Below are 72,089 nucleotides of genomic sequence, written 5' to 3' on the forward strand. Positions count from 1 at the left end.
GCTGAGCCAGGCAGGATCGAACTCTGAGCTGTAGGCAGAGTTTAGCCTGCAGTACTGCACTCTAACTACTGCACCAGTACAGCTTATGGAAGAATCAAATGCTTCAAGCTATCCCTACCTAGTCCTAACCCCCATCCCCAGTAGACAGGAGGAAATTCTTACGATGCTTATTCAGGTCAGAGAGAGTGACTTGACTGGAAGGTGGTTATGGCTGCCTGGATAACCCTGGCTCCTTCCAAGGGAAAAAATGTGCTTTGTGGCAGCAGGATGGCTCCATCAGCTGCTTTGGGGTAATAGCAAAATACATCTAGATATCCAAATTATCTCCTGGACTGTTTACTTTGTCATTTTTTTCTTTTCATAATTAATTTGTTGCTTTTTCATCACTTATTTAATAGTGCCCCAAAGCTAGAGCTATTGAAGGTATGGAAGATAATTGTGCATTAAAATTGCAATATGCATCTTGATTTTTCTTGTTGGGATTAAAGCCAATTTTGCTGACCTCCCTGCTGGCCTTTTGGGTTTCCAAGGAATTGCAGCTTTCCTTAATGGATGGATAGGGGCACATGGAGGATGCAGTCTACAAAGTTAAGTTTTTTCTTAGGTGTATATATATGCCCCGTATTGAATCTGGTGGGCATTTGTTCCACATAGGTGGGTATAGGACAGCTGTAAAACAACATTTGGTATAAAAGCTACAGGGTCAATAACTTTTTCTGCCCTCAAAACATTCAACCAGAGAGCATTTGCAAAAAAGAGAATTACTTCAAAATACAGAGAGCAAAGCCTTAGAATCTCTGTCAATTCTGGAAGTGATCATTCTAATGCACATAGCAAACATGAAGCTAGGAAAGAATGTTAACTGGATTTCCCAAAACCAGAATAGTATCAAGTGACATCTTTAACCACGGTGACACAGTGATTAGAGTGCAGTACTGCAGTCTACTTCTGGCTGACAACTGCCTGCAATTTGGCAGTTCAAATCTCACCAGACTCAAGGTTGACTCAGCCTTCCATCCTTCCAAGGTGGGTAAAATGAGGACTCAGATTGTTGGGGGCAATAGGCTGACTCTGTAAACCGCTTAGAGAGGGCTGTAAAGCACTATGAAGCAGTATATAAGTCTAAGTGCCATTGCTATTAACATTAAGGTGCCACTCTTTGTTCCAACATTTCTTTAGCTCTTTGATTGTCTCCAAAGTGTATGATGGAGATGCCACTTTCCCCTTCAAATTATATTAGAATAGCCAATCAGGATTCTCCCCAAAGGTGGGAAAAAAGGAAGGACATTTGCTCCCTTGTGCTGCTGTGACTGCCACTCTAGTAATCCCTGGGAAAGCATCAGCTAAGCACAATATTTTTTGTGGCCCAAAGTGCACATCCACCCCCAAGCTCCCATACTACTTCTTTCAGACAAGGACTCAGAAATATCCTCTGCAGTAGCACACCATCATCTGTACAATATGCTGTACTATTTACTAGTTCTGGATATTTATTTATTCATTACTTGTTATAATACTATGTTGTTCTATTTTATGATACATGTTCTTATCTAGCTAAAATCTTACTATAATGGTTTTTCAGAGAGAGGGGAGGGAGGGAGAAAGAAACAAAGAGTGATGTCACGGTTCTATTACTGAATATTTTACCGTATCTGGCCTGATGGCTACAATAACTCTGATATGACTCTATACATGAACACACAGAGAAGTATTCCCTCTGTGGAGTAACAGGAAAAAACTCTCCCTCCCTCCCCTTGTGCAGCTGCAAGTTTTTCAATCAAGATTGTTCCTGTCACTCATCACATCAGGGGGTTTCACCCTATGCGTAGATTCAGATTGTCGCGGTTCCTAAGAGGTGTGAACATGACTCTTTCCACTTCATGAAAATCAGGAGTCTAGCTAATTAGACATGCCAAAGAAATACTTTGAAAAGCTTTGGCGGATTACTTAAAATATTCTCAAAAAGAGGATAAAGTTCACTCTTCAGTTGTTTTTGCTAGGTATAATTACAGACTGTACAATTATAGAGACTAATTTGATTCTGAATTTAATAATGGCAACAAGATTGCTGGAAGAAGGAAGAATTGCTTACTATTCAAGATTGGACGTTAAAAGTAGTTAATTTAGCAGAGACGGCTAAAATTTCAGCATATTGGAAAGGCTATTCAGAAGAGAAACACAAGTTGGAATGGAGAAGATGGATTGACTATATTCAAAATAAACATTGGACTAAGGAACTTCAATTAGCTTATGTATGAATAAGGAATGTTATAGTTTATCCAAACTTAGCTTAATAAAAGGGGAGTTAAAGTACAAGAGGGAGGTAAGATGTTATAGTTAGTTAGCTTATGTTAGTCAATTATTGTTAAATGTTTATACCCTGTATTTTGCTCTGGGAAGTTGGCGGGAGGGAGGGTTGGAGGGGTGGCAGGGTTGGGGGGAAGGGAGGGAAGGGGAAGGGGAAATATCTATAAATTCTAAAACTTTTCAATTAAGAAAAAAGCTTTCCTCATCCCTTTCTCATAATTATACCTGGACTTGTTTCTCATTGAATGGCCATCACGCATGATGCATGGACCCCTCCTGGGGAGAATCAGATGTCAGAAAAGTGAACAATTTCTGAATACCCTGGAATATCTTCTATCCACAGAAGGGCAGGAATGGATGGGTGCGAGCCTGGCTCACACAGCCTTGACAATCTGGTGTGACACACACACAAAAAAAGGCCATGTAACAATTGGTCCAGTCCTAATTATGGGAATCCTAAGTTCTTAGGTGCCATCCCCTAAATTATGTCCAGACACAACAAACTTACTTGAATGAAGCAAAGTATATTTTCCCACTAAGAATGTTTGGACAAGCCCATATATCTGCCTACATGGCAGTCGTGCTTTCTTAAGTAAGGCTACCACAGAGTTCCTTCAAATTAGGCATTCTCAGTTCCCTGAGGAAAAAATGTTCCTCTTCATGATCTGCAGTGGGAATATTATTATGATGCCGAACATTTCTTCAATTCTCCAAAGGGAATTCCATCTAAATAAAAGTTCTCTAGGCAAACAATCAACTTTCAACTTGAGGGCCTTAGAAACTCATCTACAATTGTGTGTTTCAGAGCCTTTTCTGGAAAATAATTCTGATGTAATAATAAGCTAAGAGATGGAACTCAACATGGACAATTTGTGTGTTCATCATTTTTCTCTAACAGAAGGTACCAACTAATGTGTTTAGCAAACATATAATCTATATATTAAGCAGTGTTTCAAAATAATCTAGTCAAGATGGCATCCCACACCAATCTAATATATATTGTGTAAGTAATTTTACAATAGAGGTATGGCCCATGGAACAGCAAAAACGTTGATGCAACAAGAACCAAATTAAAAACTGCTAAAAGAGTTTAAAAGAATGCATTAAAAACAAATTGTGCCCAGCATTCCATGTGGGGCAAGGAAAGAGTGACTCTTCCAAAATATGTCATTGGTAATTGTATGATGGGAAAGCCTCCGTTTCATTCTTCAGTTCACAAAAGGATAGTTTGCAGAAATAAGCTTTCAAGCAATTATGATAGGAAGTGCTCCTTGGCTATGGACTTCATCGTCTCTACATGCAGGATGCCTTTTCATTGATGCAAAAGGTCAAATGAACTCTTGAGAGCATTGCACCCCTTTAGAATCTTGCATAGCTTCCTCCCTAACCACAATTTCAGATTTCACTCTTGGTGTCTCCCGATGACTAGAGATCTGACTCTTAATGTATATTTCCATTTAATTTTCTAGGCAACATTTTCAGAAACAGCTTGTTGTTGATAATCTCAAAAGTATTTCTGATTATCCTGTTTATGCCTCAACTGCATGTTGCTCAAATCATGATTAATTAAAAAACTTCTGGGACATTCCAGAATTGTTCCAGACCATCCAGGTCACAGAGGAAATTAAGAAGACCTATCCCAGCAGATATGTTCTCATGCAAAAGCCAGGGGATTCTCCACAGGAATACCTACAGCAGTGGATGTAGTGATCTGTTTGATTTCCACTTCAAGAAACAGAACCAATAAATCAGGTTAAACACAGTTCATCTAGATAGCTTGCATTCATCACATTCTGTCAAATATTGTTAATAAGATAAGTGCTTTGAACTTGCTATATCCTTCCGCCTTTACTTTTAAGTTATTGTAAATGGAATCAAAGTATTAAAGTCTTTGGTGTCCCGAACCCGACACAAAACTGCCTTAAACAGAGCAAGAAGCCATTTTTCACTATTTTATTATAAATTTAATAGGGAAAAAACAAAAATAGGACTTCATATTTTAAAATACTTTGATATTTGCATTTTTGCGGGGGTTTTAAAATTATGCATTACCTTTTTATTATAAACAGTAAAACGTAGATACATTTGTAATTGAATAAAAAATTATTGTGAAGTTGAAAACCTTTTCCTCTTTGCTTAAATGAGGCGTTTTTATGCATCAACCAACATCTGTGAAAAATTTCCATCCTACGGAGAAAAGAAAAAATGAATCGTGATGGAATCCTTAGCCCACATAAAAGAGAGCTCATTCTGGATTGCTTAAATGGTGAAAGTTATAAACTGGTCTCGGCCATGGTGTAGCTGTGACTTTAATAGTTGCACCCCAACATGCACCTTCTCTGACTGAACCCTCCCTGACCTCTCTGACAATGAATGAAAGGGGCTGTGTATTGACCAAAGGCTACCACAAGTGATGGGAAGGAAACATCTTCGCTTGTATAAAATATTATAAAGGTAGTCTTTGGATTATGACTGTAATTCAGCCAGCAATAATGGTCGCCACATGACCCAGATATAATTTTATGACCTTTTTTGCAGTGGTTGTTAAACAAGCATGTGATCCATTGTTTGTTTGTTTAGAAATTTAATTTGCTGCCCATCTATATCCAATTACTCTGGGTGGCTTACAGCATAAAACATTAAAGAAGAAAAGACATTAAAATCGACAGTCATGGCACACAGCTTATAAAATCTTTCACAAACCATTAAAATCATTTGGGAAAGGAGGGAGTCAGGTCTTGAGGTGCTTTTGAAATGGCAGGTGGGGGTGGGGGTGAGAGCCAATCTCATCTTAGGGCTTAGAATGTTCCAGAGGGCAGGAGCCACAGCAGAGAAAGTTCTCCTTCTGGAGCCCACTAACCAAAATTCCTTGCTTGATAATCCTATGAGCATGCCCTCTCTGACAGGGTGGGTGGTGCGGGCCAATCACATCGGCGTGACACAGGTCCTCAAGCAGCCTGGACCCATGTCATGCAAGGCTTTGAAAGATGTGACCCACACTTTGAATTGCACCCAGAAGCAGAGTGGCAACCTGTGCAAGTAGGGTAATATGGGCCGCTCTAGGGGCCCTAAAGACTGTCCTCACTGCTGCACTTACATTCACATATTATAATCATAATCCTAAATGTGACGTTAAAAACTATTAAACGTCTCATTATACATGAAACGGAAGCTTTAAAAAGCAAGTATTTGAAACATTGTTGCTTGCAGACAGAGCTGTGGTCTGAAAAGTTATTTTCATATGTAACGCATTATGTATTGAAAAGGTGGCCTGAATTGCAGAATAATGCCCCTTGTCAAATGGCTGATTCATGTACAGGTGAAACTCAAAAATTTAGAATATCGTGCAAAAGTTCATTTATTTCAGTAATGCAACTTAAAAGGTGAACCTAATATATGAGATAAGACTCATTACATGCAAAGCAAGAAAGTCCAAGCCGTGATTTGTCATAATTATGATGATTATGGCGTACAGCTCATGAAAACCCCAAATCCACCATCTCAGAAAATTAGAATATTACATGCAATCAATAAAACAAAGATTGTACATAGAACAATATTGGACCTCTGAAAAATATAAGCATGCATATGTACTCAGTACTTGGTTTGGGCCCCTTTTGCAGCAATTACTGCCTCAATGCGGGGTGGCATGGAAGCTATCAGCCTGTGGCACTGCTGAGGTGTTATGGAAGACCAGGATGCTTCAATAGCGGGCTTCAGCTCTTCTGCATTGTTCGGTCTCATGTCTCTCATCTTTCTCTTGGCAATGCCCCATAGATTCTCTATGGGGTTCAGGTCAGGCGAGTTTGCTGGCTAATCAAGCACAGTAATCCCGGAGTCATTGAACCAGGTTTTGGTGCTTTTGGCAGTGTGAGCAGCTGGGAAATGAAGTCAACATCCGCATAAAGCTCGTCTGCGGAAGGAAGCATGAAGTGCTCCAAAATCTCGTGGTAGACGGCTGCGTTGCTCCTGGTTTTAATGAAGCACAGTGGTCCAAAGTCCTGTTGCTCAGTGGTCCAAAGTCTTCTCTTCTGATGAGAGCAACTTTTGCCAAAAGCACCAAAAACTGGTTCAATGACCGTGGGATTAATGTGCTTGATTGGCCTCTCCATTCTTCCTCCATACTCTGGGTCCTTGGTTTCCAAATGAGATGCAAAAGATGAGAGACATGAGACCGAACAATGCAGAACAGCTGTATGACATTTCTGGCATGCCAGAGTCAGTTATTGCTATTTGTGACCTTCCCAGCTGGATTTTAAAAAGTCAGTGTGGGAAAACAGATTCACTTAACAACCAGAATAATTCACTTAACAACAGTGGCAAAAAAGGTCATAAATTGGGCACAATTCACTTACACTGACTCCCTTAGCAATGGACGTTCTGGTCCAAATTGCAGTTATAAGTCAAGAACTACCTGTATTGTGTCAATGACATATTTTATTAATAATTTGTGTTTTAATTTAAGTAGCTGTTTTTTATCTGCATCACATCTCCAACTTAGTTCCATATTTGTAAAAAAAAAAAAAAACCGTCATCCAGAGTATAAACAAAAGGGTAATAAAAAGCCTCCTTCACCCACTGTAGAGAGAGAACTTCCTCATAAATACACTGATGATTTCCAACACAAGTTCTTGCTTCTTGAGAAGCTTTATAACTAGGTATCAAGTAAAATAGAAGAACTTTCCAAACTTTTCACCATTTAATTTGGTGTTTAAAGGCTATAATTGAAAAATAAACAAGCAAGCTGGACAAAATTAAGTAATATGAAATGCATCTCCTGAAACTTCTTTTGCCAACAATTCTCATTTTTCCTTCTTGTTTTACTGAGGTTTGGCAACCAAATTATCATAAGTCGGTTGAGCAGGAGGAGGATTTGGTTCAGCTGCGACTGCTCCACTTCTGATGACTTGGTAAGGCATAAAAAGCATTGTGCGCTGTAACAGAAAAGAACAGTCAACACAATAAGTACTCAGGGACACATCTGTTACTCTAGGTAGGAGGAATAGATTCTCCAGTTGTGTGTTTTTAACTGTGATGCTGATCAAGAGGCTAAAATCCTTGACAGCTGAAAGTCCTGATAGAGAATTCCTTAAAACTATAAATTAACAGGCAAATGATTTAGTGCTTGGGCATTTAAGTGACTTTTGCTGATTGAATCTGCCAGCCTTTATCCACATATTCATGTGGGCTTTGCTTTCTGACATCCAGATCCAGTGAGCAAGGGGTGTGAACTGCACAGAAAATACACTTTTGTTTGCTTATGAAGAAATATCCCAAAAGTCAGATGTAGACTAAATGTAGACTGACCTTTAGCTATACACCTTCCCAGCAAACAGCAAATTTTGAAGCTCCAGGTAAAGAGGATTCATTTTAGGATGAGTAACCACAGTTTGCATGTTGGAGGTTCTTAAAGGAATGCTGGGAAACTCTGTACTTCAAAGAACATTTCAGGGAGGGATGCAGAATAGCCCTTCTCTGCCTGAGGCTTTAGAGACCTGGCACCAATCAAAACACTTTTTGTGAAGCAACTGATCAACACTGACAGGGTAAGCCACTAGTATATGAAAATAAGAGCAAACTCCACTCCACTGAAGTTCGCCCATCTTAAACTTGCCAAGACTGAAAAACACTGATCTACAGATAGGAATTTTTCCATTTCTTTTTTACTGTTCTTATTTAAAGTTAGTTATAATTCGTATTCGGTACCCTGAGTAGCCACTCTCACCTATTGTTCAGGGTAATAGCAAAGAAACCAGCAAATGGTCAGGCTAGGTGGAATGCAGATATGAAGAAGAAAAAAGGGAAATCATTCTTGAACAATGAGAATGGCTAAAACTATTATCGGAGTATCAAATATTTACCTGGTCATCAATACAGCAAGCTGCCTGGCACCCAAAGTGAGCCAGGGAAACAGTGATGCAAAATTCCAGCAGGCTGAACAAGAAAAACACAATGAAGAGGCCATACATGACACTCTGTGGAGTAGGAAGACATGTGGAAAGAGAATTGTAATTTGCTGAGAAATCAATGTAATGGACACTGTACAGGTAACCCTCGACTTACAACCACAATTGGGGCCAGAATTTCCACTGCTAAACAAAATGATTGTTAATGAGTTGTGTGTAATTTTACATTTTCTGCCATTGTTGTTAAGCAAATCGCTGCAGTTAAGAGAATTATATGGTTGTTAAGTTAATTCTCCCCACCCACACTGTCTTCGCTGATGAGAATCTGGCTAGGAAAGTCGCAAAAGGGATGCTGCAACTGTCCTAAATATATTGTTAGTAGCCAAGCCCCCTAATTTTGATCGTGTGACTGTGGGGACGCTGCAATGGCCATGCATATGAGGAGTGGTCATAGCTTTGGGTGCCACTGAAACTTTGAATGGTCACTAAATGAATAGTTGTTCATTGAGTTAAAGACTGCCTGTACAGCCTGTGTGAGATGAGGAAACTGCATCAGGGAACATTATTAGCATCTCTTATGTTTTGCTGAGTTGCTGAGTCTAGTCAGAGCTGAAGAAGCTTCTTGGATGAGAAACAAAATGTCTCCATGGGAAAACAAGAAAGTCCAGTTGCCACCTGAATAAGCACCTTTGGGATGATGGAGGAGAGAGCGGATGGATAGGAAACCTCAAGAAACAAAGTGCTGAAGGGAAAAGGAGAAAGAGAAATGATTAAGACAGAGGCTGGCTAGTCCAAAGAGGAAAAGCGACAGGATTCCCCGCGGTCCTAACATATCCACTCTTGGCCGCCTGACTTTTTCTCCAAGAATAATGGGTGAAGTATGGTTAAGGGCAGCAAAGTGATTTAGATTCAGCCAGTCTAAGTATATTGTTTCTCCTCCTCAATAAGGATGCAGCAAGATCTATTTTCCTTATCCAACTTCTTTCCAATCATCTCTCAGGCTGGAAAGGGGAAAAGCCCTTTAACAGATTTAACAGATTAACAGATTCAGAAGGGACCTTATAGGTCATCTAGTCCAACCCATCCCCACTCAAGCAGCAGATCCTACACCATTTCTGACAAAAGGCAGTTCAATCTCTTCCTGATACCCTCAAAGGTAAATTGTTCCATTAGTTGATTGTTCTCACTATCAGAAAGTTCCTTCTTATTTCTAGGTTGAATCTCTCCTTGGTCAGTTTCCATCCATTATTCCTTGCCTGACCTTCAGGTGCTTTGGAAAATAGCTTGAAACCATCCTCTTTGTGCCATGGATGTGATATTACTATGATTTAACACTCCTAAGAAAGCAAAGGACTTTACAAAATACTAAAAAAAAAATCTGTTTTGTTTTTATTGTATTTATATGCCGCCCTTCTCCCAAAGGACTCAAGGCATTGATCCCAGATATTGGTGTGATGCAAATCTGTCCACATTTCAGAATTTACCTAAATTTCAATATTTTAAATCAAATACAAAACACTTTGGGACCAAGACTTAGTCAAGAAAAATTTCAAACAGAAGTCAAAGGGTCTGGGATATTCTGGCAGTATATATAATCTCCTTCCGGATTCTGCACGTGGAGCCAAAATTTAAGAAGTGATTGGTTTACTTACACATGGATATTTATTTTTACAAATATCTCTGTAGATTATCAGATGAGATAGGTACTGGATGCTACCAAGTAATGACATTATAGCACTTGTGATGTTCATTCCTACACTGGATTTCACCTGAAAAAGAAATACACCAGAAGGAGAAAAATTAAGTGTCAGCATACATCTTATTAAATGCAAGACATAAAAACAATTACCCCAATTATGATAAAACAGTGACAAAGGAAGTCTATGTGGATGCTTAATGACACATTGCCAGTCAGTGGAGGAACCGGACAGCATCCACTAAGATCAGGAGTAACAAAGAACACATTTTCCCACAGTGGAAATGCAAAGCACACAAGTCCATTGGAAGGGTTTTCTAAAACTCTCAAATTCCTCCTCCTTCTTTCTGGATGTCGGTCTCCATTGAAGACCAGGTGGTTAAAAGCAACAGGAAAAATGGAACAATTTTTTCATCCCTTAACACTTTGCTTAAAGAAACCCTACACAGTTAATTGTAAGATGTGACATACTCTAAGCATTAAATGTTAATGTTAAATACTCTTTTAGCTATAAAACATTACAGAGGTGCTACTAGAGAGATGGGGAAGGAGAAACTCTTGGAGCCAATAGGGAGAATACTGAAAATTTAAAAATTGCTCTTTTCAGTTCTCCCCTTTCAGGAATGTAATTTCTCTCAAGATGGTTGTCTTTCTTCTTTTGAATCTATATTTTCTTCCTTTAACAGGCAAAAACATGTCTATGTTGCTATGAACATTCTTTAAATCAAAGAGGTCACACGGGAGAAGAATGCAAGCTCTTTGCAGGAGGGCTACCAATAGCTCCCTCTTCCCTTTGATTCCCATGTGATTCCCACTCTAGTTCCATACTTTTACTCCTAATACACAGGGCTTCTTTTTAATGTTGCTTTTGGGTAGGAACACTTCTAGAAGAAGATTTTCTGTCAAAGAGGAGGTGGAGAGGGAGGAGAAGGAGTAGGAGGAGAAGACACCTCTGCTCAGGACTAGCAATAGCAATAACACTTAGACTTATATACCATTTCACAGTGCTTTACAGTTCTCTCTATGGGTTTACACAGTTGGCATATTGCCACCAACCATCTGGGTCACAAAACGGGGACCAGAAGAGGCTCAAATGCTGGATGGTTGAACATTCTCTACTGTTGACATAGAACTTTCGATGGAAGCAAGACTTGGAAGCAATAGTTGAGCAAAGAAGGAAGGGGGAGGGGGCTTTGGAGTTTGCTTTTCTTTCCTAAATGTTGGGTTAAAACTGAGCAGTATCTGAAGACAATAGACAATATACTGTAAAAGGACCAGTGCTTAAGAAGAAATAGCATAAAAGAAATTCAAACGCTGAACTTTCTCACTAAACCACGAATTGGACGGGTCGCAGCTGATACACAAAGTGATCCAGAAGAAATAAACTATGGAAAAGGAAAAACAAATGATTGTAGTCCACTGGAAATAAAGAAGAAATTGTCAGAAAAATCTGGCACCCATGAGAAGCCAGATAGGCTCCAATGCAAACAAGACTTTTATAAGTATCCATTAGCCATTACTACAATGGCTAACAGATACTTATAAAAGTAAGTATCTTCAAAAGTAAGTACGGTAAGTAAAAGAAAGTAAAGTAAGTAAGTAAAAGAAAGTAAAACTCAACAAAATTCGCCCATACTTACAAATATCCCTCCCCAAAAGGGGAAACTTCCAACTGCAGACATGGGGGTGGGAAAGTGAAGAGAAGAAATTGAAGAAACCCAGACAGCCCCGAAGCCAATGTGGATCAGCCCAATCAATATTTGGACAGCCTGTGGAAGGAAAACACACAAAGTAAGACAACTTTGTTCACTGAATCTGAGAAAAACATTCTTATTTGTTAGCACCTGAGGAAAGGCATCACTTTATATCCATCGTTGAAAGGTGCTTCAAAGGTGTTGGAGCTTCTAAGCTTCCAGTGCAGGTCCCAAGGTTAGTTTCCTATCGTGAAAAATCCAAATAGGGATTTGGATTTGAGACAATTTGAGACCCATTGTCACTATGTACCAGAAATTTACTCCAGATTATGATTGAGTTTGACCCTCAGTGGGACTGCTTTTGCCAGGAAGAAGGTCTGTAAGAATATCAAGATAGATATTCAAGAGAAAAATCACTACAGACTCCTCTGCAGGAGGAAGTTGATCACGGTCATAAGCCCAAAGTGATTTCAACTGGCTTTGGCTGCAGCCAGTCCATGACCAGATTCTTCTGGAGAAATGCCCAACAGTTGCTCTTCTCAGAGGGAAGGGAGAAAAGAGACCTGGCTGAAACCGTGGCTGAGCTCCGCTTTCTCATTTCAAGAGCAAAGCAAAAGAAATGCATATCAGAGTCAGAATGTTTTGCAGAAACATGAATGAAACCACCAGGAAGAACAGAGGTTTCTGGAGTATATTCCAGAACCAGACAACAGCCAAGTCAAGTTCCAGAACTTCAACATGGGGCACTCAGGTCTCTACGTAGCTCTAAAATCTTAATGTATTTAATGGACTTGTTGAGGAGCACTGGTGGGAATTTCCTGAGCTCCATAATGGGGATATGGAGTTGCTCCAGATGTCTGAAGAGGGACACTGGGCAATCCAGGAGCTGTTTGGATTATGTTTGCTCCATTAGAGGGGATGAAAACTGTAGTTCCACTGGCCATTCTTGCTGGAAGTGATGCCACAACTAGGTTACCTGAAAACAAACAAGTGAGGAGAAGTTAATGTCTTAACATCAAGGAGGAAAATTATGGCCCTTCTCCTTAATGTCACTTTTTGAGATAATATTTGCCTGCAGTAAAACTGAAGAGGCTTTCCAGAAGGCTTCAGGGAGCAGGATAGTAAAAACATACAACTTTCTCAGGGATAGAATCTGTCCTTTCCCCACCTTTCAGCCAGAACCAAAGAAGCTTCCTGCTTGAGAAATGAAATGTTTTTAGGGAAAAAACCCAGAAAGTCCAGTTGCCTTTTGAAAAAACATCTTTGGGACAACCATGTCCTGGATGATTTTGAATCTCCATGGACATCAGTTGAAAAAAAGTTAATCAGAACACGGGGAACATAACATTTTTCAATGCAAAACGTCTTTTTCTGATCTTAGCACCACCTCAAATTTCCCAGCTAAATGGCATTTCCATTTGGACAAGGTTTTATTGTACCTGCCCTCCTTTCCTGTTACTGGGAGATGGATCTAAAGGCATGAGGCATGGATGATCATATTGATTGCCATTTTCCAGGAAGGTCATACCGATTTGGACATAAGTTACTGTGAAGGACACAAGAGCAGGATCTGTATCCCACCTTTGCTTCACGGATGAGGTGAGGCTTCTTGTCAGAACACAATTGGACCCTTAGCTAACAAACAACCCCAGAAAAAAAGTGAAGCGACTCAGTAAAGTCCTACATTTAGTAACGCTCCGGTTTTGAAAACTCTGATCAAAGGGCCAGAATTAATCCCACTAGTTAGGATTTGTACAGACCTTAAGAGGGAGCTTCTTCCTTCTTGAACTGTATTAATTGGAAGTCAACGTGAAGCAAAACCCGACCCATCCACCCTCGTCTTTGAACGATGAACTTCAAATATTGACTCTCTATACATTTATATGGCTTTTTTGCGCGTATTGCGCACTTCCATCAGGGCAAGATTGATTGCAAACTCTTCCCTGTCCGCAAATTCTGCCCTGAAATCCTCCCGTCTACGGGGGCTGCGGGGGCTGCGGGGCTGAGAAGACCGCGGGTGGATGGCTGCGGGAGAGAAGCGGCAGGCACGGGATGGTCCACATATTAATTCCATGCTATTTTGTAAACAAGTAATCAGAATATACTCACGACCACCGCTCAAGACGAGACACACCAAAGCCGCAGGGAAACGAAAGTAACATAACAGGAAGAAATGGAGGAAGAGGCTCCCCAGTCTTCTACAAGGAGTGCTTTACTCATTTTAATCGAGGACTCCAGAAAAAACATCTTTCTTGCCCCTTTAACTGTTGCAACAAATAAAAGTTTTGGGCCAGGAACCTTCTGCGTGTTCAGAGATGAGAGGAAAACTCACCAAGATTATAAAGTCCTCTTATTTCCAGGCTAAAACGAATCACTGAAATCAAACCCATCCCTCGACACTTATTTGTTTGTTTGTTTGTTTATTCACTCATTTATTTATTTATCAAAAAGTACAAGGAAACAATTATGAAAACACATGAAAAAATGGCACAAATAAATGGATATAAATAAGCCATAAACACATAAAAAGAGTAGATATAAATGGGACAGTAGGACAGGGACGGTAGGCACGCCCCACTTCTCCCGCTTCTCTCTTTCTCCCAAAGTAACCAAGTCCCACGCTTGAAGCGCTCCTTTTTCAACCCCTCGGAATCGCCCGAAAGAAAAACAAGAGGACGCGTATTGCGATCGCAGCTTCCCAGTCTGAACAGGGAGCACCGCAACAGCGTGAAGGGGAATCCCAACCTCCGATTGCGCACCTTGCCAGACTCTCCCTGGAAAAACTTCCAAGGACCTCAGAGGCCGCTGAAACATCTGGACCAGATCCTTTTGCCAAGAAGCAGATGCTGAAGACGTTCTGCTCTCTTGGAGAATTCCCGATTCCTTCACTATGTGTGTTACATGGGGGCGCCCTCTAGAGTTCTGATCCTCCTATTGCTCTTTTGTATTGGCTGTTCTGCGAACGTCTATGGGGCTGTGGAGAGCTGGTCGCTTCAATGCTTTAATAATAGTGTTTTGGAAGGGGAGATGACGTCTCACCCCCTCCCCCTCCGGATGAGCCACGCTATTCCCAGATTTCATCTTTTAAAAAAGCTGTTTGCCCTTATCTCTTCTAGATGCCAATTTCCCTTTATTAGATATTGGCTTTTCATGTCCTTAGTTCAATTCTTAGCAATTCATTTCAAGGGGAAATTAGACAAGTGTTTCAATCAATGGGATGATAACCAGCTGTGAGTGAGGCAGGTCCAGTTACCTAACACAATATAATTCTGAATTTCAGAAGAGGCAAGAGGAAACCCAAAATATTTTGGATGAAATAAAAATAAAGAATTTCCTAGGGAACCTAAATCTGTCAAGAAATTAAGATTTATAATAACAGTTCTCCATGTTAACCATGAGAGAACTGGAAATAAAATTGAATTATGCAAAACACAAGCATTTTCCATTTATGAATAAACTGGGGAAATGGTTCTCTTATAAGCTTTCTTTTATAAGAAAAAGAAAATTTTGGAGGAAAAAACAAGAGGGAGATAATGTATTGATGGACAATGTGGCTGTATTAAAATATCAATATTTAATGTATATAAAGGACATGTTATTCCATTGGAGAAAACAACTGAATATCAGAAGTACTAATGCAGAGTAAAGAAAAAGATAAAGGCAAAAGTGCAGAAAAAAGACCAAAATAGAATAAAGCTCCTATGTCCTTAGCATCGAATCCAAATATAATTCCAAAATTATCTGTGATTACAAAAATGATCTTTTTTCTATTATCTATTTTTTTCTAATCATCAAAAAATCTAGTTACAAATACATTTTTTCTATTTCATGCATTATAACATAAGAAGGTAAGAAGGTAAGAAGCATCACTTTTAAAACTTGCCATCATTTAACTTGGTACTTAAAAGCTTTTAACTGAAAAACAAACAAGCTGGAGGGAAAAAGTAAAACAACATGAAATTCATTGCTTCTCTTGAAACATCTGGTGCGACACTTCTCATAATTTCTTCCTGATGTTGGTGTGATTTTTGTTTTGTTTTTTCCACTATGGCTGGTGGAGAACAGTGATTATGATCAAGTGCAATTGTTGCATCTCTGTTGACTTGCAAGGCCCCAAAACCAGATAGAAGGAATAGCTTCCCCAGTGTATTTTTAATTTTAGTAATATGCTCTTTATGTTGCTGACTATACAATTTACAGAGTTCAATTCATCAAGCAAAATATTTGAACTTTATCTTCTTTATTTAGCAATCGAGGGGTCTCTGCCGGCCGCCTTGAAAGAGGTGGTTGTGAGACCCTTACTCAAGAAGCCTTCCCTGGACCCAACGGAGCTAGCCAATTATCGTCCTGTCTCCAACCTTCCCTTTTTAGCGAAGGTTGTAGAGAGTGTGGTGGCCCAACAGTTCCCACGTCACCTGGAGGAAAATGATTATCTAGACCCGCGCCAGTCCGGCTTCTGACCCGGGCACAGCACGGAGACGGCCTTGGTCGCGTTGGTTGATGATCTCTGGAGGGCCAGAGATAGGGGCTGTTCCTCTATCCTGGTCCTATTAGATCTCTCAGCGGCTTTTGATACCATCGACCATGGTATCCTGTTGCACCGGCTGGAGGGGTTGGAGGTGAGGGGCACCGTTTTACGGTGGTTCGGTTCCTACCTCTCCGGCCGGACGCAACGTGTGTTGGCAGGGGAGCAGAGATCGACCCTGAGCCCCCTCATTTGTGGGGTGCCACAGGGGTCGGTCCTCTCGCCTCTCCTGTTCAACACATATATGAAGCCACTGGGCGAGATCATTCGTGGTTTTGGGGTGGGATATCATCTGTACGCTGATGATACTCAGCTGTATATTTCCAGCCCGAACCACCCCAACGAGGCCGTCAAAATGATGTCCCGGTGTTTGGAAGCCGTACGGGTCTGGATGGGTGACAACAGACTCAAACTCAACCCCTCCAAGACAGAGTGGCTGTGGCTTCCGGCCCCCCGGTTCAACCAGTTGCTTCCATCGCTGGCCATCGGGGGCGAGCAACTGGCCCCCATGGAGCGGGCGCGCAATTTGGGCGTCCTCCTGGATGCCCGGCTGTCCATGGATGACCATGTAACAGCCGTGGCAAGGGGGGCGTTCCACCAGGTCCGCCTGGTGCGCCAATTGCGCCCCCTATTGGACCGGGATGCCTTATGCACAGTCACCCATGTGCTGGTGACGTCTCGCCTAGACTACTGCAATGCTCTCTACATGGGGCTTGAAATGCACTCGAAGACTACACTACTGCGGGTGATTATGGGGAGTACTAGATACTCCCATGTAACACCTCTCCTGCGTGAGCTGCACTGGCTTCCTGTGGTCTATCGGGTGCGTTTCAAGGTTTTGATTACTATCTTTAAAGCGCTCCATGGCACAGGACCTAGCTACCTGTGGGATCGCATCCTGCCCCATACATCCCTACGACCAATCCGCTTGCACAGAGAGGGACTTCTCCGGGTGCCGTCCACTAAACAGTGTCAGAGGGCGACACCCAGGAGTAGGGCCTTCTCTGTGATGGGCCCAGCCCTTTGGAATGACCTCCCCCTCGACATTAGGATTACCTCCGATTTCCGCTCCTTCCGTTCAAAACTCAAGACCCACCTTTTTCAATTATCCAGCCTGGCTTAACCATAGTTCCATCTTATTCCTCCTGACAGTCTTTTTTAAATTCGTAATTTTAAACTGGGGTATTTTAATTGCTAATTTTATTATTATTATTTTATGTATTTAATGATTGTTACCTCCTTCGTGTATGTGTATGTGTATATGTATATATATATATGTGCTTTTTATTGTACGCCGCCCCGAGTCCCTTGTGGAGAGGGAGCGGCTAACAAATCAAATAAATTGAAATTGAAATTGAATTTTCTCTCTTACTCAGGAGATTCATCCTACACCCTTATACTACAAGGGGCAGAAATTATCCAAATATTTTGGCACCCAAGCAAAGCACCAAATTGCATCTGTGATACAAGCCTCATATCCTAGAACCAAAGCTTTAGAAAAGCTTGCTGGAAGCCTTGAGTATCAGTTCTTGTCTTATTCTAATCCCCCATCTTCTTCCATCCAAAGCCATCTGCTTTACTGTACTATTGTAGGCATGGCACTCATTAAGATATAAGTTATTACCTCTATCCCTATTCAAGCAGAATGAGGAATCAACATAAATCACAAAGAAATTGTTATCTACAGAGGATCTTTGCAAACATAAACACACTTGAGAAGTGGTCTTTGTTAGGGATGTAACCCTAGTCTTGGCTTGGCAATGTATATAAGCCATGATTGTAACAAATGTATCTGTTACTTTAAATGCTAGAGAGATGCAATTGGTTGCTGTTACCACAAGCGGCCATAAGAGGAAGCCAGAATGAGTGTTAGCTCTCTGTTTGTTAGACGCTGATCGGATACTGTATCGTGAGTTACTGAGTCTTGCTACTTTGTGAATATTGATAACTGACTGACTGAACTGTGTATGACTTGGACTGTAAACTGAACTCTGAATACCTCTATATTTCCACATAGTAAACTACTATATTTTATACTATTCAGTGTCCCTGTATGCTGGTTTGTGCGTGTTCTTCCATACCACTCTCATTACGCTTCTCTGCACACTTGCTCTCCTAACGGGGAGAATTTGAAGAAGATACATGTACGTGACATTGTAGGTGCACGTATACATCTTACCCGCAAACTGTTTAGGGCACATCTTCTGAAGGGTGGAGATATGTTAGCTCATTTAAACTTTATAAAATGAGTTTTCCAAGAGCTACGTGAAAAAGAACTTATTTTCTCAGAGTTACATCAAGTTTACATCATTCTGTCCTCACTGGATGAGAGTTATGATGATTTTGTATCGTCCCTTGAGGTCCTAACTCAAAATGAACTAACATTGACTGACATAACTGCACGCCTGTTGGAAGAGTCCAGAAGAAGGTTGGAAAGAGAACAACTGAGAGAGAAACCACCACAACATGAAGAGTCACCTTCAACTGCCTATACTGTTAGAAAATGTTTTTCTTGTGGGGCAAAGGGGCATATAGCTAGATTCTGTAAACTTGCAAAACACCAGAATACTAGAAAGGCTAAGAAAAATGCTAATGTCAACTTAGGCATGTCTACTTTGACTATCTTTAAAAATGCACCAATAAGCCATGATTCATGGGTTGTTGATAGTGGAGCATCACCGTGCATTACTAGAAATAAGACTTGTTTTATAAAAATGTCTGCCAGCAAGCAATATGTATCTTTGGCAAATGGATGGAGGGTGAAAGCATCTGGTGAAGGTATGGCAAGGTGTTCATTTGTAAATGAGCATTTATCCATGTTGTATATACCTAAACTGACATTTAATTTGTTATCAGTAAGAGCTCTAGTTAACATTGGCTATGTAGTAACCTTTAGGGAGATAACTGTATCATTGAAAAGGAAGGTAATAGGGTTACTGCCAAATTAACAAATGGTTTATATATTATATCTGATGCCCATACTGCTAACTCAGTGTATGATAATGTGAAACCACATGATGAATGCATACATCTACTACATAGGCGTATGGGGCACATTAATTTCAAGATGCTGCAACACACTGTTAAATTGTCAGAAAGAGTAAAGTTAAAACCTTGCAGTAAATATTTAAATTGTAATGTGTGTAGTCAGGAAAAGAGCAAGGTTACTCCAGCATACAGATGTAATGGGTTTAAGACTAAGGAACCCCTAGAAGTTGTTTTTGCTGATCTAATTGGACCTATGAAACCCAGTTTGGGAGGTGCCTGTTATGTTTTGAGTATCATGGATCATTATTCAAGATACGGTTTCAGCTATTTAATGAAAGACAAGACAGAAACATTTCAACATTTCTTTAATTGATTAAGATTTGCTGAAAGAAAAATGAAATCTAAGGTGATTACTGTTGTAACCGATAACGGAACTGAGTTTACAAACTTCAAATTTCAAACAATGTTGAGATCAGCTGGTGGAGCATAAACGTTCTGCATAAACATTCTGCTCCTTATAGGCCACAACATAACTCGTTTGTAGAATGAAGGGGGCAAACATTACAAGCCATGACTCGAACCATGTTAGTTGATTCAGGACCTGAAACACTGTGGGGTGAAGCTATGATGTGTAGTAACCATGTTTTGAATAATGTGGTTAATATAACAACTGGTGAATTACCATTCACTCGTTGGCATGGTAGAAAATCTGATTTAAGTTATCTTCACACATTTGGAGCCCCGGCATGGGTGCATATTCCCTCACAAGTAAGACTGAAGGGAAACATAGAGCTAGACAATTATTTTTTGTAGGTTACGAAGCCAATCATAGATCGTTTAGATTTTGGGAAAAAGGCACTACGAAAGTACACTGTAGTGCTAGTGCTCGATTTATTGAATCCGTTAGGTGGGATAAACTGGAATTTAACAATGACGTAGTCATTGAAACCCAGGTATTTCCTAGTGGTAAAATAGAAAGACCAGCTATAAAGATTAAGGAGGAAGTGTAGTCAGGAGGAAGTGCAAAGTCAGGAGGAGTTAGAAGAATGGGAGCAGACACAACAGGAGAGTCCACTGGTGAACCCTGAGTTGCCTAGGCATTCTACCCGTGTAACAAGACCACCAGACAGATATCAAGCTAGTATAGCATGTCAAGTAGATAAAGTTCCTGCTACGTATCATGAACTATCAATGTATCCTAAAGAGGAGCAAATAGTTTGGAAAGCAGCAATGAATAGGGAACTGAAATCTTTACAAGATCTGGAGGTATATGAGAATGTAAGGTTACCTGTATATGAGAATGTAAGGTAAGAGAAGTTTTTAAAAACCTTATAAAGAAGTTAATAAGAGAATTGATGCAACAACTGGCTAAAGACATAAGATTGTTTTGTTACTGGAAAGACAGGCTGATAATGAATGTTGATAATTAAAAACTTAGTTAATTTTTGGTGATTAATAAGTAGGATTTTGTAGACATTTTTATAATGTTTTTTAAAATGTTTATTCCTTAACAAATAATTTGATAATAATAATGAAATAATAATTTTAACTAGTAAAAACAATTTGGATATAAACTATAAATCGGGACTTGGGAAAAAGATTTATCAATTTCACTAATACATTTTTGTTTAGATTTTGTTATGAAGATATAATCTTTCTTGGGTACTTTTAAACTCTACTAACAAATTTTTGTTTAGATTTTATTATAAAGATGTAATCTTTCTTGGGTCGGAAGGTGGCTGTGTCTTTAAATACAAATGATTCTAGATAAAAGCACGTTTAAATAATTATAGTCAAACGAGAATGATGGTACATTGATGGAAAAATACATACAGATTTTTGATTTAAAATGTACAATTCAATATGAAAGAAGCATAAATAATGATTGTGGTAGTAACGCACGAAATCTATTTGTAATCAATCGACATGCTTTCTACAAGATGTAATGAAGAATGATTCTTTTGTTTGTGTTTTTGTTTAATTAAAACAATAAAAAAAATTCCAAAAAAAAAGAAAAAGTGTGTCAATGACATGTTTTATTAATAATTTGTTTTTTAATTTAGGTAGCTGTTTTTTATCTGCATCACATCTCCTACTTAGTTCTATATTTGTCAAAAAACAACAACCCGTCATCCAGAGTATAAACAAAAGGGTAATAAAAAGCCTCCTTCACCCACTGTAGAGAGAGAACTTCCTCATAAATACACTGATGATTTCCAACACAAGTTCTTGCTTCTTGGGAAGCATTATAACTAGGTATCAAGTAAAATAGAAGAACTTTCCAAACTTTTCACCATTTAATTTGGTGATTAAAGGCTATAATTGAAAAATAAACAAGCAAGCTGGACAAAATTAAGTAATATGAAATGCATCTCCTGAAACCTCATTTGCCAACAATTCTCATTTTTCCTTCTTGTTTTACTGAGGTTTGGCAACCACATTATCGTAAGTCAGTGGAACAGGAGGAGGATTTGGTTCAGTTGCGACTGCTCTACCTCTGATGAGTTGGTAAGGCATAAAAAGCACCGAACGCTGTAACAGAAAAGAATAGTCAACACAATAAGTACTCAGGGACGCATCTGTTACTTTAAGTAGGAGGAATAGATTCTCCAGTTGTGTGTTTTTAACCTCACCAAGAGGCTGAAATCCTTGCTAGCTCAAAGTCCTGATGGAGAATTCCTTAAAACTATAAATTAACACGCAAATGATTTAGTGCCTGGGCATTTAAGTGACTTTTGCTGATTGAATCTGCCAGCCTTTATCCACATATTCAGAGAATGTCTGCTCAGGATCTCCCACCTACCTATCAACAGGTGTGAAAGGAAAACAAACTCCCTCCACCCCATCCCCAGTGAGTGTTCTCTGTGTGGAATAGATGACCTTCTGAAATAGATGGTACCAACTGGGATGGTCCTCTGGAAGGTGTTAAGAGAAGTGAACTGGCTTCCCCTGAGGATCTTTGGGGACTGATTTTATTTTGTGCTTTAGTTTTTATTGGAGTTTTATATTGCTTGTATTTTATGTTTCTGTATTGGTTATTCCTAAGATCCAGCTTAATTGAGGAGCAAATAAATAAATAAACACATAAACACATAAACAAATAATATTCTTGTGATTTATTCACAAAAGCTATCAGATTATTAACTGAAAAGATGGATTTCCCCGCAGAGGAGGTTATTTTTTGATTTCTGAATGGCTCCAACTGATAATGCTGTGAACTAATACAGGTACCGATAAAGGACAATACTTGTAGCTCAAATGATTGTCTCTGAGCTTGCTTGTTGTTTGCAAATGTTTTACTACCCAAATAATAAACCAGCACTGATGATGTTACTTAGTTTGAGTAATGAAACATCAGCAGGAAAACAACCAGGCTAGAGACCACCAAGGACCCCAAGACAGGTATCTCTGTATGCTGATTTAGCTGCTTGCAATATTTTTAGAGTTCTTCTGTTTTATAAGGTCCAATCATATTACCCTTTCAGTCTTTCTCCGGTCCCATTTTCCGCCTCTCCAATTAATCTAAAGCATTTCTGAAAGGTTGAGAGTAGCTTTGTTATTGGTACAAAAGGAAGCCAATTGTGGCTACTGTAGAACAGTGGTGTCAAATTCAATTTCATTGAGGGCCGCATCAGAGTTGTGTTTGACCTCAGAGGTCCAGGGGCATGGCCGGGGTCCATGACAGCAATCAGCCTCCTGCAGCACTCTGCCAGCCAAAACGGGGCATGGAGGTTAATTACAAAATGTGGGCTTTGGTTTGTAACATCCAGATCCAGTAAGCAAGGGGTGTGAACTGCACAGGAAATACACTTTTGTTTGCTTATGAAGAAATATCCCCAAAGTCAGATGCAGACTAAATGTAGACTGACTTTTAGCTATACACCTTCCCAGCAAACAGCAAATTTTGAAGCTCCAGGTAAAGAGGATTCATTTTCGGATGAGTAACCACAGTTTGCATGTTGGAGGCTCCTAAAGGAATGCTGGGAAACTCTGTACTTCAAAGAGCATTTCAGGGAGGGATGCAGAATAGCCCTTCTCTGCCTGAGGCTGTAGAGACCTGGCACCAATCAAAACACTTTTTGTGAAGCGACTGATCAACACTGACAGGGTAAGCCACTCGTATATGAAAATAAGATCAAACTCCACTCCCTTCTAGTTCTGATGATGTTACCTAGTTTGGTAATGAAACATCTACAAGAAAACCATCAAGCTCAGAGAGCACCAAGGACCCCACAGTTCAACCCTGAGCTACACATAATCTCTTCTATGGATAAACTCTTTTTGGTTGGAGGGACTCAGAGCCTGCCTTATGTGAGATGGCTCCCAGTGGATTTCAAGGAATGTAGAATTATAATGGCTGAGAATTTGATCCTTCATACATCAAAAAAAAAGCTAAGAAAAGGCTCAAGAAACAAAAACAGTGAACATGTCAGAAAGAAAATGGAAAAGAAGGAAAGCTGAAAAAGAATGACTTCCAACTTTCTTTGGTACAGATGTAAGTAAAACGTATCAAACTCTTACTCTAAGATTAACAGTTCAGGGTGATAGCAAAGAAACCAGCAAATGGTCAGGTTAAATAGAGTGCAGATATAAAGAAGAAAAATTGACGATCTTCTTTGCATTCTTTAACAGTGAGAACTGCTAAAGCTATTATTAAAGTATCAAATATTTACCTGGTCATCAATTAAGCAAGCAGCTTGGCACCCGACGTGAGGCAGGGAAACAGCGATACAAAATTCCAGCAGGTTGAACAAGAGCAGCACACTGGAGAGGACAGAAGCGACACTCTGTGGAGTAGGAAGACAGGTGGAGGGATAGTTGTAATTTGCTGAGAAATTAATGTAATGGTGTGTATTTTATTTTATTGAATGTGCTACACCATTCAAAGGGACTCCCTTGGGAAACACTGGGAGGAACAATTACATTGGGAAAAACAGAGACACTGTACAGGTAACCCTCGACTTACAGCCACAACTGGGGCCAGAATTTCCACTGCTAAACAAAGTGATTGTGTTACGTCTGGGCAACGAGAGAACAGACTGTGGACACGAAGTGACTTAACAGCTCTTTATTAGTATAAGAAGTGATCCAGCCTGCTCTGTGGCCGGAGGGTTCCCCTTTTATAGGACTCGGGTACGCCTCTCGACCAATCAGAGCGATACCTGTTTCCCGCTGTAGCAGCGGACCAGAGAGGAGACTTCCTCCGATATATGCTAATATCTAACACCCCTCCCCTCTTAGACGGAACATTGCGGTTGGTTATGTAGTCCTTAAGGTATGTTGGAGTTTGCCTTACTCGAGTGGAACGTCGCAATTCGGGTTGGTTTGGAGTGGTTGCAGGATCGGCTGCTTTCTCAGTTTCAAGTTCGGGGGTTTGCATGCTTTCGTTACTCGGGTGTTCAGGGGTCTGCTTGCTCACGTTGCTTGGGTTTTGTACCGTTTCGTGCTCGGTCTCTTGTTCTGACCTGGGCTCGCCGGTGTCGTGGTTCTCTGTGTTGGGGCTCTCGATTGGCTGACTTTGCGTTGGTAGGTAGCTCTCGTCCTCGGTTCGTAGGTCTGAGTGTGCCAGGCGACCCCGAAGCTGATCGATGTGCCTTTTCCAGTTCCGCCCATCTTCCAGTTCTAACAGATATGAACGTGGACCCGTGATGCCAATGACCCTTGCCGGCATCCACAATGTTCCCCCTGCATAGTTGTGGGCGTATACGGAATCCCCTATGCAAAAACTCCGAATTTTGCTTGTGGAGTCTGGGGGTGCTGTGGCAGAGTAATTCGGGTGAAGACGGTCCAGGTGAGACCGTAGACGGCGGCCCATGAGTAGCTCAGCGGGGCTCCTACCCGTCGTTGCGCTGGGGGTAATGTGTTGGATTAATAGGTAATGGTCAATGCGTGTTTGCCAATCACCTGGACCCATCCTAGCGAGGGCCTCTTTTGCGGATCGCACCATTCTCTCCGCCTGTCCGTTTGATGCCGGATGGAATGGCGCGACGAGGGCATGCCGAATTCCCTGACCTGCTAAGAATGTTTCAAATTGAATGGCCGTGAACTGGGGCCCGTTATCGGAGACCAGGAGGTCGGGCAGGCCATGAGTGGCGAAAAGTCGCCGTAGAACCTTAATGACTGCCTCTGCCGTGGTTGAAGTCATTAGGACTACTTCTAGCCATTTGGAGTATGCATCCAGAACTATAAGGAACGTCTGACCTTGAACTGGCCCAGCGAAGTCGATGTGTATTCTCGACCAGGGTGCTTTAGGCTTTTCCCATTCTGTGGCGGGCGCTTCCGGGGGTGCTGATCTCGATTCTTGGCATGGATCGCAAGTGGCCACCCACTCCTCTATCTCTTTATCCATATTTGGCCACCAAACGTAACTTCTCGCTAACGCCTTCATCCTAACGATCCCTGGGTGCCCAACATGTAATGCATCTAACACATTTCTACGTAACGCATAAGGAATAACAACTCAATCCCCCCACAATAAACAACCTTGTAACACTGAGAGTTCGTCCCGTTTCGACCAAAACACTTTGAATTCCGGGCCCACGTTTCCCTTCGGCCACCCCCTCCAAACCCAAGTTTGAACTTGCTTTATTAAACTGTCTTTACAGGAGAACCTTGCAACGTCGCAGGAAGAAACCGGTCCCGAGTCCAAACAATCAATGAGCAACACCGGTACTTCGGGAGTGGGGTCTGGCAAAAGGTCCGGTAGTGGGCAACGGCTGAGTGCGTCTGCGTGTCCTAGAGTGGAGCCCGGTCGATGAATTAACTTGTAGGAGTACGCAGCCAGGAAAACAGTCCACCTGGTCATGCGTGGAGAATGGGAGACCGGAGTGGGGCGGTTTCCCGCCAAAAGTCCCAACAGCGGTTTGTGATCTGTAATTAGTTCAAAATCGCGGCCGTAGAGGTATTCATGGAAACGTTTTACTCCAGCTACAGCAGCTAACGCTTCCCTGTCCTTTTGGCTGTAGTTCCTTTCGGCCGATGAAAGAGTTCTAGAGTAGAAGGCGATGGGTGCTTCTTTTCCGTCTGGCATCCTGTGGCTAAGGACTGCGCCAACTCCAAAGGGTGATGCGTCGCAGGTCAATACCAACGGTAGTGTCTGGCTGTATTGGACTAACAGCGAGTCAGTGGTGAGCAGGCGCTTTACCCCGGCAAACGCTGCTGCTTCGGATCGTCCCCATCTCCATGGTGCGTTCCTCTGGAGTAGTCGATGTAGTGGCTCAGCAACGGTCGCCTTCTGTCTCAGAAAAACGCTGTAGAAGTTAAGCAGTCCGAGGAAGGCCTGCAACTCGGTCTGATTTCGTGGTGTGGGGGCGTCCTGGATCGCCTTAATTTTCTTTGACATGGGGTGTATTCCCTGACCATCGATTCTATAACCCAGGAATTCTATGCTAGGCACGTTGATTTGGCATTTTTCTTTTTTAAGGCGGAGACCCTTCTCTCTGATTCTGGCCAAAACAGTTCTGACTCTTTTATTTAATTGCTCCTCGTTTGCAGCGGACACTAAGATGTCGTCGAAATAGGGGACGACTCCCGATATCCCTTGCAAAAGTCATTCCATGACGCTCTGGAACAAATCTGGAGCAATGCTCACACCGAATTGTAGCCGGTTGCATTTGAATGCTCCTCTATGCGTCACTATGGTTTGGGCCTCCGCTGTGGCGCTATCTATGGGCAACTGCTGGTAAGCTTGTGCCATGTCTAATTTAGCAAATACCTTTCCTGGCCCCAACGAGTGCAGTAAGTGCTGTACTACTGGCACAGGATATGCGCTTTGTTGTAATGCGACATTAATTGTGCATTTATAGTCCGCGCAGATGCGGACTGACCCGTCTGACTTAACGGGGGTCACAATGGGAGTTTCCCAACGCGCGTGATCCATCGGCTCAAGGATTCCTTGCTCCACTAACTTATCTATCTCCTTATCTATTTTTGGGCGGAGTGCAAAAGGCACTCGTCTCGGCTTAAGTCGGATTGGCGCCACCTTGGGGTCTAAATTAAATGAGATTGGTTTACCCACATACTTACCAAGACCGGGGCTGAACACATCCTCGAACTCCTTAAATATTTGCTCAGCGCTGCTGTTTTCCACGGCGTTGATTCCGGTGACTTCTAACCCCAATGCTTCAAACCAATCTAGTCCAAGAAGGTTCTGTAATGGTGCGCTGGCGACGGTCACGGGCAGCTGGGCTACGATGTCCTTGAAACGGATCTGGAATGTGCCTTGGCCCACGATGGGGACTTGGTTCCCCTGGTAGTCTCGAAGCAGGATGTCTGGAACACGTAGTTGGCTCTTTTTGAGACTAGGGATAGCCTGTTTCATGGATGCCCATGAAATGATCGTCAGGGACAATCCCGTGTCAACTTCCAGCTTGCAAGGTGAGCCCTCCAAGAGGACTGTGACTTTCAGCTTTTTAGGCCGCTTGGTGCGGACCTGACTTATTGTGGTGAGATACGTTCGCAACTCCTCTCTCTGGGTCAACTCTATTTCCGCATTTGTATCCTGAAGATACTCTCGTTGAGCGTCTTGGTAGAACGCTCTCTCAGCTCTTTGCGAGTAATCTCTCTGGGAATACGCTCGCTCAGCTCTTTGGGGATTTTCTCTCTGGGTAAACACTTGTGGATTTCTCTCTGGGAGCCCTTTTTGATTTCGCCAAGCCCCTGGGTTGGGCTTCTGTTGGCGGTACATGGGTGGCTGCCTTGAGGCAGGGACTTCGCTCCGGCACACTCGTGCGATGTGCCCAAGTTTGTCGCAGTGCGAACAAACAACGTTCCTGAACCGACAGGTAGACCGGGGGTGATTCCCTCCGCAGCTTGCGCAGGGCGGCAAACGGGATCCGGGTCTCCCCCCAGGTCTCACATGACTGCTCCACATCAGGTGACTTTCCTCGAGCTCGGGATCCTCGAAGTCTGGAATTGTGTCCTCGTAGTGGACTCTGGTGTGTCTTGGCGCTGGCTGGTTTGTGTTGAACCCGCGTTGAATTGTCTCCGCTGATCTTTCTACTGCTTCTGAAGCTCTTGCCTCGTCGAGTACAATCTGCAGGCTTAAATTGGTTTTGGGCAACAGCCGTTTTTGTAGGGAAATGTCTCTCAGCTCGCAAATGAGTCGATCCATAATCTGCTCGTCCAGGTCTCTGAATCCACAATGTGTGGCTGCTTTTCATAGAGCTGCAACGTACTGGTTGATAGATTCTCCCGCCTTCTGGTTCCTCGTGTTGAATGCTTGGCGGCAGACGTGGCGGGAAGGTTTTGGCGCGAAATGGGTTTGTAGCGTTTGTTGTAGCGTCGTCCATGATACCGCCTGAATGGGGGTTGGTTCAGAGAGGTCCCTGGCCGTCTCGAAAACTTCTCGGCCGCAGTAGCTCAGGAATATATTTTTCTTTCGAGAGTCCGGTATGCCTGTATATTCGTTTGCTTCGAGAAAACACTCGAACCTGAGCATGTACGATTCCCAATGATCAGCGATTGGGTCGAATGGAGCTGGAGGAGTGTGCATCGCCATTTTCCTTGTTTGAAATTGCCGCGCTGCGGTGTCCTGAGATGGCTGCCGGTATTTCTGCCGATTCCTGGCTGGATCGAATCCGGGGATTCTGAAGTAGCGTTCTTCGTCCTATCTGTCTCTCGATCCCATCCTCGTCACCAATGTTACGTCTGGGCAACGAGAGAACAGACTGCGGACACGAAGTGACTTAACAGCTCTTTATTAGTATAAGAAGTGATCCAGCCTGCTCTGTGGCCGGAGGGTTCCCCTTTTATAGGACTCGGGTACGCCTCTCGACCAATCAGAGCGATACCTGTTTCCCGCTGTAGCAGCGGACCAGAGAGGAGACTTCCTCCGATATATGCTAATATCTAACAGATTGTTAATGAGTTGTGCGTAATTTAACCTTTTCTGCCACTGTTGTTAAGCAAATCGCTGCAGTTAAGAGAATCATATGGCTGTTATGTGAATCTTCCCCCACCCCCGCTGTCTTTGCTGATGAGAATCTGGCTGGGAAAGTCGCAAAAGGGATGCTGCAACTGTCCTAAATAAATTGCTACTATCCAAGCCCCCTAATTTTGATCGTGTGACTGTGGGGACGCTGCATTGGCCATGCATATGAGGAGTGGTCATAGATTTGGGTGCCACTGAAACTTTGAATGGTCACTAAATGAATAGTTGTTCATTCAGCTAAAGACTGCCTGTACAGCCTGTGTGAGATGAGGAAACTGCATCAGGGAACATTATTAGCATCTCTTATGTTTTGCTGAGTTGCTGAGTCTAGTCAGAGCTGAAGGAGCTTCTTGGATGAGAAACGAAATGTCTCCATGGGAAAACAAGAAAGTCCAATTGCCACCTGAATAAGCACCTTTGGGATGATGGAGGAGAGAGCGGATGGATAGGAAACCTCAAGAAACAAAGTGCTGAAGGGGGAAGGAGAAAGAGAAATGGTTAAGACAGAGGCTGGCTAGTCCAAAGAGGAAGAGCGACAAGACTCCCCACTGTCCTAACATATCCACTCTTGGTCACCTGACTTTTTCTCCAAGATTATGGATGAAGGGAAATAGATTTTATACACCTTGAGGCTGTTGTTGGATGGGCTCAGAATAAGAGGAAAGGAAAAGACTAGTTTTATACCAGTACAGCTAATGATGACTTACTCACATCAGGTGTAAATCCTATTCATGGGCTGGGGATATGGTAAAGGAAAACTCATGGGAAAATTGGCACCAACAGAGTATGGTTAAGGGCAGCAACTCTATTTAGATTCAGTCAGCCTAACGTCTATTTTCCCCCTCCTCAATAAGGATGCAGCTAGATCTATTTTCTTTACCCAACTTCTTTCCAATCATCTCTCAGGCTGGAAAGAAGAAAACAGATTTAACAGATTAATCGAGTTGGAAGGGACCTTGTAGGTCATTTAGTCCAGCCCCTCCCCACTCAAGCAGGAGACCCTACACTATTTCTGACAAAAGGCAGTTCAATCTCTTCCTGATACCCTCAAAGGTAAATTGTTCCATTGGTTGATTGTTCTCACTATCAGAAAGTTCCTTCTTATTTCTAGGTTGAATCTCTCCTTGGTCAGTTTCCATCCATTATTCCTTGCCTGGCCTTCAGGTGTTTTGGAAAATAGCTTGACACCATCCTCTCTGTGCCATGGATGTGATATTACTATGATTTAACACTCATAAGAAAGCAAAAGACGTTACAAAATACTAAAAATTCAAGGCATTGATCCCAGTTATTGATGTGGTTCTAATCTGTCCACGTTTCAGAATTAACCTAAATTTTTATTTTCTAAAGCTAGATATTTATATATATATATACAATATTTGAAATCAAATGCAAAACTTTTTGGCACCGAGACTTATTCAAGGAAAAATTTCAAACAAAAGTCAAAGGGTCTGGGATGTCCTACCTGTATATATAATCTCCTTCTGGATTCTGCATGTGAAGGCAAAATTTATGAAGTGTTTGGTATACTTACACATGAATAGTCACTTTCACAACTATAACTGTAGATTATCAGCTCGGATAGGTTCAGGATGCTACCAATTAATGACATTATAGCATTTCTTATGTTCATTCCTACACTAAATTTCACCTGAAACAGAAATACACCAGAAGGAGAGAAATTACAGTGTCGGCATACCTCTTAATAAATGCAAGGCATAAAAGCATTAAATATTAATGTTAAATGCTCTTTTAGCTATAAACCATTGCAGAGGGACTACTAGAGAGATGGAAATGGAGAAAACCTTGGAGCCAGTAGTAAATAAACTGAAAATTTAAAGATTGCTCTTTTCAGTTCTCTCCTTTCAGGGATGTAGTATTTTTCTATCAAGATGGTTGTGTTTCTTCTTTTGAATCTATATTTTCTTCCTTTAACAGACAAAAACATGTCTATGTTGCTATGAACAGTCTTTAAATCAAAGAGGTCACAGGGGAGAAGAATGCAAGCTCTTTGCAGGAGGGCTACCAATAGCTCTCTCTTCCCTTTGATTCCCATGTGATTCCCACTCTAGTTCCATACTTTTACTCCTAATACACAGGGCTTCTTTTTAATGTTGCTTTCGGGTAGGAACATTTCTGGAAGAGGATCCTCTGTGGAGGGGGAGGGGGAGAGGGAGGAGAAGGAGTGGGAGGAGAAGACACCTCTGCTCAGGACTAGCAATAGCAATAGCACTTACACTTATATACTACTTCACAGTGCTTTACAGTTCTCTCTATGGCTTTACAAAGTCGCCATATTGCCAACAACCATCTGAGTCGCAAAACAGGGAACAGAAGAGGCTCAAATGCTGGATGGTTGAACATTCTCTACTGTTGACATAGAACTTTCGATGGAAGCAAGACTTGGAATCAACAATTGAGCAAAGAAGGAAGAGGGAGGGGGCTTTGGAGTTTGCTTTTCTTTCCTAAATGTTGGCTTAAAACTGAGCAGTATCTGAAGACAATAGACAATATACTGTAAAAGGACCAGTGCTTAAGAAGAAATAGCATAAAAGAAATTAAAATGCTAAACTTTCTCACCAAATCACGATTTGGACAGTTCACAGCTGATACACAAAGTAATCCAGAAGAAATAAACTATGGAAAAGGAAAAAGAAGAGCAAACGATCGTAGTCCACTGGAAATAAAAGGGGGAAATTGTCAGAAAAATCTGGCACCCATGAGAAGCCAGATAGGCTCCAATGCAAACAGGACTTTTGTAAGTATCCATTAGCCATTACTACCATGGTGCATAACTCAAACAAAATTTGCACATACTTACAAATATCCCTCCCCAAAAGGAGTAACCTCCAACTGCACACAAGGAGCAGGGGGAGTCAGGAGAAGAAATTGAAGAAAACCAGACAGCCCCATAGACGAAGTGGACCAGCCCAATCAATATTTAGACAGCCTGTGGAAGGAAAACACACAAAGTAAGACAACTTTGTTTGCTGAATCTGAGAAAAACATTCTTATTTGTTAGCACCCCAGGAAAGGCATCACTTTATATCCATCTTAGAAAAGTCTTTCAAAGGTGTTGGGGCTTCTAAGCTTCCAGTGCAGGTGTTGACCCAAGACCTGGTTTCCTAAGGTGAAAAATCCAAATGGGGAGAAGGGACAATTTGAGACCCATTATCACTATGTACCAGACATTTACTCCGGATTATGATCTAGTTTGACCCTCAGTGGGACTGCTTTTTGCCAGGAAGAAAGTCTCTAAGAATATCAAGATAGATATTCGAGAGAAAAATATCACTTCTCACTCAGACTCTGCTGCAGGAAGAAGTTGGGCTGCAGCCAATCCATGACCAGGTTCTTCTGGAGAAATGCTCAACAGTTGCACTTCTCAGAGGGAAGGAAGAAAAAGAGATCTGGCTGAAACCTTGGCTGAGCTCCACTTTTTCAGTTAAAGAGCGAAGCAAAAGAAATGCATATCGGAGTCAGAACCTTTTGCAGAAACACAAATGAAACCGCCAGGAAGAACAGAGGTTTCTGGAGTATATTCCAGAACCAGACAACAGCCAAGCCAAGTTCCAGAACTTCAATATGGGGCTCTCGGGTCTCTACATAGCTCTAAAACCTTAATGGATTCAAACAGGAACATAGCAACCCATGCCTACCCCAAGCACTTTGGGCTCAGCCTTGAGGAATCTCTCCAAAGGACTCTTTTGTGGGACTTGTTGAGGAGCACTGGTGGAAATTTGCTGAGCTCCATACTGGGGATATGGAGTTGCTCCAGATGTCTGAAGAGGGACACTGGACAATCCAGGAGCCATTTGGATTATGTTTGCTCCATTAGAGGGGATGAGAACTGCGGTTGCACTGGCCATTCTTGCTGGAAGTGATGCCACAGCTAAGTTACCTGAAAACAAACAAGTGAGGAAAAGTTAATGTCTTCACATCAAGGAGGTAAATTCTTCTCCTTAATGTCACTTTATGAGATAATATTTCCCTGCAGTGAAATTGAAGAGGATTTCCAGAAGGCTTCAGGGAGCAGGATAGTAAACAAAATACAACTTTCTCAGGGATAGAAATTTTTCCTTTCCCCACCTTTCAGCCAGAACCAAATAGGTTTCTTGCTTGAGAAGTGAAATATTTTCAAAGAAAAACCAAGAAAGTCCAGTTGCCTTTTGAAAAGCATCTTTGGGACAACCATGACCTGGTTGATTTTGAATCTCCATGGACATCAGTTGAAGAAAAGTTAATCAGAACACGGAGAAAGTAATGTTTTTCAATGCAAAAGATTTGTATCTGATCTTAGAACGACCTCAGATCCCCCAGCTAAATGGCATTTCCATTTGGACAAGGTTTTATTGTACCTGCCCTCCTTTCCTGTTACTGGGAGATGGATCTAAAGGCATCAGGAATGGATGATCATATTGATTGCCATTTTCCAGGAAGGTCATACCGATTTGGACATAAGTTACTGTGAAGGACACAAGAGCAGGATCTGTATCCCACCTTTGCTTCACGGATGAGGTGAGGCTTCTTGTCAGAACACAATTGGACCCTTAGCTAACAAACAACCCCAGAAAAAAGTGAAGCGATTCAGTAAAGTCCTACATTTAGTAACACTCCGGATTTTGAAAACTCTGATCAAAGGGCCAGAATTAATCCCACTAGTTAGGATTTGTACAGATCTTAAGAGGAAGCTTCTTCCTTCTTGAGCTGTATTAATTGGAAGTCAAAGTGAAGCAAAACCCGACCCATCCACCCTCCTCTTTGAACGATGAACTTCAAATATTGACTCTCTATACATTTATATGGCGCCTTTGCGTGTATTGCGCACTTCCATCAGGGCAAGATTGATTGCAAACTCTTCCCTGTCCGAAAATTCTGCCCTTGAAATCCTCCCGTCTACAAGACCTGCGGTGGCTGCGTGGCTGAGAAGACTGAATGGCTGAATGGCTGCGGGGGAGAAGCGGCAGGTACGTGAGGGTCCAGACATTAGTTCCATATTATTTTGTAAAGAAGTAATCAGAATATATTCACGACCACCGATCAAGACGAGAAACACCAAAGCTTCAGGGGAAACGAAAGTAACACACCAAAGCCTCAGGGGAAACGAAAGTAACACAACAAGTGGAGGGCGGGGCTCGTTCACCTACTAAAAGGGGGATTTACCCATCTTAATCGAAGACTCCGGGAAAAACGTCTTTCTTGCCCCTTTAACTGTTGCAACAAATAAAAGTTTGGGGCCAGGAACCTTCTGCGTAGAAAACTCACCAAGATTATAAAGTCCTCTTATTTCCAGGCTAAAACGAATCACTGAAATCAAACTCATCTCTGACATACATACATACATACATACATACATACATACATACATACATACATACATACATACATACATACATTATTTGTTTGTTTGTTTATTTATTTATTTGCTTGTTTATTCATTCGTTTATTCATTCATTCATTTATTTATTTTATTTATTTATCAAAAAGTACAAGGAAACAAGTATGAAAACACATGAACAAATGGCACAAATAAATGGATATAAATAAGCCATAAACACATAAAAAGAGTAGATATAAATGGGACAGTAGGACAGGGACGGTAGGCAGGCTGGTGACTTTATGCACGCCCCACCTCCCCCGCTTCTCTCTCTCTCCCAAAGTAACCAAGTCCCACGCTTGAAGCGCCCCTTTTTCAACCCCTCGGAATCGCCCGAAAGAAAAAACAAGGGGACGCGTATTGCGATCACAACCTCTCCCCGCAACGGCGTGAAGGGGAGACCGGGGGGAGTCGATTCCAGCCTCCGATTGAGCTCCTGGCCAGACTCTCCCTGGAAAAACTTCCAAGGACCTCAGAGGCCGCTGAAACATCTGGACCAGATCCTTTTGCCAAGAAGCAGATGCTAAAGAAGTTCCCTCCGTGCATTCGCAAAGTTATATTGGATTAATCTATTACGTTTCCTTTTGCACTTATTCTGCACTGAACATTTGCTCTTTGGTTGACTCTTCCCTAGTATAGAGAGAGATTTCTCTTTATAAGATCATTTATAACAGAATTCGTCTTCATAGTTGAGATAAACTTCTGCTCTGCTAGGGTATCTCCGATTCCTTCACCATGTATGTTACACGGGAGCGCCCTCTAGAGTCCTGATCCTCCTATTGCTCTTTTGTATTGGCTGTTCTACGAACCTCTATGGGGCTGTGGAGAGCAGGTCGCTTCAATCCTTTAATAATAGTGTTTTGGAAGGGGAGACGGCTTCTGCCCCCTTCCCCCTCCAGATGAGCCACGCTATTCCCAGATTCCATCTTTTTAAAAAGCTGTTTGCCCTTATCTCTTCTAGATGCCAATTTCCCTATATTATGACATTGGCTTTTCATATCCTTAGTTCAATTCTTAGCAATTCATTTCAAGGGGAAATTAGACAGGTGTTTCAATCAATGGGATGATAACCAGCTGTGAGTGTGGCAGGTCCAGTTACCTAACACAATATAATTCTGAATTTCAGAAGAGGCAAGAGGAAACCCAAAATATTTTGGATGAAATGCAAATATGAGTTAAAGAATTCACTAGGGAATATAAATCTGTCAAGAAATTAAGATTTTATAGTAACAGTTCTCCAAGTTAACCAACTGGAAACAAAATTGAATATGCAAAAGACAGACATTTTCAATTTATGAATAAACCAGGGAAATGGTTCTCTTATAAGCTTTCTTTTATAAGAAAAAGAAAATTTGTGGGGGAGGGGAACAAGAGGGTGATAATGTATTGATGGACAATGTGGCTTACATTATTTAATATATTAATATTTAATGTACATATATAAAGGACATGTTATTCTATTGGAGAAAACAACTGAGTATCAGAAGTACTTTTGCAGAGTACAGGAAACAAAGAAAAAGATAAAGGCTAAAGTGCAGAAAAAATATATAAAAAAATAGAAAACAAAACCTTCCTACATCCTTAGCATCGAATACCAATATAAGTCCAAAATTATCTGTGATTTTAAAAATGATCATTTTTCTATTATCTATTTTTTTGTAATCATCAAAAAGTCTAGTTACAAATACATTTTTTTCTGTTTCATGCAAAAAGTCTCTAAGGGGTTTCCATTCAGTCCAATCTTTTCTCTAATCAAGGAAGTCAATTTAGCCTTGTCTGCAAGTCCCCTCATTTTTCACCAACCATTCCTCTATTGTGGGAAGCCTCTGGTTTTAATCATACCCAAATCTTTAAAATCTTCTGAATTTGTCTAGGTATTTGTATCCTAGATTTTTGGAGCTTTTGTTAGTCTAAACAGCTGGATGAACAGAATTGTAGATTCTACCAGTAAAAATGTTAATGTTTCAGTTATGGCTGATGTGGAGACATCATGAAGGAGATGATAAAAGTTTTGTTATGGTTTCTGATCCTCCTTCTCCATAACTTGTCTGTTAAATTCATCTTCTAGAGGAGGAAGGGCAAAAGTAAAACAACATGAAATTCATTGCTTCTCTTGAGACAACTTCTCACAATTTCTTCCTGGTGTTGGTGCAATTTTTGTTTTGTTTTTTCCACTATGGCTCAGTAACGACATTATCATAGGCTGATGGAGAACAGAGATTATGTTCAAGTGCGATTGTTGCATCTCTGTTGACTTGGCAAGGCACAAAAACCAGGTAGAAGTAATAGCTTCCCCAGTGTATTTTTAACTTTAGCACTGTGCTTGCCTGGAATGATGATGATAATGATGATGATGACGACAACAACAACAACAACAACAACAATAATAATAATAATAATAATAATAATAATAATAATAATAATAATAATAATAAAAAAATTCACTGGAAATTGTGCCAAAGGTTTGGATTTGAGTACAGCAAAAACCACTGGAACCATCAGGTTGGGAAGGTTTTAGAGAATGAGAAAGTCAAGATCTTGTGGGACTTCAGAATCCAGACTGACAGGCACTTGGCCTACAACACACCTGACATAACAATAATTGAAAAGAAAAAAGCATGGTTCATTGACATTGCAATACCTGGTGATGCACAAATTGAAGATAAACAGCAAGAAAAAATCACAAAATACCAGGACTTGCAAATTGAGGTTGAGCGACTATGGAAAAGCCCTTGGAGCAATACCTAAAGGGCTACCTCGCTATTTGAAAATTCTAAATTTACCTGACTTGAACATTCTGACTCTACAAAAAAACACCCTACTTGGAACAGCTTATATCCTCCGACGTTACCTTAACAGTTCCTAGGTCCTTGGTTAGGACTCAAGCTGTTGAGCTACCAACCAGCCCCAAAGGCTGTGAATCTCACCAAAGATTAACATAATAATAATAATAATAATAATAATAATAATAATAATAATAATAATAATAATAATAATAACAACAACAACAACAACAACAACAACTCTTCAAAAAAGTACCCTCCTTGGAACAACTTATATCCTCCAACGTTATCTTAACAGTTCCTAGGTACTTGGTTAGGACTCAAGCTGTTGGGCTACTAACCAACCCCAAAGACTGTGACTCTCACCAAAGATTACATAATAATAATAATAATAAGTCAAAGAAAAATAACTCGAAAAAATCATGAAATACCGCGACCTGGCCATCGAAACTACACAATTATGGATGAAACATGTAACAGTGATACCCATTGTCATTGGGGCACTTGGTTCCTGTTGTGGCCCAGCAGCGGCGGGCTGAGCTGTTGGTGGAATCTGACAGCGATGAACATTATGGGACTGCCCTGGAGGCTGAGGAAGACTCTCGGGGGTGTTCGGAGTCAGAGCAGGGACTAGAGAGCAATGTTCCCTCTAATTTTTTTTTGATGTGAGCAGAAAAGTATAGTGTTTGAGCGGCACATTTTCATGCCTGAGCACCCAAATTTTTTTCACAGATGTCACCTAAGACAACAACGAAATCAGTATTATTTGAAACTCAAAGTTATGTTTCTTCAAGGTACATGCTTAATTCAAAGTGTTATATAATATCAGTATCACTTAACAACGCTCCTGCTTAGCAACCAAAATGTTGGCTCAGAAACTCTGGCATTTGAAGCACGCAACTTTTAAAGCTGTCAATTTACAAGACCCTTGCACCCCTAACCCTTTAGGGAATAAAACCCCCAGGGGTCTTCAAACCTGACAGCTTTAAGATTTGTGGACTTCAACTCCCAGAATTTCTCCTCCAGTCATGTTGGCTCAGGAACTCTGGCATTTGAAGCATGGAAGTCTTAAAGCTGTCAAGTTACAAGACCCTTCCACCCCTAGAAAAAAAATCTGACACCTTTAAGACTTGTGGACTTCAACTCCCAGAATTCCTCCTCCAGTCATGTTGCAGCGACGTCATCTGCGTGGATCTGCTCCATCTTTGCTTTCTTCATTGTGGGCAGGGCTACTGCTGAAGATGCCGAGGAGTACGAGTTGCCACCAGAATAACTGCTGCTACCTCCTCCTCCTCCTCCTCCGCCTCCTCCTCCTCCTCCTCCAACAGAATCACCAGATTTGCTCCTGAGCTCAGCGCTGGGTTACCTCTGCCCCCTCCCCCTCTTCCGTGCTTTTGAGGAGCCATGAAGCTTTTTTCCCCCTGCTCCCCCCCGCCTTCCTACTGTCTCCCGCAGCCTCATGGCTCTTCAAAAGCACGGCAGAGGAGGACGGGGGGCAGGGGTAACCCAGCGCTGACTGAGCTCAGCTGCTCCGAGCGGAGGGGAGGCGCTGCTGCCACGCGCGGAGATGCCGGCTGGAGCTTTGGTGGCTTCATCTCAGCCGCAGCGCATGCCTGTTAGAGGAGGAGGAGGAGGAGGAGGTGGCAGGCAGCAGTTCTTCCGGTGGCGGCGGGGGCTTTGGGGCTTCACAACTAGCCTCAGTCGCCCCGTGCTCCTCAAAGCAAGTCTGGGGAAGTCCTTTGCAGGCGGCCCGTTCTAGCTGCCTGCAAAGGACCTCCCCAGCTTCCAAAGCCTGTGGCAATAGAAATCACTGCGCGGCAGTTGAAAACTGCTGCGCGGTGTTTTCTTGCCACCTGCGCGCTAGCGCAACCATGCACCTTAGAGGGAACGTAGCTAGAGAGGCATGTTGGCTACCAGGTGGCATCTGAGTCAGGGAGCAGTGATGAGGAACAGAGGGAGGTTGTCCCTGACATACGGATGTGGAGGGATGATAGGAGGAGGCAGAAGCTGTGGAAACAGGCTCGCAGAAGGAAATAGGACTGATTGGCCCCTCCCAGAGAGCTTATAGGTGGGGCGATGGGAGGGGAAAAGGGGCAATTAAAGTAAGTAAGTAATTAAGCTTGGAAGGCCTCGGACGTAAACTGAGGACCATTATCCAAGACTAAAACGTCAGGTAACCTATGGGTAGTGAAAAGGCTGTCTAAAACTGCGATGGTCACCCCAGAGGTGGTGCTATGCATCGGAAAAAGTTCGACCCATTTAGACAGGGCATCTACGAAAATGAAAAACTTCTGGCCCGCAATGGGACCCATGAAGTCTACATGGAGCTGACTCCACGGAGCCATGGGACTTCCCAGTCCCTGTACGGCACAGCGGGAGATGCCGGATGGACCCTCTGACAGGGGGAGCTATGTTACACCCAACTTGTGATATCGGCATCCATGGAGGGCCCCCAAACATAGCTGCGGCTGAGGGCCTTCATGCGCACTATGCCCGGATGGCCCTCATGGAGACGGATCAGGATGGAATGCCTCAATGCAGCAGGGACCACAACACGGGAGCCCCAGAGGAGGCAGCCTTGCATGATGGATAATTCCTCCCGACGGTTAAAGTAAGGGAGGAATTGAGAGTCCCTAAAAGCTGGAGGCCAGCCTCTGCGCACCGCATCCAGCACTCTGGAGAGGACAGGGTCCTTCAGCGAGAACTGGGCGATGTCGGTTGCTGACACAGGGAAGTTCAGTTCATCGATCAGAGAGATGGACGTAGAGGGCACGGGGTCGGAGACTAACAGGGGCATGTCCCATATGCTTTCCTGGCCGGTAGACCAAGGTATACGAGTAAGCGGCCAGGAATTCGGCCCAGCGGGACATGCGCGGGGAGATAATGGGAGGGGTCAGGCGGCCAAGGCCCAAGCCATAGCAAACATGTTGGGTCCGCAGTAGTTGAGGAAAACTCCTCATTTCCTCTCAAGGGTGAGATCAGTTAGATCATGAGCCTGAAGGCCATAGTGGAGAGATGGCACGGGTTCACCACAGATTCTCTCATCCCCAGTTTTGTAGCCGCTACCGGCGTATTCAAGAATGAGGAGGTGGCTGGTTGCAGCAGAACTATTTATTAATGTTAACTCAAGAATAACTGAACAACCCGGCAAACCCCGTCTGACAGCTATTTATATGAGAGCTGTTAGACGGGGAACCAATGGGAGGACTGTATTCTTCCCACCAGCCGGCAGGCGCGTGTCGACCAATCAGGGCTCCTCCTGTCTCCAATGGTAGCCGCTGGTCATATCTCCGAGGACACAACACCTTTAAGGTGCTTTCGTTTCTCCTGAGGCTTTAGTGTGTCTTGTCTTGAGCGGTGGTGCTGGGTATATTCTAATTACTTGTTTACAAAATATTCTCCTTTATCAGTTCTCACCCCTGTCATTTGAAGCCATTTGAGAAATCAAAAAATGGCCTCCATTTTCCCCTGGAGGGAAATGGATCTTCTTTGAGCCTTTAAATTGTTAAAATAAATTAATAATTGGCAGCTTTTGTGAATAAATCATGAGAATATTATTTATTTATTTGCTCCTCGATTAAGCTGGAGCCTTGGAGGTTTACAACAATACAGTTGTATACGAATACAGAACATAGAATGTAAGCAATATACAAATGGAACAAAAAGTAACACACAAAATAAAATCAGTCCCCAAAGGTCCTCAGGAGAAGCCAGTTCACTTCTCTTATCACTTACTAGAGGATCATCCCAGTTTATTTATTTTTATTTATTGGATTTGTCAACCGCTCCCTCTCCCCAAGGGGACTCGGGGCGGTGTACAGACAGAATAAAAAACATTATATACAACAATTACAAAACCCCATAAAAACAAATTAAACACAAGTCTGTACAATAGTGCAAAAATTAATTAGCGATTAAAACCAAATTAAAATACCCCAAAATTTAAAATAACCGGCCAGGAGAGTCGAGGGATTAGGTCATGATTGTGATTGGGCCAGGCCAGCTAATTGGAACAGGTGGGTCTTGAGTTTCTTACGGAAGGAGCGGAGATCAGTAATGATTCTAATGTCAGGGGGGAGGTCGTTCCAGAGGGTCGGGCCCATCACAGAGAAGGCCCTACTCTTGGGCGTCGCCCGCCGGCATTGTTTGGCGGATGGCACCCGGAGGAGTCCCTCTCTGTGAGAGCGAATTGGTCGTAGGGATGTATGGGGTAGGATGCGATCCCGCAAATAACTAGGTCCTGAGCCATGGAGCGCTTTAAAGGTGAGAATCAACACCTTGAAACGCACCCGAAAAGCCACAGGTAGCCAGTGCAGCTCGCGCAGGAGAGGTGTTACATGGGAGTACCTAGTACTCCCCATAATTGCCCACGCGGCCGCATTCTGGACCAGCTGCAGCCTTCGGGTGCATCTCAAGGGGAGCCCCATGTAGAGAGCATTGCAGTAATCCAGACGGGACGTCACCAGGGCATGAGTGACTGTACGAAGGGCGTCCCGGTCCAGTAGGGGGCGCAATTGGCGCACCAGGCGAACCTGGTGGAACGCCCCCCTAGCCACGGCCGTCACGTGGTCGTCCAGCGACAGCCGCGTATCTAGGAGGACCCCCAAATTGTGCGCCCGCTCCACAGGGGGGAGTTGCTCACCCCCAATGGCCAGAGATGGAGCCCACTGGCTGAACCGGGGCGCCAGTAACCACAGCCACTCCGTCTTGGAAGGGTTGAGCTTGAGTCTGTTGTCGCCCATCCAGACCCGTACGGCCTCCAGGCACCGGGACATCACCTCGACGGCTTCGTTGGGGTGGTTCGGGGTGGAGATGTATAACTGAGTATCATCAGCATACAGATGATACTCAACCCCGAAACCTCGAATGATCTCGCCCAGCGGCTTCATGTATGTGTTGAACAGGAGAGGTGAGAGGACCGAGCCCTGTGGCACCCCACAAGTGAGTGGCCTCAGGGTCGACCTCTGCTCCCCTGCCAACATACATTGCGTCCATCCAGAGAGGTAGGAGGAGAACCACTGCAGCACGGTGCCCCTCACCCCCAATCCCTCCAGCAGACGCAACAGGATACCATGGTCGATGGTATCGAAAGCCGCTGAGAGATCTAATAGGACTAGGATGGAGGAACAACCCCCATCCTTAGCCCTCCAGAGATCATCCACCAATGCGACCAAAGCCGTCTCCATGCTGTGACCGGGCCGGAAACCGGACTGGCGCGGGTCTAGATAGTCAATTTCCTCCAGGTGACGAGGGAACTGTTGCACCACCACACTCTCTACAACCTTCGCTAGGAAAGGAAGGTTGGAGATGGGACGATAATTGGCAAGCTCTGATGGGTCCAGGGAAGGCTTCTTAAGTAGGGGCCTCACCACCGCCTCTTTCAAGCCAGCTGGCAAGGACACCTCACTCAATGAAGTGTTCACTAGTCCCAGGAGCCAGCCTCGTGTAACCTCCCAGGCTGCCAGTATAAGCCAGGAGGGACACGGGTCCAGTAAACATGTGGTGGCCCTTAGTCGCCCGCGTAACCTGTCCATATCCTCGGCGGCAACAGAGTCAAACTCCTCCCAGAATGGTCCCTCAAGACTCGCCTCCGATGTCACCCCTGGATCACTGAAAGAGACCCATTCGCTCCGGATTTGAGCGATTTTATCCTGCAGATATTCCCCAAATTCCTCTGCTCTACCCTGTAGAGGGGCTTCCCGCGGCCTCTGTGAAAGGAGGGAGTGGGTCACCCGAAACAGGGCGGCAGGGCAGTTTTCTGCGGACGCAATAAGAGTGGCACAGTATTGACGTTTGGCCACCCTTAATGCCACAAGGTAAGTCCGTAAGTAGGCTCTTACCTGTGTTCGGTCAGATTCAGAGCGTGAGGATCTCCATCTGCTCTCTAGGCGTCTCTTGTGGCACTTCATCACCCTTAGCTCCTCGGTAAACCAAGGCGCCAGGGTGGTTCGCTGCCACCAGAGAGGCCGCAAAGGTGCAACCCGGTCCAAGGCCCCGGCCGCCGCATTATCCCATGCGGCCACCAGGTCCTCCATCCGGGAGCGGGTCAGGGCTACAGGAAATGGCCCAAGCTCCATCTGGAACCTATCTGGTTTCATCAGTCGCCTGGGGCGGAACCATCTAGGACCTTCTGGTTCTGCCTCCCCGCGATGGGGGGTAGCGCCTGGGAAGTCGAGCTGGAGAAGCGAGTGATCTGACCATGACAGGGGTGTAATAACTAAATCCCCTATTCCCAGATCACTCTTCCACTGGCCAGAGACAAAGATAAGGTCCATCGTGTGTCCTCCCTCATGTGTGGGGCCCTGAATTATTTGGGTCAGGTCCATGGCTGTCATGGAAGCCATGAACTCCTGAGCTGCCTCGGATGACTCGCCCGTCGACGGCAGGTTGAAATCCCCCATAACTAACAGCTTGGGGGTTTCAACCGCCATCTCTGAGATCATCTCGAGGAGCTCTGGCAGGGCCGCTGATGCATAGCGAGGAGCCAAGTATACAATCAGCAAGCCCAACTGACTCCCTGGGCCCCATCTCACACCAAGAGACTCACACCCGGATATCTGTGGTACAGTGAACTCTCTCGGTTCTAGACTCTCCTGTAAAATTACCGCTACCCCACCACCCCTACCCCGGGCCCGAGGCTGATGGAATGCACGGTATCCTGGTGGGCACATTTCCACGAGGGGTAAACCCCCCTCGTGGCCCAACCAGGTCTCCGTAATCCCTGCAAGGTCCAGCTCCCCCTCCAAAATCAGATCGTAGATGAAGGGGCCTTATTGACAACGGACCTTGCGTTGCACAACATCAGCCCCAGGCCCTGGCTCTGTGACTCCTGGCCACCTAGAATGTGGGGGTTGGTACAAATGACCGGGCGTGTCCAACAGCCACGGTCTCCCAACCGACTACAGAATCTTCGTCTGTCCTCGCACCCACCCCTCCCCACGACCGTTGGAATTTTAAAAGGGCCCTCTAAAGGAACATCGTTCTCCTTCCCCTCCCCCATTCCACTCACTTCCCTCTCGATCCCACCTGTTTGCCTGGCCCTACCCCTATTCCTGGCCTGGTTAACCCTCCCCCCCACCATTAACGCTAAAAGCGTTAAAAAACATTTAAATAAAAAACCCCTGAGCCTCCGTTTCCTCCACCTCTCTGGATTAATAAATCTGTCATCAAGGTGGGCCCTCGAAAGGGCGAAGGGCCATGCCTGCGAGAGGGGGGACTCCCGCAGCAGGATCAGGTCTGACCTCGGATACGTGGTAGCTTATAGTCTCAACAGGGCCTGAGGTCGTTCTGGGGGCTGCTGATGTTAGGCTTATATGTCTTTGGAACCAAATAGGTTAACAGCCAGGGCTACAAAACGAGTAGAGATGGATAAGTGCCCATAGTCCACAGTCCTAGATGGGGGATATTAAACTGATGAAATAGTCGCTAAATGGGGCTGGCAGGTGGTCTGTGGAGGAGGGCGGGAGGGATCGGTGGCTCCCAGCCGTCGTTCCAACCCCAGCACCGCTCCAGCCGGTTTAAGATCTTTCCTTCGGCGGTTCGAGCCTAGCCCGGCTTTCGCATGGCCTTCGCTAGGCCTCCAGTAAGTTCGAGGCTCGCGGTAAGGCGGGGATCCGATGTTTGGCATCCCCAGCCACCATTGCCACCCGGGACGCCGATGCCGCCTCCCTCCGGCGTCCCTCGCTCGGGTCACCATCGCTTCCCTCGTTCGGGCTGTCGCTGCCCACAAACCTCGGGTGGTCGCTGCTCAGAGATCACCAACTCCACTCCACTAACACCTGCGACTTCCCGGAACATGCCAATGTGCCAGCACGCCCGCCGCCATTTCCCGGCTCTCCGCAGATTTTCGTACGGAGGCCTCCTCCATCGGCTGAATGACCGGCACCTTCTGCTCGCTTTTCCCTGGCTGTCCGACCACCCTGGGAGACCTCTTGGGTCCTAGAATGTGCTAGGGTGGTCATCTGGTAGGTTCCTGGTCCTCAAGATCGAGAAGAGGACTGGCAGCATCCCAGCCCCGTCAAAAGGAGCCCCGTAAAAATACGGAGCTCAGAGGCCGACCGCCATTCCTCCAGGAGGCTCCTCCCCTGCAGTTGGTACCACCTTTCAGGTCATCTACTCCAGGACACTCATTGGGTTGTTGAGGGGCTTCCTGTCATACCTCTTGGTAGGTAGGTGGGAGATCCTGAGCAGATATTCTCTGAATATGTGGATAAGGCTGGCAGATTTGATCAGGAAAGGTTACTTAGCCAGTTGCATGTTAATATTTAGTTTTAAAGAATTCTCTCTCAGGACTTTGAGCTATCAAGAATTTCAGCCTGTTAGGACACTGCTAGCATCACTATTAAAAACACACAACTGGAGAATGTATTCCTCCCATCTAGAGTAACAGATGTGTCCCTGAGTACTTATTGTGTTGACTGTTCTTTTCTGTTACAGAACTGTAACTGTATGGTTACAGTTAATGTACAGTTCCGGGTTTATTTATTTATTTCCTGCTGAGTTAATTTTTGTTTCCAATCACTTTAGGCAGCATGCCTGGTCCTTTCCACTTATTTTTACTATAACTTTGTGAAGTAGGACAGACTATGGGACAGTGATGAAACTAAAAGTGACTCAGTGAATTTTGTACCCACATCACATACGAACACGGGTCTGTACATTAACTGTAACCATACACAACCCTGGCAATTTATTCCATGTCTGTTACAGACACGATAAAGGTTTGGAAGGATGAAAGTCATCTCATCCAACTTCTTCATTCAGAGAAGATTCTCTCCATTATACATCCGTAATTAGCTCTTTCAAAGGGTAAAGATTTCCCCACTCCAGTCATGTCTAACTCTAGAGGGCGATGCTCATCTCTGTTTCTTAGCCAAGGGAGTCAGCATGGTCCAAAGAACTTTCCGTGGTCATTTGTCCAGCATGACTAATATGCAGAGATTCACAGAAGACTTTTACCTTCCCACTGAACTGCAAGGTTGGCATCATCTTTACCTTTGCCTTATCACAACTGTATGATTAATGACATTTGAACCATCATACATTAGCTAAGCTTCATATACAACATCAGATGTATTTCATAAGTAGTGATTTCATTCAGTTAAATTTCTGTTGTGTATTAGCAGTAGCACTGAAACTTATATAGCACTCCATAGTGTTTTACAGCACTCTCTGAGAAGTTTACAAATGTCAGCATATTGCCCCTATCAATCTGTCCTCATCATTTTACTGACCTCAGAAGGATGGAAGGCCGAGTCAACCTTGAGCCAGGCAGGTTCAAACTCCGAGCTGTAGGCAGAGTTTAGCCTGCAGTACTGCACTCTAACCAATGCACCACTACAGCTTATGGAAGAATCAAATATGTACTTCAAGCTATCCTTACCTGATTCTAACCCCCATCCCTAGTAGCCTGGAGGAAATTTGCGGCAGCAAGATGGTTCCATCAGCTGCTTTGGGGTAATAGCAAAATGCATCTAGATATCCAAATTATCTCTTCGACTGTCATATTTTTTCCCATAGTAAATTTGTTTTTTTTTTCATCATTTACTTGATGGTGCCCCAATACTAGAGCTATTAAAGTTGAGGAGCAAAATTGTGCATTAAAATTGAGATATGCTTCTAGATTTTTTAAATATGTTTTTTATTTTATTTTTATATATAGATCAACATCAAAACATGAACGGGGCTGCGGGGGGGGGGGGGGGGAGAGCGCCCATCATGGCCTCCTGCTACTTGAACAGGGAATCAGCTCATCAAAGAAGAGAAGTAAGAGTGACATCATTTTAACTGAGCTAGATTATATTCAGGATATCGCCTATCAACTTGAACCTCAAAAACTGTGCAAATGTACATTTTGTACACCTATAAAATCATTGTAGGAGTCAAACTTTTCACAATGTATTTATGGACAAGGAAGCAACGAATCTTTGCTAGATTCCCAAGTCAGTCATGAAGGCTCAAGAATTCTGAGAGTTGAAGTTCACAGATCATAAAGGGGCCATAATTGCCCCCACCCACCCACCCAAGTATACCCTCCCTAAAAGTAGGAATGGTTTTGATTTGGAAATTGCATGTTTACACAATTGTGAAATCTTCCAGGAGGCAGATAATGTACTTATAACTTTCCCTATTGGAGGTGGGAGCACAGTAAAAAAATGTGGTTTTGATCAATTTAAGTACCCAAACAATATGGAATATTTTAGCTGTATACAAACTTCTTCTAATCTGTTTTGTAATCACAGGGATTGTGCAACTGCTACTACAGGTAGTTCTCAACTTACAACTGGTGACCATTCAAATTTACAACAGAACTGAAAAAAGTGACTCACACGTAGCAGCATCCCCATGGTCACATGATCAGAACTCAAGATGCTTGGCAACCAGCATCTACTTAGGGCACTTCTGGCATGCCAGAATCAGGGATTGCCGTTTGTGACCTTCCCAGATGGCTTTTAAAAAGTCAAATGTGGGAAACCAGATTCACTTAAGCACCATGTGAGTCACTTAACAACCAGAATAATCCACTTAACAACAGTGGCAAAAATGGTCATAAATTGGGCACAATTCACTTAAACTGCCTCACTTAGCAATGGACGTTCTGTTCCAAACTGCCGTCGTAAGTCGAAAACTGTCTGCATTGTGCCAATGATGTGTTTTATAAATAATCTGTGCTTTAATTTGGTAGCCTTTTTTCTGCAGCATCAGACCTTGTATTGAATTCCATATTTGTCACAAAAAAAACAAACGTCATCTAGAGTATAAACAAAATAAACAGCCTCCATCATTCACTGTAAAGCGTGTACAGTACTTCCTCATAAATACGCTGATGATTTGCAGCACAAATTCTTGCTTCTAGGAAAGAGTTATAACTATTAAGTAAAATAGAAGAACTTTTAAAACTTGCCACCATTTAATTTGGTGTTTAAAAGCTGTAATTGAAAAGGAAACAAGCAAGCTGAATGACAAAATAAAGTAATATAAAATGCATTGCTTCTCCTGAAAGCTCTTTTGCCAACAATTCTCATATTTCCTTCTTGTTTTACTGAGGATTGGTATCCACGTTATCGTAAGTCGGTGGAGAAGGAAGAGGAGCAGGATTTGGTGCAGCTGCGACTGCTCCACCTTGGATGACTTGGTAAGGCATAAAAACCATAGTTGGCTGTAACAGAAAAGAATAGTCAACACAATAAGTACTCTGTTATGTCCTGGCAGCCAGCAACAATCTTTTACATACTCAGGGACACATCTGTTACTCTAGGTAGGAGGAATAGATTTTCCTGTTGTGTGTTTTCAATAGTGATGCTAGCAGTGTCCTAACAGGCTGAAATTCTTAATAGCTCAAAGTCCTGAGAGAGAATTCTTTAAAACTATATATTAACATGCAACTGGCTAAGTAACCTTTCCTGATCAAATCTGCCAGTCTTATCCACATATTCAGAGAATATCTGGCTTCTCCTGAGGACTTTCGGGGACTGATTTTATTTTGTGTGTTACTTTTTGTTCCATTTGTATATTGCTTATATTTTATGTTCTGTATTCGTATACACCTGTATTGTTGTAAACCTCCAAGGCTCCAACTTAATTGAGGAGCAAATAAATAAATAATATTCTCATGATTTATTTACAAAAGCTGCCATGTTATTAACTTCTTTTAACAATTTAAAGGCTCAAAGAAGATCCATTTCCCTCCAGGGGAGAATGGAGGTCATTTTTTGATTTCTCAAATGGCTTCAAATGACAGTGGTGAGAACTGACAAAGGAGAATATTTGTAGCTCAGGGTTTAAATGTTGGTCTCTGAGCTTGCCTGTTTCTTTGCAGACGTTTTATGATCCAAATAATAAACTGGCACTGATGATGCAAAGGTGTTTTTTACAAGATGCAACTGCACTTTCTGGTTTTTCTTTGAAGACTTTTCACTTCTCATCCAAGAAGCTTCTTCAGCTCCTTTGGGACAACCATGACCTGGATGACTGAGAATATCCATATGGACTGCACTGATGATGTTATCGAATTTGAGTAATGCAACTTCTGCAAGAAAGCATCCAAACTAGAGAGCAACATTTTTTAAAAAAAATGAAAAAGGCCTATTTTTTTCTTCAAATCAATGGACGTATTCTGGAAAAATGGGATCAAGTGACAGAACCTTTAAATTAATATAGTCACACTACTTAAAGTAAATATATGCATTTAGAATTGAGCCCTCTTGAATGAGGACATGAATTTCTGCATCACGGAATTATAAAGGGACGACAGAAACTGTGTTGTATTCATGACATTCACTCTACAGCAAAACAGAAGCTGGGGAGAAAATTGGATCATCTAATTATTCATATGCAGAAGCAAATAAACTACAGGGTGTTGGATCAAAATTCAAGCCTCTCCCACTTTAAAATATTACTGGGTAACCTGAGTAACCAACCTCACTTATTGTGCAGGATAATAAAAAAGAAACAAGCAAAAGGTGAGGTTAGGTGGAGTTAAATATAAAGAAGAAAAATGGACAATTTTACTTACATTCTTTTAACAATGAGAACTGCGAAAGCTATTATCGGAGTATCAAATAGTTACCTGGGCATCAATACAGCAAGCTGCCTGGCACCCAAAGTGAGCCAGGGAAACAGTGATGCAAAATTCCAGCACGCTGAACAAGAACAGCACACTGGAGATGCCAAAACCGACACTCTGTAGAGTAGGAAGACAAGTGGAAAGATAGTTGTAATCTGATGAGAAATTAATGTAATGGTGTGTATTGGGAGGAACAATTGCAAGAAGGGATGAGGAGATGGAGGTGGCAGGAAAAACTGGTATAGATTTCAACATGTGCAGCTGTATTATATGCTATATAGAATTCTCAAGTATTCCTTATTTACCTTATTTACCAAAACATATTTATCACTTTTTTAATAAAAATAATCCCCTCCCCACCAAAAAGAAAGAAACTGGAGAGGGAAAAGAAATCTATAAAGTCATATGCATGATCATAAGGTTGCTTGCCCTTATTTAACACATATATGTATATTTAAAAAATTCAAATGAAATAGAACACATCTCTTTGGGACTGAGACTTATTCAAGGAAAATTTCAAAGAAAAGTCAAAGGGCATGGAATATCCCTTCTGGATTCTGCACGTGAAGCCAAAATGTAAAACAAGATTGGTTTACTTACTTGTAAATGGTAAATGGCATATTGATTGATATACCTCCAAGAAGCACCGTAGATTATCAGCTCGGATAGGTACAGAAATATACCAACTAATGCCATTATAGCACATGTGATGTTCATTCCTACACTGGATTTCACCTGAAACAGCAATACACCAGAAGGAGAGAAAATGCAATTACAGTGTCAGCGTAAGTCTTACTAAATGGAAAGCATAAAAACAATTATCCCCAACTATGGTAAAAACAGTGACAGAATTCAATCTATGTGTGTGTGTTCAATGACCAGTGGTGAAACCAGACAACCTCCACTAAGATCATAGCAATCAACAACACATTTCCCCACAGTGGAAATGCAAATGCCACAATTCATTTGAAGACCTTTCACTGTCAAATTCCTTCTTTCTGTTTCTGGATGTCAATCTCCATTGAAGGCCAGTGATTAACAGTGACAGGAAAAATGGTACAACTTTTTCACCCCATAACACTTTGCTTAAAGAAATCCCAGACAATTTATAGTAAGACGTGACATTCTCTAAGCATTAAATGTTAATGTTAAATGCTCTTTTAACTATAAAACACTACACAGAGGCTACTAGAGAGATGGGAATGGAGAAACCCTTGGAGCCAATAGTGAGGATTGTGAACATTTAAAAATTGCTCTTTTTAAATTCTCCCCTGTCAGGAATGTAGTATTTTTCTATCAGGGTGGGGGGGTTTTCTTCTCTTGAATCCACACTGTGCCCTTTGCAAAACAAAAACATTTATGTGTTGCCATGAACACACTTTAAATCAATGGGTGGGGGGGGGAGAGAGAAAGCAAGCCCTTTGCAGGAGGACTACCATCAATTCTCCCTTTGATTCCCAGGAGGATTCCCACACTTGTTCCATACTTTCACTCCTAACATGCTGAGCTGCTTCCTAATGTTGCTTTCATGTAGGAATACTTTTGAAACAGGAACCTCTATTAAGATGGAGGAAGAGGAGGAGGAATGATGTTAATGAAGATGATGATGATGATGGAAGTTTGCTTCAACACTAGGGCCTGCAAGAAGACACCTCTACTCAGCACTCGCAATAGTAATAGCACTTAGACTTATATACTGCTACACAATGCTTTTACAACCCTCTCTAAGCAGTTTACAGAGTTGGCCTATTGCTCCCAACAATCTGGATCCTCATTTTACCCACCTCGGAAGGATGGAAGGCTGAGTCAACCTTGAGCCTGGTGAGATTCGATCTGCCATATTTCAGGCAGCAGCAGTAAGCAGAACTTGCCTGCAGTACTGCATTCTGACCACTGTGCCACTGCAACTCACAATTACTAGTAGCAACTAAGGAAGCTCTGGTAGAACAAGCACCCATATTATGATCATTGACTCTCTCAGGCTTCTCTCATTTTCTTCACAGGACCTGGAGTGTTGCAGGTTGCACCTCAGGAAGGGAACTTGGCAGAAATCCCATCGCAAAATGGGGACCAGGGGAGGCTCAAATTCTGGATGGCTGAACATTGTCTACTGTTGACATAGAACTTTCAGTGGAAGCAAGGCTTGGAAGCAAAAGTTCATCAAAGAAGGAAAATGGGGTGGGGAGTTTTTGAATTTGTTTTTCTTTCCCAAATGTTGATTTAAGACTAAGTAGTATCTGTAAGAGTCAATTAAGGAGAGCAAGCAGAAAAAGAAAAGTAGCCATTTTAAAAAGAAAAAATTCTCCGTTTGTGAAAGTCCTTGTTATAAAGCTGTAGAATAATAAGAAAAAGCAGAAAAAAAACCCAAAAATACTTGCAGCCACCGCTTCAGTCTCAGTCTGTCCGTTACAATTCAGCACCAATCAACAATGTAGATGGAGACGTGCCTTCCAGAGCTTGCCCTGCAAAGCAGGGGGATCCAGCTGTTGGAGCTTCCTCTCGGGCTACCTGGGGAGCACCGCTTCTACCTCCTTCCTGGAGGGTCCAAACGGGCTCAACCCAGCCCGAAAAAGCTCTCCTCCGCCTCTTTGCTCAGAGCAGAGGATTTTCGCCCCTGGAAATCGGCGAAACAATCAGCTGTAGATTGGACACTCTAAAGGGAGCGTCCTTTGCCCTGGTGGCATCCGCCGGAAGTCTTGCTCTCCTTAATTGACTCTTACTGAAACCTTATAGAACAGTGCCATCTGGTGGTTGGAATTGAAAAGAAAAGAGGACTTTCCTCTTGTTTTTTTTTTGTTTTTTTTTTGACTTGCTTGGCGCCTTGGCAAGTTATGGCTGTACAGAGAGGTACCAAGCCTAAGGGCACCTCCTCTCCTTTACAACAATCTCAGTTGTCCTTGTTGGCACAACCTCAATCTCAATCCCAAAATCCACCACCTGCAGCAATTACCAATAAAGAAATATTGGATACTTTGAACATTAGGTTTGGTAATGTGGAGAAAAATATGTTGGATTTGAAACAACAAATGAGAAGCCAACAGGACCAAATGGATCAAATGAACCAAACTATGGAAGAGATGAGGGATCAGGCAGCTCGGGCTAATCAAGATATTAGAAATGATGTTGTTTCTGCCCTTTCTGGACTGGCTGTAAATTTGGAATTCCTGGATGATGTGGTTAAAGAGACTCAGAAGGATGTTGGAAAATTGGAATACCGGGCAGATAAGTTGGAAGAGAGGGCGGATAGAATTGAGCTTGAGCAGTTGCTATTCCAGTACAAGCAGTTAGAGGCTGTTTTGCGGGTAAGGGGCTTGCCAGAGGATAAAGACAGCGGGAAAGGAGAAGATTTGAGGGTGTTTTGCGCGGAGGCTTTTGCCCCCCTTCTACAAGTGGATCCAAAAGAGATTCTCCAACAGATTGAGAAAGCTTACAGAGTTAATTCCTGGTATGCAAGACAGCGAAATTTGCCAAGAGATGTGGTGGTTCATCTGGAAAGGAGATACCTGCGTAATGAGATTGTACAGGCTGCATATCATCAGAGATGTACTGTGCGAGATCAGGAGGTGAAAGTTTTGAAAGAAATACCATTGAAAATGCTTAGGCTGCGCAAAGAGTTTAAATTTTTGACGGATGAACTGAAGAAACGTAACCTGCAATTTAGATGGGAGTTGCCAATTGGCCTTACTTTGATTTACTCTGGGAAAAGATATCGATTGGATTCTACTCAGAAGGCTAGAGACTTTTATTCCAAGGTTCTGAATGCTGGTGAGCTAGGATTGGAATCGGAAAAGATCCAGCCTGTTCAGCAGGAGCTAATAGAGATAGCAGCCTCGGCACTTGCGTCAGTTGATAAACAGCTTGTGGAGAGACTGGAAGAAGCAGTAGGCTTGGGATTGGAATTTAAAGAACAGAGAATTACCAGAGCAACGGCAAAGAAAATGGAGAAGACTATACAGCAAACTTCGAGTACCTCTGTTGATGTACCTACACAATCAGAAGCCGTGGGAGGAGCAAGGCTCAAGAGATTTCCTACTGATATGAGGGCTATGCTCCAGAAGCTTCAAACTAAGCTTGACGATGGTCAGGCTGCTGACCTGGAATGTTAATGGACTTAATTCCCCACAAAAAAGAAGAAAGGTTTTCTATTATTTGAAACAGCATTAAAATGATGTAATTTGCCTTCAGGAGACGCATATTAAGTCTAGTGATCAAAAATTTCTGGACAATTGGAAATTGGGACAATGTTTTGTAGCCTCAGCTCCCGAAAAAAAGAATGGTTTGGTGCTGTATGTTAATAAAAGCTTGTCAGCTAATTTATTGGAAGCAGATCTGCAAGGGAGATATATTTTAGTGGAACTTATGGTACTGGATCAGAAAATACTACTTGTTGGGATTTATGCCCCTAATCAACAGCAGATGAAGTACTTTAAGGATTTGCAGAGGAGAATATCGGACTTGGACTACAAATCATTTGTTTTTATGGGGGATTGGAATGGGGTTATAGACACACAGATGGATAGATCTGGAGCTTCAACCTCAACTTGTAGAGGGCGGTTGCCTTCAGCTTTTTTTGATTTGAAGGATGAATTGGAATTAATGGATGTCTGGAGGCTCCGCAATGAGAAGGAAAGAGATTATACGTTTTTCTCGGACAGGCATCAGTCTTTTTCTAGAATAGATTTTATGTTAATATCAAACGATTTGCTTTCTAGGATTAAAGATGTTAAGATTTTCCCGAGAACTATTTCAGACCACAGCCCGGTGATGATGGAGATACAGGACTTGATGACTCAATGAAGATCTTGGAGGCTTAATGAGGGATTATTTAAATATGATGTGAATGTGTTGGAGTGTAAGAAACAATTGAAAGAATTTTTTGTGCTTAACATGGATAAAGGCACCTCAACAGAGATAGTTTGGGACGCTAGCAAGGCCTATATGAGGGGCATATTGATCTATTTGAATAATAAGATTAAAAGGGATAGAGAAGCTAAATTGAAAGAATTGGAGAAGGAGATTAAGATTAAAGAGAAATTGCTGATATCAAGCCCTCAAGATAGGTCAATTTATACTACTATTAAATTGTTGAAAGGGCAGCTGAACATGTTAGTGGCAGAACGGACTACAATACAGTTGAAATACCTTAAGCATAATACATTCTGTAATGCCAATAAGCCTGGGAGGTGGCTAGCTTATCATCTACGGAAAAGGAGAACTCAAAATATCATAGATAAGGTTGAGGATAAGGGTAAAATGGTTTATCTACAAAAAGATATTCAGAGGGTGTTCGTGGATTTTTACTCTAAGTTATATGCTAAGGATAAGATTACATTATCTGGCATAGTTAATTATTTAGGACGGGCTAAAGTTCCACAACTTACATTAGAACAGAAGGAAGGGTTAGACCAGCCAATAACAACTGAGGAGATAAGGGAGGCTATTACTCAATTGAAGACTGGGAAGGCGCCTGGGACGGATGGTCTTACAGCTGTTTACTACAAGACCTTAATGGCAGAGATGGTGGAACCTCTTAAAAAACTTTTTATGGAAGTGATGGTCAATGGAAAGATTCCCCCATCTTGGAAAACAGCTTTTATTTCTCTGATACTCAAAGAAGGTCAGGAGGGATCACAACCAAAGAATTATAGACCTATTTCTTTACTTCATGTAGATTATAAGATATTTGCAAAGGTATTGGCTAATAGATTAATGCCGATACTACAGCAAATTATTCATCCAGACCAGACTGGATTTATATCAGGTAGATTTATGAAGTACAATGTAAGATATGTACTGGACCTTATGGAATATTTAGAAAAGAATAGCCAATACCCAGCGGCTTTAATATTTTTGGATGCTGAAAAAGCTTTTGATCAAGTACACTGGCAATTTTTGATTGAGGTACTGAAGAAGATGGGTATGGGTAGGTATTTTTTACAAACTATTAGAGCTATATATCAAGAACAGACAGCTCGGTTGATAATAAATAATACTTTAACTACAGATTGTAAAATAGAGAAAGGAACTAGACAAGGATGTCCCCTATCTCCACTTATATTCGTATTAGTATTGGAAATATTGTTGAATAGGATACGTCAATCTACAGAGATTCAAGGTGTTCGGATTAGGCATCATGAATATAAATTGAGAGCTTTTGCTGATGACCTAGTTCTTACTATCTCGAAACCTATACAATCTATTGAACCGTTACTACATGAGATTTTGGATTATGGGGCGGTTTCGGGGTTTAAGGTGAATTATTCTAAGACAAAAATGTTGCTTAAGAATATGTCTAGTACTCAAGCTGAACGACTCCAGCAGGTATCGGGTTTTGAAGTAGTTAAAAAAGTTAAATATCTGGGGGTTTATTTAACAAACTCTAATACAAAACTTTATAAAAATAATTATGAGCTGCTTTGGCATAAGGTTCAACAAGAAATGGCCTCGTGGAGGAAACTGAAGCTGTCTTTCTTAGGAAGGATAGCTGCGGTTAAGATGAATATACTACCGAGGTTCTTATTTTTGTTTCAGATGATACCAATAATTAAAAGAGAGGCTACTTTGTTAGAGTGGCAAGGGGACATAAATAAGTTTATATGGGATGGGAAAAAACCCAGAGTTAAGTTGAAGATTATACAAGATGCGCGGGAGAGAGGAGGATTGAAAATGCCTAATCTGATGTTGTATTATGATGCAGCTGTCCTGGGAGCAATTAGTAACTGGATAAATATGACGGAGGAGAGAATTCTTAATCTAGAAGGATATGATCTGCTTTATGGTTGGCATGCGTATTTAATGTATGGTAAAAAGCAGGATTTTGTTTTTAGAACGCATATATACAGGTCTGCGTTGTTAAGAGTCTGGAAGAAGTATCAGCCAAATATGCAATGTAAGATTCCTGACTGGGTAATACCAAGGCATATGATAGAAAATATTGGTATAACACAGAGGCACGATGAAACTACATATGCTCAACTGTTGGATTGGGTAGATAATCATTGGGAGCTAAAGTTGATAGATGAACTAAAAGATAAAAAGATTGTACAGACTTGGTTTCAATATCAACAGTTACAATTTAGGTTTAAGGAAGATATGAGGATAGGTATTGAGAATACGTATGATGAGTTGACTGAGCAAATCAGGGACCAAGGACAATTTTATATTAAAAGAATATATAATATTTTGATAAAGAGAGACTCTGCTTCTGAGTTAGTTAAGGATTGTATGGTAAAGTGGGCACAGAATATAGAGGAACCTATAATGTTAGATACATGGGAGAAGATCTGGATTAGAAATGGGAAGTTTACGCAAGCCCAGAATTTAAGGAAAATTTTTACAAGATGTTTTATAGATGGCATCTAGATCCAGCTAAGCTGTCTAAAATGTATCCAAATTACAATCCTAAGTGCTGGAGGTGTGATTGTTCAAACGCTTCTTACTTTCATATTTGGTGGTCCTGTAAGAAAGTTAAGGCTTTATGGATTAAAATATGGTGGATAATGCAGAAGAAGATTCTTAAAAGAAAAATTAAATTTGCTCCCCAATTTTTTCTATTGGGCATAGTACCTGACTGCACTGTTGCTGAAACTAAATTAATATTGTATATGATTACAGCAGCTAGACTGCTGATAGCACAATATTGGAAGAAAGCAGAATTATGCTCTATAGAAGAATGGATACTTAAGGTAGCAAATCTTGCCGAAATGGATAAAATTTCTGTATACCTAAAAGATCACTCTTACGATAAGTATACTATAGATTGGTATCCCTGGATTGATTTTGTAAAATTAAGGTACGGTTCAAAGGAAGTGTCTATGGGATTTGGTTGAGAAATGTTTCATAAATATGTTTTATAAATATGTAGTAATGGTTTTGGAAAGGAGGTTATGATGGTTTTTCTCCTTTTTTGTCTTTTTTGTACTATCTTGTTCTTATTCTGATATATGCATATTATTATTGGGATATTTGTTTTTCAGATTTGCTGGTAATTATGCTTCTGACTCTATCTGGGAAGTCAGGGGTTGGGCTAGGGAGGGTTAGGGTGGGGAAATGGGGGGGTGGGTGGGGGGAGGGGGAGGGGAGGGAGAAAATGTTACTCCTAATAAGATAACCTGTATATGTCTGTTATATAAATAAATAAATGTTTATTAAAAAAAAAAAGACTAAGTAGTATCTGAAGAGAATTGACACAATAAAAAGTCCTCAGTGCTTACAAACACCATAAAAAGAAATATAAATGCTATACAGGTTTCTCACCAAACCGTGACTTGAACTGTTCGCAGCTGCTACACAAAGTGATCCAGAAGAAATAAACTATGGAAAAGAAAAAGGAAAAACAAATGATTGTAGTCATTGAAAAATCGAAAACATTGAAAAAACCATTTAAAAAAGCAAACAGGACTTTTATAAATATCTATTAGCCATTACTGCCATGGGCCATGACTCAACAAAAATTTTCACATACTTACGAATATCCCTCCCCAAAAGTGGTAACCTCCAATTGCAGACCAGGAGACATAATAATAATCATAAGAAGAAGAAGAATAAGAAGAATATGCATAAGAACGAATTGGAGAAAGGGAGACAGCCCCAAAGCCGATGTGGATCAGCCCAATCAATATTTGGACAGCCTGTGGAAGGAAAACACACCAAGTAAGACAACTTTATTCGCTGAATCTAAGAAAAACATTCTTATTTGTTAACACCCCGGGAAAGGCATCACTTTATATCCATCTTTGAAAGGTCCCCCAAAGATGTTGGGGCTTCTCAGCTTCCAGGGCAGGTGTTAACCCAAGGCCTGGTTTCCTATGGGGAAAAATCCAAATGGGGAGAAAGGAAAGATTGGGACACTGTTGTCACTATGTACCAGACATTTACTCCAGATTATGATCTAGTTTGACCCTCAGTGGGGCTGCTTTTGCCAGGAAGAAGGTTTGTAAGAATATGTAAGATAGATATTCAAGAGAAAAAAGACGCCTTTCGCTACAGACTCCTCTGCAGGAGGAAGTTGATCATGGTAATAAGCCCAAAGTGACTTCAACCGACTTGGGCTGCAGCCAATCCATGACCAACAGTTGCACTTCTCAGAGGGAAGGGAGAAAAAGAGATCTGGCTGAAACCGTGGCTGAGCTCCACTTTCTCAGTTAAAGAGCAAAGCAAAAGAAATTCATATCGGAGTTGGAATGTTTTCCAGAGACATGAATGAAACCACCAGGAAGAACAGAGGTTTCTGGAGTATATTCCAGAACCAGACAACAGCCAAGTCAAGTTCTAGAACTTCAAGATGGGGCACTCAGGTCTCTACGTAGCTCTAAAACCTTAATGGATTCAAACAGGGACATAGCAACTCATGCCTACCCCAAGCACTTTGGGCTCAGCCTTGAGGAATCTCTCCAAAGGACTGTTTTCTGGGACTTGTTGAGGAGCTCTGGTGGGAATTTGCTGAGCTCCATACTGGGGATATGGAGTTGCTCCAGATGCCTGAAGGGCAACACTGGACAATCCAGGAGCCGTTTGGATTATATTTGCTCCATTAGAGGGGATGAAAACTGTGGTTTCACTGGCCATTCTTGCTGGAAGGGATGCCACAGCTAAGTTACCTGCAAACAAACAAGTGAGGAAAAGTTAATGTTTTAACATCAAGGAGGTAAATTCTTCTCCTTAATGTCACTTTATGAGATAATATTTGCCTGCAGTAAAACTGAAGATGATTTCCAGAAGGCTTCAGGGAGCAGGATAGTAAAAAAAATACAACTTTCTCAGGGATAGAAATCCTTCCTTTCCTCACCTTTCAGCCAGAACCAAAGAAGCTTCTTGCTTGAGAAGTGAAATATTTTCAAAGAAAAAACCAAGAAAGTCCAATTGCCTTTTGAAAAGCATCTTTGGGACAGGGTTGATTTTGAATCTCCATGGACATCAGTTGAGAAAAAGTTAATCAGAACACGGGGAACATAACATTTTTCAATGCAAAAGGTCTTTTTCTGATCTTAGCACTACCTCAGATCCCCCAGCTAAATGGCATTTCCATTTGGACAAGGTTTTATTGTACCTGCCCTCCTGTCCTGTTACTGGGAGATGGATCTAAAGGCATCAGGCATGGATGATCATATTGATTGCCATTTTCCATTAAGGTCATACCGATTTGGACATAAGTTACTGTGAAGGACACAAGAGCAGGATCTGTATCCCACCTTTGCTTCACGGATGAGGTGAGGCTTCTTGTCAGAACACAATTGGACCCTGGGATTCCTAACAAAACAACCCCAGAAAAAAGTGAAGCGATTCAGTAAAGTCCTACATCTAGTAACTCTCCGGTTTTGAAAACTTTGACCAAAGGGCCAGAATTAATCCCACTAGTTAGGCTTTGTACAGACCTTAAGAGGAAGCTTCTTCCTTCTTGAGCTGTATTAATTGGAAGTCAAAGTGAAGCAAAACCCGACCCATCCACCCTCCTCTTTGAACGATGAACTTCAAATATTGAATCTCGGTAAATTTATATGGCGCCTTTGCGCGTATTGGGCATTTCCATCAGGGCAAGACTGATTGTAAACTCTTCCCTGTCCGCAAATTCTGCCCTGAAATCCTCCCGTCTACAAGACCTGCGGGGGCTGCGTAACTGAGAAGACCGCGGGTGAATGGCTGCAGGGAAGAAGCGGCAGGCACGGGAGGGTCCACATATTAATTCCATGCTATTTTGTAAAAAAGTAATCAGAATATACTCACGACCACCGCTCAAGACGAGACACACCTAAGCCTCAGGGGAAACGAAAGTAACACAACAGGAAGAAGTGGAGGGCGGGGCTTGTTCACCTACTAAAAGTGGGGTTTACCCATCTTAATCGAAGACTCCGGAAAAAACATCTTTCTTGCCCCTTTAACTGTTGCAACAAATAACAGTTTTGGGCCAGGAACCTTCTGCGCGTTCAGGGATGAGAGGAAAACTCACCAAGATTATAAACTCCTCTTATTTCCATGCTAAAACAAATCACTGAAATCAAACTTATCCATGACATTTATTTATTTGTTTGTTTGTTTGTTCGTTCGTTCGTTCGTTCATTCATTCATTTAACAATAAGTACAAATAAACAAGTATGAAAACACATGGAAAATGGCACAACTAAATGGACATAAGTAAGAAAAACATATAAATGGGACAGTAGGACAGGGACGGTAGGCAGGCTGGTGACCTTATGCACGCCCCACTTCTCCCGCTTCTCTCTTTCTCCCAAAGTAACCAAGTCCCGCGCTTGAAGCGACCCGTTTTCAACCCCTCGGAATCGCCAGACAGAAAAAACAAGGGGACGCGCATTGCGATCACAGCTTCCCTGTCCGTCACACAGACACAGACACAGACAAAGACACACACACACACACACACACACACACACACACACACAATCACCGAGCTCTTTAAGTGGCCTTGTCCAGCTGTCGGTTTTCCTCTTTTAGTGGTGCAATGGTTAGAATAGAGTATTGCACATTCATTCTACCCACAGCCTGGAGTTCAATCCTGATGGGTTTGAGGTTGACTAGCCTTCCATCCTTCCAAGGTCAATAAAATGAGGACCCAGATTGTTGGAAGCAATAGGTTGACATTGTAATCTTGGCAGAGATGCTCTAAAGAAGTATCGGGTGGTATATAAGTCTAAGTGCTATTGCTAAATGTCTATGGAGATTCTCAGCCATCCAGGACATCCAGGCTTTTTCAAAAGACAACTGGAATCTCTTGCTATTGCTATTAAGGATGCAGGGTTTACATGTAATTGACAACATTGGATCCCCCTTGCATTAGGACTACTGGAGTCTATGCTCTTTGGAAACCTCTTCTGAAGGCAGATTTCAACAGGTGACTTGATTAACTTTATTGGCCCCAAAGGCTTAGGAGATTTAGAACTGAGTAGAATTTGTATGGAAGATTGCTTGGAAGGATATACAGAGTAGTTAAAGAAATGCCACAGGACAGGAAACTACCTGGATTTGCTCATGTAGGCACCAAGTGTCATCTTGGGCTTGAAGGACACATTATATTTTCAATGGGATGTTAGGGCAAAGGAGGCATGGATTCCACATGGATTTCCCTTCCTCTGCTCTACCTGACTAAAATTAAGTGTTGTAAAGCAGCTATGAGGATCTGAGGAAAGCATTTAGCTCCTAGCCAACCCCCTCCCTCCTTGATTGCAAGTTTTAATAATAGAAGAAAGATGGTAAAGTAATGTCAATCAGTTCAGGTCTTAGTAGATCCAAGACATTTAGATGAGCTGATTGGACATTGTACATTCGGTTCATTTTATGGGGATTGGTCCATATATCAGTGAAAGTAGAAAACACCCTGGTTCTTCCTTGTATCTATCTTTTCTGGTGACCAATTAGGTTTCATGTGGATTTTATAAAAAATAAAGTTTTATCAGGTTCCAACTGGACTAAGTCTGAGTTTCTGTATAGAGTTTGCCTTCTGTTGTGGACAAGATTTTATAGAGAGAGATAGGAAATACAGGCTGAATTAGCACCTGTGGGATTTTTGATGGAGAAATTTATAAAATCACTTTTAAATCCACTTCACAAATGACCATTATTTTTTAAAAAAAATAATTGTTTGTTGTAGGCCCAAGAAGAAAGAAAAAAAGAAAGAACAAGAGATTACAACAACAATTTGATTGACAACATCCTGAATTAAAACAAAACAAAACTTATCCTAAGAGGGGGGAAACAATATTAAATCCTTTGATCTCAACTACATTTGTATCAGCAAGTCAAGAATGGATTCTCTTCTGGAGTAATGGAAAAATTGTAGGAGGAAACAGGACTAATAAAATGCACTTCCAAGGTTTAGAACTACCATATTTTTCGGACTATAAGACGCACTAAGATTTTGAAAAGGTAAGTAAGAAAAAAAGTTTTTATCCTCCCCAGCTCCCAGGAGCACTCTGCAGGCTTCAGCAGGGTTTGTGGGAAGGGGAAAATGCCCCCGGGTTTTTTTGCAAAACGGGGGCATTTTTCCCTTTCCCCAGTCGTGCTGAAGCCTGCAGAGTGCTTCTGAGGGCTGGAGGAAGGGAAAAATGCCTCTGTTTTTGTGAACAACAGTTCATTTTCACCCATTTTTCTCAAAAATGGAATGTTGGAGTGGATCTTCGAGAGGTTAAAAATGGCTGTAAAAATGGGTGTATAATACGCACCAACATTTCCATGCTCTTTTAGGGGGGGAAAGGTACGCCTTATATTCAGAAAAATACTGGTAATTCTCTTTTTGGGAATTGCCCTCCGGTTGAATGTTTTTTTTTTGTATAAAGTTTTTTATTTTTATTTTCAAATTCATTCTTAGATATACATTCTTATAATTATTATTTAACATATGTCAATTCATATCATTTTTCCGCCTGTATATTTACATTTTAATATTTTTCCCCTTCCCCTATATTAATCATGTATCATCTGAGATACTCATTTCATGTTTTGTCCCTTTTTCTTTCTATTTATACCTTTGTTCAAACCACTCGTAAAATCGCCCCCCATGTCCTGTAGTACACTGATTCCTCTTTGTCCTTTATTCTCAATGTCAACCTGTTCACTTCTGCGCAATCTAATATCTTCTTTATTACTTCCCATTCTGATGGGATTTTGTCTGCTTTCCAGTTTTATACAAATACAATTCTGGCTGCTGTTATTATTTCTACAATCAAATATGAATCTTCGTTACTGTATTTCTCAATACAATACCCAATAAAAACATCTCTGGCTTAAACTCTACGGGTTTATGTATCATTTCTCTAACCACGTTTGTATTTTAATCCAATAGCTTTTTGCATCCTACATGTCCACCACGTATGTTCCTGGCAAGTGGTGACATTTCCAACATTTAGCTGATTTATCCTTAAACATTTTTGCTAATCTTTCAGGTGTCTTGTGCCATCTATAAAACATTTTATATAAATTCTCTTTATATGCTGTCGCCATTGTCAGATTATAATTCCTTTCCCATAGTTGTTGCCATTTTTCTAGTTCTATTGTATATCCAAAGTTTTTTGCCCCTTATCATTATTTCTTTGACCTCTTCTTTGTCTAGGTATATTCTAAGTAAGTAACGGTAGAATTTTTCGATCATTTTTTCATCTGTTCCCATGAGTATCCTATCTAATTCTGAATTTTCCATATTAAAACCATACTCTTTAGCATCTTTCCCATATCTTGTTTGTATTTGAATTTATTTAAACCATCCTATATCAATCCCTTGTTCTTCTAATTCTTTCTTCTGTTTTAGTTCTCTCTGCACTGTTAATATATCTTTGTACCTAATAACCTTTTTCATACTACTAGTATTCAGATGTGCCAGAGCCTCTACCATTGAAAGCCACATTGGTACTTCCATATATTGTTTTTCTGTTACTTTTTCCCATACTGTGTATAAACCATTTCTTACATAGTGCCTCTGAAACCGGGGTGGGTTGCTCCTGGTTCTAACCAGTTTGGTAGAAGAGGTTCCTCAAATCTACTGTACTTTTTAGAACCGGTTGGTATGGTGGGACAGTCTGAAAGTAACCATGTAATCTATTTTTCCCATACCACAAAATGTGTGCCAACCCAGTTGCATAGTGTCCCTCCAAGGATAATAACCTTGCATTTCTTAGTAGTATCCATTCTTTTATCCATATTATAGCTGCCGCTTGATAGTATAATTCCCAGTTCTGTACACCAAATTCACCTCTAATCCTAGAATCTTGTAGCATTCTTATATTAATTCTCACTTTCTTTCCTTGCCAAATATATTTTCCTATTATTTTATTTAGTTTTTCGAAGTATTTTTTCCCAGTTTTATCGATATTGTTTGGAATAAAAATAATATTCTTGGTAATATATTCACCTTAATTACCGCTATTCTTCCCATTAATGATAGATGTAAAGTTTTTCCATTTCTCTATATCCATTTCAATTTGGTTTCTTAGTTTATAATAATTATCTTCCTTAATAGTTACACATCTTGAGGCCAACTGTATTCCCAAATATTTCACTTTTTTTACTATTTGAATATCTAATTTATCTGTTATTTCCCTTTTCTGTTTTTCTGTTATATTTTTCACTAAAAATTTTCTTTTGTCTTTATTAATTTTTAATCCTGCCACTCCTTCATATTCTTCTATTTCTTCTAGTAGTCATGGACCTATTCCTATTGGATCTTCAATAATAAATACCAAATCATCTGTAAATGCTTGCAATTTATATTCTTCCTTTTTAACATTCATTTCTTTTATATCTTTATCTTGTCTTATCTTTCTGTTCAAAACTTCTAGTGTCAATATGAGTAATAGTAGAGATAGTGGGCACCCTTGCCTGGTCCCTTTTCTAATTGGCATTTTTTGTGTCATACCTCCATTTACCATCACTTTATCCTGTTGTTCTTTATAAATAGTTTTAACCATATTTATAAATCCCTCCCCAAAGTCCATCATTTGCAGTTGCATTATCATGAATTTCCAGTTAACATTATCAAAAGATTATTATGCATAATGTACTCCCACGTAACACCTCTCCTGCGCGAGCTGCACTGGCTGCCTGTGGTTTTCTGGGTGCGTTTCAAGGTGCTGATTACCATCTTTAAAGCGCTCCATGGCACGGGACCTAGTTACTTGCGGGATTGCATCCTCCCACATACATCCCTGTGGCCAATACGCTCACACAGGGAGGGACTTCTCCTGGTGCCGTCCACTAGGCAATGCCAGCGGGCGACACCGAGGAGTAGGGCCTTCTCTGTGATGGGCCCAACCCTCTGGAATGACCTCCCCCCCGACATTAGAACCACTTCTGACCTCCGCTCCTTCCGGCAAAAACTGAAGACCCACCTGTTCCGATTAGCAGGCCTGGCATAATTCAACTGTCCCTCCTGGCAAATGTATTATATCTGGTTATTTTAGGGGTTTTTTAATTTTCTGTATTTGTTTTTAGGGGTTTGAATTTATTTTATATCTGCTTTGTACAGTTCTTTTAACTGCTTTTTAACCTCCTCCATAGCAATTTGTCAACTGTACATACTTAATTTTATTGTATCTTGTTATATTTTGTACGAACTGTACACCGCCCCTAGTCCCTTTCGGGAGAAGGGGCGGTCTAGAAGCATTAAATATTATTATTATTATTATTATTATTATTATTATTATTATTATTATTATTATTATTATTATTATTATTATTATTATTATTATTATTATTATTATTATTATTATCCAAAAATAACAATGCCATTTGTTTCCCTTCATAATATTCTAATGCATTCGATATAATTTGCATATTATTTCTAATTTGTCTCTTGGGTAAAAACCATTTTGATCTGAGTGTATAAATTCACTTAACAGTCTTTTAAGTCTTTCCGCCATTATTGATGCAAACATTTTATAATCCACATTTAATGAAGAGATTGGTCTATAGTTCTTTATTTGCTTCAAGTCTGTTTCTTCTTTTGGGTAAGAGTTATATGGGCCTCCGACCAAGAATCCAGTATTTTTGCTTTCAGTAACACCTCTTTGAATACTTCTAGTGCGTCTTATAGTTCTAAAAATATGGTATATGGTCCAAATCTTCCTTCTCTGAAAATCACAACCTTCCATCATTAAATTATAATTGAAATATGTACAAATTAATGAAAAAAATAGAGGCCATAATCATACGGGAAGCTGAAAACTTGTGAGATCACATTTGGCCACTGAAATCTCACGAGAGATTGCAAACTCAGGTATCAGCTTTTTTAACATTAAGGTAAAGGTAAAGGTTCCCCTCGCACATATGTGCTAGATGTTCCTGACTCTAGGGGACGGTGCTCATCTCCGTTTCAAAGCCGAAGAGCCAGCACTGTCCAAAGACATCTCTGTGGTCATGTGGCCGGCATGACTAAACACCAAAGGAGCACGGAACGTTGTTATCTTCCCACCAAAGGTGGTCCCTATTTTTCTACTTGCATTTTTACATGCTTTTGAACTGCTAGGTTGGCAGAACAGCCTTTCATTTTTAAACAAGTTTAAACAATATTTTTTTAACAATAACATTTTTAAAAAATCAATTTCATTTTCATTTCAGATGTAGCAATTGACATTTTGATATGCGTTGATAAATGCCGAGATGTTGTCTCTCCCTGCATTAGAAGCCATCAATGGAAAATAACATTAACATAGATGGTGAGAGAATGATATTTTTCACTAAGCTCTCATTCAAGTCGATCGATTGAACCAGCTGACATATCCTGAGCATGTTTCATATCCTTTCCTTCATGGAATGCTGTGTCTACAGGCTCTACAATTTTGTTTGACTCTGACAGAAAGACCACTGAGCAGAAACCTGGTCCCAAGGAATGCCTCACAGGGTGACCTGCCCATTGGGCCTTTTCTCTTCTATCCAGGGCTGACAGAAAGGTCATTGTAGAGAGGGATGGTCACAAAGAATTCCCTTCCTAGAGCAACCAGCCTGTCAATCAGACAGAAACAGAGCCGACCCACAGAGCAACTGGCCTGCTGGGAAATTAAAACTGTGCTGAAAGGAGACAGATACACAGCAGTTTTGCTTTGGTTTTTTTGCTTTTATGCACTTTTGGTGGGGCTGCTCTTCTGGGATCATGTCTGTCTACCATCACAACCAGGGTGTGTTCTGGCAGGCACTGCCAGTTTGCTCGTGGGCGCATTGCACACACATGCACACTTAAATAAAAATTGTTCTGCGCATGTGCAGAAGCAAAAAACAAGATGGCAGCTCCTATGGCATCTCCCGGAGAACCGGTTCGGGGGACGTGGCAGGTCTGGGTCACTGCTGAACCCATCACTGATCACAACCGCAGATGCCTCCGGATGGAAGTCAAGAACCATGCTATCAGTGAAGCAATGCAGATTGTGTGTATAACAAGGGCTGTGATAAGGGAAGTTGTAAAGCATGATTTCCACCTTGAATGAGAGAAAGCCAATGGTAGCTGCCCTCAGCTATGGAATGGAAATGAGAGATAGGCTGTATCATGCAGATGAGTCCTTAAAGAATGGCTTCAAGAAGCTTTTGAGGCAAAGTCAGGAGGCTGTGTGGATGTGCTCATTCTCACCTTAAGCAATCTCCTTCTGCTCAGGAGGAGGCAGAGTGTCTTCCAGCACTCAAGCTACAAGCACTCCTCATTTAACAAGCGTTTCTGTCACCAAAGGCTTCAGTGAGGCCTGCGCTCATACGTGGGAGTTGTGTGTGCATGCACTGGGGTGGGGAGGGCAGTGCATTATGGGTGGGCACCCTTTTGGCACCTGAGCAGAAAAACATTCACCATCACTGTCTTAGTGCTTAATAAACATCGCTTTGTCTGGGTATTTAATTTGCTTAACAATACATATTACATCTCCACCCTTTTTCCACCCACTGATAAAAAAGATTCCATGTTTGATAATATTCTGTATCTTCTTTCTGTTTAATTTTTAATGTCAGTCTGTCCATTTCTGCACAGTCTAGATCATCTTAATTATTTCTTCATCCGGTGGTATTTCTTCATTTTTCTAGCATTGCACAAATAAAATTCTCGCTGCTGCCAAGATATGCAATATTAAATACATATTTTTCTTATCATGTTTACCAGATATTATACCGAATAAGAATAGTTCAGGTTTAAGATCTGCATGCTTTCCTATCATATTTTCTAGCCATTTTTGTATTTTTTCCCAAAACAATTTGCTTTACCATAAGTCCACCACATATTATACTATGTGCCCGTTTATTTTATTACATTTCCAACATTTACTAGACATATTTTTAAACATTTTAGCTAACCTAGCCAGTGGTAAGTGCCATCTATCAAATATTTTATATAAGTTTTCATTATAGGAGGTACTACAAGGGGGAGAAATTATCCAAATATTTTGGACCCAAGCAAAGCACCAAGTTGCATCTGTGATACAAGCCTCATATCCTAGAACCAAAGCTGTAGAAAAGCTTGCTGGAAGCCTTGAGTATCAGTTCTTGTCTTATTCCAATCCCCCGTCTTCTTCCATCCGAAGCCATCTGCTTTACTGTACTATTGTAGGCATGGCACTGATTAAGATATAAGTTATTACCTCTACCCCTATTCAAGCAGAATGAGGAATCAACATAAATCATAAAGAAATTGTTATCTACAGAAGATCTTTGCAAACATAAACACACCTGAGAAGTGGTCTTGAATCCCTCTGCCTTAATTTAAATCTGGGAACACTTTGCTCAAAGAGAATGATTATAAGTCTGCCCCCAGGGGTTGATTTGTCCAAAGGAGGTGGGGGGAGGGCAACTCCAGTTGGATTAGGCATCTATTCATCTTTATAGGGCTTAGTTAGCAATGAAAGGGATATTCAGAAGCGCCCTATTAATCTTGCAGAAATTACAGAGTGGAACCCTGGATCAAATGAAATCCTGTTCCTTCCATTCATTTGACTCCTATACATCTATAAGAATATTTCTCAACACATTTCTTCTAAACTGCACCCACTGAATCTACCCACAAAACAAAGCATAAGAAAGGAAATAGGGTGACATCAATTCAGCTGTGGCTAGATTCAGGATGTAACAAGTTGAATTTGTTTTCCTTACTAAGTTCATTTCTGAGCTGCAATGAAAATGAAAACAAGCAGTTGCATGAATTAAGTTCTTTATTTTCCACCCAAGAGCAACTACAGCAAGTAGGCAGTTGTTAGATAGGCAGTTGTAAAGCCCCCGCTCCATCCAACACGGTTGTACTTACATTATAATCAGCCTTTCTTATAGAATGCCACCCGCTACCCATCTCAGCATCCTTCCTCCCTCCTCCCTCCCTTCTTTCCTTCTTTCCTTCAGCTTATTATTCCAATGGCTGGTTTCTCAAGGAAAAGGATTTACATGACTCAGGTTAGAATGAAAGGGGTATCTTTTGCTCATTTTCTGAAGCACATTCACACATTTCAAATGAAACCCTTTTCCTTCAATTTATTGGACTCCATTCCTAACACTTACAGCACAGTTTCCAGGGTGTCAGTTCTGAGCTGCATCCAGTGAATCTCACCACAATCTCAGAAGACAGGAAGTAAGAGTGACCTCATTACAAATGTGGCTAGATTGCATTCAGGATGTTGCCTATCAACCTAAACCTCAAAACCTGGGCAAATGTACATTTTGAATGCCTGTAAAAATCATTGCAGGGGTCAAACTTTTCACCATGTAATTATTGATAAGCAAGCAACTAATCTTCTGTACATTCTGAGAGTTCAAGTTCACAGATTGTAAAGGTGTCACAGTTGGCACACACACACAGATACATACCTTCTCTTAAAGTATGAATGGCTTTGATTTTGGAATTGTACGTTTGCACAACTGTAAACTCTTCAAAGTTGCAGCTAATGAATGACTTTACAGCTTCCCCTGTTGGAGAGGGAGTCAAAAAATCAAACAATGGCAATTTGCATGGAATCTGTGTTTTTGATCAGCTTAAGTGTCCTAACAATATGGAATATTTTTGTTATATGCAAACTTCTTGTAATTTGCTTTGGGATCATAGTGATTAGCCACCACTATTACATATAGTTCTCAACTTACAACTGATCATTTTGCGACCATTCAAAGTTATAACAGACTTGAAAGAAAGAGACTCATGACCAGTCCTCACACATAGCAGCATCCCCATGGTCATGTGATCAGAACTCAAGATGCTTGGCAACCAGCTTGTGTGTATGACATTTATGGCATGCCAGAGTCAGTGATTGCTGTTTGTGACCTTCCCAGCTGGATTTTAAAAGTCAGTGTGGGAAAACAGATTCACTTAGCAACCAGAATAATTCACTTAACAACAGTGCCAAAAAAGGTCATAAATCTGGCATAATTCACTTACACTGACTCACTTAGCAATGGACGTTCTGGTCCAAATTGCCTTCATAAGTCAAGAACTACCTGTATTGTGTCTGTTAAGTAATTAAGCTCCCCGTTAGAAGAGCGAGTATGCAGAGAAGCGTAATGAGAGTTGTATGGAAGAACATGCACAAACCAGCATACAGAGACACTGAATAGTATAAAAATATAGTAGTTTACTATGTGGAAATATAGAGGTATTCAGAGTCCAGTTAATAGTCCAAGTCATGCATGGTTCCGTAATTCAGTTATCAAAATAGTCAGTCTAACACACAAAGTATAGCTAAACAGTAGCAAACCACAATACCTCAAAATACACTGATCAATGTCTAACAAAACAGAGAGCTAACATCCATTCTGGTTCCCTCTTATGGCTGCTTGAGGTAACAAACCCATTACATCTCTTAAGCATTTAAAGTAACAGTAAAGTAATCATACCTTATATACATTGCCAAGCCAAGCCTAGGGTTACATCCCTAACATTCTCCCCTCTTGGGTTGTCAATGTATTTACACACAACTTCACATTCTCAATCCATAAACATCACAACATTGTTTATGTTTGATTTTAACACACAATACAGTACATAATGTAGGTTCAAGATACATTGCATAATGCATCCTTTATCACACATAGAACCTTTTTATATCAACATCATCTAACTCATCGGGGTTTTTACATAATTTCCATCCATAATGGTTTACATAATTCCCATTCACTCCAGTTTTACGCTTATAAACCTGTTTGCGTCCCCTTGCATATTTACTTGAAGGTAAATCAGTCTTGTCAAGCACTCCCAGATCCTGCAATGACTTAAACTCACTGTTCATTTCAGTTTGCCCTACTTTTTTGTCCTCAGTTGGATACGTAGTCAGCTCATGGTATGCAGCAGGTATCTTATCCACCTTACCTGCAACAGATGCCTGATACCTATCAGGTGGCGGCATTACACGCGTTGACCTTCTGGGCAACTCAGGGCTTATTGGTGGACTATCCTGAACGTCCTCCTGCTTTAACACTTCCTCCTCCTGAGTAGACTACTTCCCTTCATCACACGTTTATGGTATTCCTGATATATTATTTTGATCCACTCTGGTTTCAATTACTACCTCATCGTTGTTTATTTCCAGTTATCCCAACCAACATGCTCTAAAAACTTCGCATTTGCACTGTGATAGATCTTAATTGTCCCTAGTTCCCAGAAACTATAAGATCTATGGTTTGAGTTATAACTGTCATTGGGTTTATTTGGTTTCCCAGCTGTACCTGCATTCTGAGTTATTCTGTGCAGCAATGAACTGTCTTCTTATCAGCAAATGATTTACTGCACATGTCATTACATCACATAACTACTTCTTCCTTCCTTTGTCTTTATGCAGGCAGGCAAAGGAGCTCTGCCAAAGATGTGATTAATTTAGTTAGTAAGTTTGTATTTTTATTTTATTTACATTAAAAGTTCTTTTATTAGAT

The 72,089-nt window shown here is 41.7% G+C and overlaps 2 protein-coding genes across 2 annotated transcripts; both read right to left on the reverse strand.

Annotated features, from left to right (window-relative positions):
- Positions 1–7,114: 7,114 nt before the first annotated feature.
- On the reverse strand, positions 7,115–33,492 carry LOC309390063 (membrane-spanning 4-domains subfamily A member 8-like; the record flags this gene model as incomplete). The annotated part of the gene is made up of 7 exons (XM_081949144.1): positions 7,115–7,241; positions 8,169–8,282; positions 9,866–9,982; positions 11,238–11,294; positions 11,550–11,678; positions 32,707–32,829; positions 33,406–33,492. The coding sequence occupies 7 exons, from the start codon at positions 33,490–33,492 to the stop codon at positions 7,128–7,130; spliced, it is 741 nt and encodes a 246-aa protein (XP_081805270.1). The 3' UTR covers positions 7,115–7,127.
- Positions 33,493–50,235: 16,743 nt separating this feature from the next.
- LOC309390160 (membrane-spanning 4-domains subfamily A member 12-like) lies at positions 50,236–59,365 on the reverse strand (the record flags this gene model as incomplete). The annotated part of the gene is made up of 5 exons (XM_081949247.1): positions 59,130–59,365; positions 58,241–58,402; positions 58,029–58,085; positions 50,373–50,507; positions 50,236–50,271 (listed from the first exon to the last, which is right to left on the reverse strand). The coding sequence occupies exons 1-5, from the start codon at positions 59,337–59,339 to the stop codon at positions 50,236–50,238; spliced, it is 600 nt and encodes a 199-aa protein (XP_081805373.1). The 5' UTR covers positions 59,340–59,365.
- Positions 59,366–72,089: the final 12,724 nt, after the last annotated feature.

The sequence above is a fragment of the Natrix helvetica genome, assembly GCF_964273705.1.
Source record: "Natrix helvetica genome assembly, chromosome: 1".
Lineage (NCBI taxonomy): Eukaryota > Metazoa > Chordata > Lepidosauria > Squamata > Natricidae > Natrix > Natrix helvetica.